Source organism: Plecotus auritus (genome assembly GCF_963455305.1).
Source record: "Plecotus auritus genome assembly, chromosome: X".
Taxonomy (NCBI): domain Eukaryota; kingdom Metazoa; phylum Chordata; class Mammalia; order Chiroptera; family Vespertilionidae; genus Plecotus; species Plecotus auritus.
Window position 1 is genome coordinate 137,193,116 of NC_137784.1, and position 72,089 is coordinate 137,265,204.

General features: G+C 45.6%; 3 protein-coding genes across 3 annotated transcripts; 2 read left to right on the forward strand and 1 right to left on the reverse strand.

Moving 5' to 3' along the window:
• Window positions 1–8,164: 8,164 nt before the first annotated feature.
• Window positions 8,165–55,953, reverse strand: LOC308239263 (uncharacterized protein; the record flags this gene model as incomplete). The annotated part of the gene is made up of 7 exons (XM_080652013.1): window positions 8,165–8,296; window positions 40,540–40,589; window positions 48,306–48,391; window positions 50,160–50,285; window positions 51,614–51,660; window positions 54,701–54,813; window positions 55,388–55,953. The coding sequence occupies 6 exons, from the start codon at window positions 55,951–55,953 to the stop codon at window positions 40,586–40,588; spliced, it is 942 nt and encodes a 313-aa protein (XP_080508139.1). The 3' UTR covers window positions 8,165–8,296; window positions 40,540–40,585.
• LOC308240335 (erythroid transcription factor-like) lies at window positions 34,957–36,973 on the forward strand (the record flags this gene model as incomplete). Its single annotated transcript, XM_080653217.1, has 4 exons — window positions 34,957–35,299; window positions 35,406–35,512; window positions 36,017–36,142; window positions 36,602–36,973. The coding sequence occupies 4 exons, from the start codon at window positions 34,957–34,959 to the stop codon at window positions 36,971–36,973; spliced, it is 948 nt and encodes a 315-aa protein (XP_080509343.1).
• Window positions 55,750–60,295, forward strand: LOC308239264 (diphosphoinositol polyphosphate phosphohydrolase 3-alpha). Its single transcript, XM_080652014.1, has 2 exons — window positions 55,750–56,505; window positions 58,602–60,295. Coding segments are annotated over exons 1-2 (483 nt in total). The 5' UTR covers window positions 55,750–56,023; the 3' UTR covers window positions 58,603–60,295.
• Window positions 60,296–72,089: the final 11,794 nt, after the last annotated feature.

Genomic DNA, 72,089 nt, shown 5'->3' on the forward strand with positions numbered 1-72,089 from the left:
GATGGAGCGTTTGTGTGAACTAATATAAATTCAAAGTAAAGGAGGGGAGGGGAGAGCAAGAGAACCAGATAGAACAGCCGGATCCGGCCCGCGGGCCGTAGTTTGCCCACGGCTGGAGCAGAGGCGGCACAATGCCAAGGAGCAAGGATTCTGAGTGATGGAGATTATGTGAGATGGTGGCTGCTCAGTTTTTCAATCTGACCAAACACCCATATAAAAAGAGAACAATTAAATAGCAAAAACCAAACCAAACATATGTGTACATCATTGACAACAAATTCACATGACAAGGTATCCCCCAAATGCCAACATTTAAGTGGATAGGGACAAACCACAGACCCTTTAATCTCAATGAAAAACCTTTATTAAAAGAATAAAGCCAACTTTTTAATTTTATTCTTCAAAGATTCATTGTATAAAAGGAAACTGGAAAAGGGGAATCTCAACTCAGGGGCAAAGGCAGACCCTTTGGAGGGAGAAGAGGGCCTGGAGTCAAGGGCCAAGGGCAGGTTAAGTGCTAGGTGGGGGAGTCCTGGGAAGAGGGGGCTTTCAAACTCATGACCTTGGTTGCTGGCTCACAGAACTCTAGGAAACCTCACAGGAAACCACCCAGCAGCAGCCCATCCCCCACAGTGGTGGCTGTGGATTCCTCCTGGGTCTTATGAGGATGCCCAAGGAGGGTCACAGCTCAGGAGTGGTAGGGGGGGGAGGAGTGCACTCTATCTCATCCTGCTCTCCCAGAGAGCCAGGGCTCACAGGCTCTAACTCCAGCAGCAAGGCCAGACTCAGGCTAGCAGAGCTAGGAGTGGAGATGTTGGCCAGGTCAGGAAAATTAGGGGAAGATGAAGGGGCGCTGTGGCCAAAAAAATGAGTTGGGGGAGAGGAGGGGCCCTGGCCAGGAAACCCAGGGGAGGAGGGGTAGGGGCCGGGGGCGGGGGTACGGGGGGCGGAGGGAGAGGAGGAGGAAGAGGGAGAGGGGGAGGAGGAAGAGGAAGGGGAGGAGGAGGAAGAGGCATAGTAGGAGGAATCCTCAGGTAACAGCCATTGATAAGAAAGGACCCTACGACGAGGTGAGGGTGAGGAGGCGCGCATTCGCATTGCCTGCCAACGTGGCTGGGAAGGAGTGTGCGGGGCCTCAGGATCCCGAGAGCTTGAGCTGCTCTGGAAGGCAAGCCTTCCTACTGCGTGCCCAGGGGAAGGAGACCTCTCCCTAGCAGGCCCAGGGAGCGAGGGGCGGCTGGTAGTGGTGGATCTTTTCAGGGTGGGACGGCCCCTGGGCACAAAGCCTGGAGTGCAGCTGCTGCTGCTGCTGCTGCTGCTCGGGCGGGCATGGCTTCTTGGGCGGGCCCGGCCACGGAGGGCTTGGCTGGGCCTGGATGAGGGGCTTTGGAGGCCAGGGCCTGGCGGGCTGGTGTGGTTGCTATGGGCAGGGCCTGGACCTGATGCAAGGCGATGGGAAAAAGAGACTGGCTCACAAGTACTGCATTTGAAAGCAGGGCCTGGCCTGCAAGAGCGGCGGCTGCGGGCAGGACGTGATGCGGATCCAGGGCTACCAGGAGCTGTACCTGGCCCAGATGCTTGGTTAGGGACAGCAGAAGGTGGTGGCGCTGCTGCAGGGCGCCTGGATGCTGGGCCTGGCGCAGATGCAGACGCAGGGCGGCGGCGGCGGGGTGCAGGCCCTGATGCAGATGCAGAGGCGGAAGCAGGCTGGCGGCGACGGGGTGCAGGGCCTGGCGCAGATGCAGCTGCAGGGCCTGACTTGTGTGCCTGGCTGCGGCGGCGGCGGTGGGGTGCAGGGCCTGGCGCAGATGCAGCTGCTGGGCCTGACTTGGGTGCCTGGCTGCGGCGGCGGCGGGGTGCAGGCCCTGATGCAGAGGCAGATGCCCGCCTGCGGCGGCGGGCGGAGCCTGGTGCAGATGCGCGGCCCCGGGCAGCAGGGCCAGGCTGGGGTGCATGGCCGCGGTTGGCAGCGGTGCCTCGCAGGGTGGAGCGGCTTCGAAGGGCAGGGCCTGGGGCCGCTGGCAGGGCCTGGCTTCTCAGGACAGGGTCTGGCTGAGAAGCGCCACTCCCCTGAGGAGCCCGAGGTGCTCGGCGGCTGCGGGGCGGATCCCTGGGAGGGGATGGCGGCAAAGGCACGGACCTCGGAGGCGCGGGAGCCCCTGCAAAGAGACAGCGCCCTGGAAGCTACCGCGCCTGGGCAGCCTCCCTGCGGCTGCCACCCTCTGCCCACGGCCCTACGCTGGGCCCGCGGTGCGGCCCCGACGCCCTCAGGCCTGGCCCCGTGGTGGCCGTGCTGCCCGCGGGTTCGGTCTGGAGACCTAGGCGCGTCCTGAGCCCCGCGCACAGCCCGGTTCTGCGTGGGGACTCGGCCCTGGCGCTCAGGACGCCCGCTTTCCTGCCACAGGCCTCGAGGGCAGCCCCGGGTGCCCGGCTATGGAAATGGCGCCTCCGTCCGCCGTGCCACAGCACAGGGCGCACCCCTCCCCCATGGGGACCGGTCACTCCAGACTAAGGGCACCGAGGCGCCGGGATTCCCTCAGTCTCCAGTGACCGGTCCCCATCGGTCACTTTGTTCTTCGGCCCTGAGGGCACCTTACCTTCCTGTTCCTTCTGCTCCTTCTCCAAGCACGACTGGGTGGCCATGGCGACAAGTTCTCCCTCAGAGACGTAGTCCTCCGTCAGAGACCGAGTCCTCCCTCTGTCAGAGACCGAGTTCTCCGTCAGAGACCAAGTTCTCCCTCAGAGACCGAGTCCTCCCTCCGTCAGAGACCGAGTTCTCCCTCCGTCAGAGACCGAGTCCTCCCTCCGTCAGAGACCTAGTCCTCCGTCAGAGACCGAGTCCTCCCTCCGTCAGAGACCGAGTTCTCCGTCAGAGACCGAGTTCTCCCTCCGTCACAGACCGAGTTCTCCCTCCGTCAGAGACCAAGTTCTCCCTCCGTCAGAGACCGAGTTCTCCGTCAGAGACCGAGTCCTCCCTCCGTCAGAGACCGAGTTCTCCCTCCGTCAGAGACCGAGTCCTCCCTCCGTCAGAGACCGAGTTCTCCCTCACAGACCGAGTCCTCCCTCCGTCAGAGACCGAGTTCTCCCTCCGTCAGAGACCTAGTCCTCCGTCAGAGACCGAGTCCTCCCTCCGTCAGAGACCGAGTTCTCCGTCAGAGACCGAGTTCTCCCTCCGTCACAGACCGAGTTCTCCGTCCGTCAGAGAGCGAGTCCTCCCTCCGTCACAGACCGAGTCCTCCCTCCGTCAGAGACCGAGTTCTCCGTCAGAGACCGAGTTCTCCCTCCGTCAGAGACCAGGTTCTCCCTCCGTCACAGACCGAGTCCTCCCTCCGTCACAGACCGAGTTCTCCGTCCGTCACAGACCAAGTCCTCCCTCCGTCACAGACCGAGTTCTCCGTCAGAGACCAAGTCCTCCCTCCGTCAGAGACCAAGTCCTCCCTCCGTCAGAGACCAGGTTCTCCCTCCGTCACAGACCGAGTCCTCCCTCCGACACAGACCGAGTCCTCCCTCCGTCAGAGACCGAGTTCTCCGTCAGAGACCGAGTTCTCCGTCAGAGACCAAGTCCTCCCTCCGTCAGAGACCAGGTTCTCCCTCCGTCAGAGACCGAGTCCTCCCTCCGTCAGAGACCGAGTCCTCCCTCCGTCAGAGACCGAGTCCTCCCTCCGTCACAGACCGAGTCCTCCCTCCCTCAGAGACCGAGTTCTCCCTCAGAGACCGAGTTCTCCCTCCGTCAGAGACCGAGTCCTCCCTCCGTCAGAAACCAAGTTCTCCGTCAGAGACCGAGTTCTCCCTCCATCAGAGACCAAGTCCTCCCTCCGTCAGAGACCAAGTTCTCCCTCCGTCAGAGACCAAGTCCTCCCTCCGTCAGAGACCGAGTTCTCCCTCAGAGACCGAGTCCTCCCTCCGTCAGAGACCGAGTTCTCCCTCCGTCAGAGACCAAGTTCTCCCTCCGTCAGAGACCGAGTTCTCCCTCCGTTAGAGAACGAGTCCTCCCTCCATCAGAGACCTAGTCTTCCCTCCATCAGAGACCGAGTACCTACTCTCGGAGAGCTCCGATTCTCCCCGCCTAGAGATCCGACACTCCCCGCGGAGAGTTCCGACACTCCCCGCAGAGAGCTCCCACACTCCCTGCCGAGAGCTGGAGCTGGAAGTGGGCGTGTCCTGTGGAGTCCTCGCTTCTGATTGGTCAGCTGCAGCCACGTGACTATCAGCTTCTCAGATAACGCCAACCGTCCCCCCCCCCCCGCCCCCGTTGAGCGCCAAACTCAAATTCAAGTTTCTCCCGCCACCAGCTGCGCCGCCCCCCCAACCCCGCAACCCCAATCAGCTGCCCCTCCCCCTCCTGCTTCCCTCTCCCCCCCAATCCCCCGCCCCTGACCCAGGTTTAGTGCCGTGAATTCCCCCTCCTATTCTCGGCCCCTGGTGGGTGTGCTGCGAGGGAGGGGCAGGGGCGGAGAGGCTGTCCACATAAACAATCGAGTCCCCCGAAATCAGCTTACCTTCCCAGCACCACCCTGGTGGCTCAACCTCCAGCCGTGGCTTGAGAGAAATACCACACTGGCCCACAGGAGATGTCCCCGAGACAGCTGTCCCTCCTGCAATCTGGTCCGCACACTCGGTCCCTGCTGACCAACAGCGGACGGCCCCAGAACTCCTCGGGTCATCCGGGTGACCCCACACGGGGGTCTGCCTGCAGAGCAGTCTGGGGCGAGAAAAGGGGTGCGGCCCACACTGTCCTGCCTGCAGATGTCCCGCACTGCTGCCAGGCACCTGGGTGGGCGGGGTGGGGTCAGCTGGGCTTTCCAGGAAGATGCTTCCCCTGCCTCAGGTCCCGAAATGCCCGCGATTCTGGCTGATACCGTCCTGAAATGTGCATCAGCATGTGTACGGGCTGCGTAGTAATCCGCTGATGAATGCACATCCACTTATTAGGTGTGCTCTCTCATTTCTGTTCATATAAATATGCTGCCACTATGCTGTAAGTACCAGTAGGCTTGACGTTCAATATATGGATGCCGATTTTAATGATTAGTACCAGAGGGCCGCCTGTTCAGTACCCCAAACAGAAAAGCAAGTGTAAGAGAGCTGGCACCTAAATTCTCACCCACCCATAAGCAAGAACTGGGACGCTATTTACATGTTGGTAGAAAAGCCATTCACACCTATCTCATAGCGTATTTTATTTTATGAAATGGAAGGACTTCTCCGTAGATAATGTCTGGTAACCTGCTTCTGAAGTCCAGAAAACACCCTTGCCATATCAGTCAATAAATTTCCACGAGGCCATTTTGAAGTACAAAGAAGCTTACACTTGTCAACTTTCCAGGATTCACATCGTTCCCACTTCTCACTCCTATAACACATGGCTGTGAGGCACATCCTTCTGAATAAAAATGGTTCATATCCTCAATCGTGTCCTTGTTATGACTAGATTACCAGAAAAGGAAAATCGTGATACAGGCCATGCATTCTTGAAACCCTTTCATCAGAATGTTAGCAAGATGTTCTCCTGAAAGTCACTGTTCTCCAACGTTTGGCTGAATGCACTGGCATGCTTACTAGACAGTATGAGCAACGGGAGTGAAAAACAATGCAGGATATGCTGGAATGGTGTTGGGAGCATTAAATAATAAGGAATGGGAATGGATTTGGAATGAAATGCAGAAAGCGAACATATGAAGACTGCCTGCAGTGGACACTGGAATGAAAGAGGGCATGGAATACGGCCTTGAACCGGATGTGGAATGGAAAATGGAGTGGGATGGAACGGAATGGAAAAATGGGATTGAAAGGGAAGTACAAATAAATATCTAATGGCAGGTGGATTAAAAATTTACGTGCTGTTATGAGAAAAGGAATGGAATGGAATAGAATGTGCAGTGAAGTAAAATAGTAAAGAAAATAGGAAAAAATCAAAATTATGTAGGAAGAAATCAAAGAAAGAAACAGAATATGCAACGTCATGAAATCAATGGACTATGAAATTTGCACTACAGACAAAAGCACTGTAAAGGAGTAGAAATGAATGGAATGAAAGTTGGAATGAAATATAGAATACTCTGTGATGCGTATGGAAGAGACAATGAATAAAGATGAAATGGACTGGAATATGGAAAACAAAAATACTGATGAAATAGGGGGTGTGCTTGAATGAAGAATGAGTGAATGGAATGGGTTCCGGCCATCTACCACTCTGTAACTTATTGTCATGTTGCAATGATCACTGCATCATGATCAGGCACTCTGGAGAGCTGGAATTCAGACAGAGCAGAGTGCAGATGGCTCGTGTCTGCTCCACAATGTCCTTGTCTGAGGCCTCAGAAGGGAACACTTGATTGGCTGTGAGGTCATGAGGGAAGGAAAGCAATCACTGATGACACTTATTAGACTTGGTCCACAGTAGCTGGGTCGATGGTGGTGCCACTTCCTGGAATTGGCAAGACTTGCAGACTGGGGATGCAGAACAGACGGGTGATCCTCGTGGACAAAAGAAATTCTATAAGAGCAAGTTTTGTTTGCCTCATCCTTTCCATCCTGAATGTTTTCAATAAACATGGATTACTCTTACATTCAGAAAAATACAGCTATTTACATTTTAGAATGCAACGAATTTCTATTGTTTAATAATGATTTTTTTAAAAATATATTTTATTGATATTTCACAGAGAGGAAGGGAGAGGTATAGAGAGTTAGAAACATCGATGAGAGAGAAACATCGATCAGCTGCCTCTTGCACACCCCCTACCGGGGATGTGCCCGCAACCAAGGTACATGCCCTTGACCAGAATCGAACCTGGTACCCTTGAGTCTGCAGGCCGATGCTCTATCCACTGAGCCAAATCGGTTAGGGCAATAATGATTTAATCTGTCATGAGAAACAAAGCTCTCTCCTATACTACAGGATGGGGTTCTACATGCATATCACCAGGCCAGATGGAGATTTGACAGGACATATAAGAAGTCATAACAGGAAATCCATTTGATGCTGCAATTCCTCGTGTAGGCATTGAGTCTCAAGAGGGAAATCTATATATATTTCTCCAATGCTATGTTATCAAAAGTGATTTTTAAAAAATTGAAACCTCCCAAATTTCTAGCAGGATACGGAATGTCTTTAGAATAAAGGTATGTAAAATTTATAGGATATTTTTGAATGACTTTTAATGCTGTTGGAAAATGACTATGTTATGCAAACAAAAAATTACTGAATATACGGATGTGTATTTCCACCCATCCATCGTTATATACACCTAGCATTCTAAGAGTATTGGAATTTCATACACTGTATAGCAATGGTGTTCAGCCAGGGGCATTTTGCCCTCCAGGGGACACTTGGCAAGGTTTGCAGACACTTTTCTTTGTCGCAACTGGGGAAAGGGAAGGTACTACTGGTATCGAGTAGATCAAAGCTAGGAATGCTGCCTAAACTCCATGAATGCGCAAGGCAGCCTTTTACAACAAAAAGTTATCTGTTCTCTTACTGGTTTGGCTCAGGGGATAGAGCGTTGGCCTACAGAATGAAAGGTCCCAGGTTCGATTCCAGTCAATGGCATGTACCTTGGTTGCGGGCACATCCCCAGTAGGAGTTGTGCAGGGGGCAGCTGATCGATGTTTCTCCCGCATCGATGTTTCTAACTCTCTATTCCTCTACCCTCCTCTCTGTAAAAAATAAATAAATAAATAAAATGTTTTTAAAGAAGTTATCTGGTCCAAAATGCCAGTAGTGTCCAGGTTGGCAAACCCTGCAGCAGGGCATTGAGATGATTTGGAAAAGTTTAAAACAGAATTTAAATCACGGGCAGTCCTGCCAGTGATCAATAGCCATTGTTGAGAGTTTGATATGTCCATGTGTTAACTTTCCTATGACAACTTTGTAAAATCACCAGAAGGTTATGTGTGAATTAAATTACTTCATTTTAAGAGTTCATTCTTCCTGCGCAATCAGCAAATGGTTTTCAAATATTATACTTATTAGTCTTAAGAGATGATAAACCTCGAGAATTGTAAAGTCAACTCATTTTCATGGAGGGATGTTCCAGCAATATCAACCCATCATCATCTATTCCCTGATTTTCACCCTTCGAATCAACGGTTTCATTTCCAAATTAAAATTAAGGAAAACTGTGGCCCATGATGCAATGGATCTGATTATACAGGGCGGTGTGGTTGACTAGCCAGGTCATAGTCATCTCATTACCCTTCCAGTGACTGGTGTAGGGACGGGCATTCCCCAGTTGCAGTCGATGAGATGTTGATGCATATCTGCTTGGAGTCTTTAGGCCAAGGTCTCTCGGCTCTTAAAGAAACAAAAGGGACACAACAGATTGTGTACATTAAAAACCTAAAAACTTAATATATGTCAAATGTTATAGTTAGTAAATGAATTAGCATGATTGAGGCGTATATGGTTGATATTATAAAATTCAATTGGATGCCTGTATGCTAGCATTACAATTGTGAAAAGAAAAATGCCATTTCTCATGGCCTCAGAAAACAGCAAACACCTAGGAACAAATCTGACAAAGGAGTGCCAAGAGCTCTGCATACAAAAACACAACCTTTCTGGGAGACGTTAAAGAAGACGTACATAAATCAGAGATATATTGTGTTTGTGTGGTAGAGGACAAGAGTACGCAAGTGAGTGGAAGAGAGAATTCTCGTGGAAACGATCTATGGATTTAATGCAACACCACCCAAATTCCCAGGAGTTGACTGATTGATTGATTGATTGATTGATTGAGTTTTAAAACTGGAAATTGGCAAACTGCTTCTAAATTATATAAGGATAATGACGACCCAGTAACAGACAAGTCCACCTAAAGCAGGACTTTCACAGCCAGATAGCAAGGCTAACCATGAGACTGTAATAATGAAGGTGGTGCCCGATGAGCACGAGAACAGACAAGCAGGCCAATGGAACAGAGAAGGGTCCGTGAACCCACTCACACAAGTGCAGTCCCCTCAGTTCCAACAATTGTGCCACTGCTGCGCTCCGGGTCGTGCTTTAAATAAGAGGGGCTGGACCATTTGATCAACTTTTGATCCCTAATTTGTGCTGAAAACTAAACATAATCCCAGAAGTTGAAGCTTATACAAAATGATGAACGAGCATATGTTCATGACCTTGGGTAAGCAATGATATTGGAAACAGGACACAGAAAACCCTGAATGATAGAGGAAAACATCAGCACTTTGTTTGGACTTTATCAGAATAGGGACTTCCATTCCTCCAAAGGCACATGTGGAGAGGGAAGAGATAAACCTCAGAATGGGAAAAAGCTATCTGCAACACTTATATCCCACAAATGTCTACCCAGAACAGGAACTTTAACACCAAATAGGACATCCAAGAAACTGGCCAATGAACACATAAAAGCTGCCCAACCTCAGTCACCAGGAATATGCATGTAAAAACCGAAACGAGACAGCTAGCAGAATAGCCAAGACAACTAACAATAAGAAGGGTTGGCCAGGTAATGGAGGGTCCCTCCCACACAGGAGGGAATGTAAATTGGCACCGGCACATTGGAAAACTGTTTGGCACTATCTGCTAAACTGAACGCGTGCATTCTCGATAGCCCAGCAGTGCTACCTGCAGTGTCTCTTCCTGCATAAGAAGCTACCATAGCCCTAACTGGTTTGGCTCAGTGGATAGAGCGTCGGCCTGCAGACTGAAGGGTCCCAGGTTCAATTCCAGTCAAGGGCATGCACCTTGGTTGCGGGCACATCCCAGGTAGGGGGAGTGCAGGAGGCGGCTGATCGAAGTTTCTCTCTCATTGATGTTTCTAACTATCCCTCTCCCTTCCTCTCTGTAAAAAATCAATAAAAAATATTTTTAAAAAATTAAAAAAGAAGCTACCATAAACTTTGGGACTTAAGAACAATGTCCTCACAGTTCTGTAGGTCAGAAGCAGGTGCATGACACGGCTTTGCTCTCTGCAGAGCGTCTCACTGGGTGAAGTCAGGCTGTGTTTCTTTGTGGAGGCTCTGAGGAGGAATGCACTTGCAAGTTCACTTGGGTAACTGGGCGAATTGCGTTCCACTCTCAGCACCTGGAGGCCGCCTGCAGGTCCCTGCCACGCGAACTCCTCCAAGGCCCTCTCACGCTTGAGTGTCTCAGGAGGGGCATAGGCCATTTCAGGGGCTCCTGTGATTAGGCCTGGCTCACGCAGGTTGGAAGGTCCACTGACTTGGGACCTGAATACATCTGCAAAATCTCTTTTTCTTTCTTTTAGGTTTTAGCTGATTTCAGAGAAGAAAGGAGAGGGAGAGAGAGCTAGAAAGATCAATGATGAGAGAGAATCACTGATCGGCGGCCTCCTGCCTGGCCCACACTGGGGATCAAGCCCACAACCTGGTCAGGTATTCTGACCAGGTATCCAACTGTGACCTCCTGGTTTATAGGCCGACGCTCAACCACTGAGCCACATGATCTGGGCTGCAAAATCTCTCCTCCAGATGACATAACATAATCACAGAAATGATGTGTCATTATATACACGGTCTCCTCTCACAGTCAACAGGAGGGGATTAAACAAGGTCAAGGGTCATCAGGGGTGATCTTAGTATTCTGCCTAGCACAGTCACCCCTCTCACCCCCAGGGATCCAGGCTGTCCCACATACAACTTTTATTCACTCCATTCCACAGACTGAAACATGTCATGGCATTATGGCATCAGCTCAATTCCAAATGCTAATCGATATCATTTTAGCGCATGGGCCCAAAATCTCACCAACTTGGTCATCTAAATCAGGCATGGGTGAGATTCCTGAGTATAACCCACACAACCCAACTGGTGGCCCACGGTCCCTCTCCAACTGGGGCCTGGTGACACTAAAGTGACAAGCTATTTTCTCAACACACAGTGGCGGGTCAGGCATAGGACAACAGCTATAAACCTTCTGGTTCAGTATGGGAGGGAATGTAAGACAGAAGGGAGTTAGAGTCCCAAGGCACTTTGGGAATGCAGCCGGGAAAACACCAGCCAGAGTTCATCGAGAAAATGTCAAATCCTGGAAAAACCTTTCCTAGCTCTCCATTCTGACTGACCTCCAGGACCTAGCTTCCACCCTCTGAGCCATCCTTCCTGTTTCATGAAAGGTAGCAGGTGTCTGCTGCTGGGATCAGCCCGCCCTCTGCCTCTTTCATTTGGTACCATCACTTTCCCTCTTAGTCCAAGCTCACAGTGTTCCTGCAGATTCATGTTTCTCCAGTACCTTGGGAGACCTGGGTGGGTTTCACTGCATTCCCTCTATTACACAAAAGGACCACCCATACATTTGTTCAAGGCAATCTCTCCTTTGGGGGTCCTGCTTGGATGGCTGAGGGGGGACAGCTAGCTTGAGATTGCCAGAGGCCCTTCGGTATAGTTAAGAAAATATGTGAGGCCCTCGATTAGTCTCTTGAAAGGGCTTTTCCTGGGACTGAATCCTCTGAACTTTTGGGATTTTTGAACTTTTAATTAACAAAAGTTTGTATGACCACACCCCGGGCTTTTTCTCTCTACCACACCTTCAGAAGCTTGCTCTTAATTTTAGATTTTTATCTCTTTCAGTCACCTAGCTACTTTGAGAATTTCCCAAATCATCCAATCCCAGTTCCTTTTGTTTAACACTTTTCTCCCAATTTATCTTTCTCTTCTCACATTTTACTATAGTAGCAAGAAGAAACCAGGCCACACCCTCAAGACTGCTTGGACATCTCCTCAGATATACATCCACGCGAGGTTGTTTTTTTTTAGTTCAACTTTCCACTGACTGCAGAGTGCAATTCTGCAAAGCGTTCTGCCACTCTAGAAATGCCAGGCTCTTCCTAGACTTGGTACTAACACGTTCCTTACTTCGCAGGCAGCCCTCCCTGTCCGGAACCTCCAAGTCCTGATTGCTCCTAGAAGACTGCTAGCAGTTGTTTTGGCTTTCCCTAGGGCAGTGGTCGGCAAATTACGGCTCGCGAGCCACATGGGGCTCTTTGGCCCCTTGAGTGTGGCTCTTCCACAAAATACCACGTGCAGGCGCGCATGTACAGTGAGATTGACACTTCGTGGCCCATGTGCAGAAGTCGGTTTTCGGCTCTCAAAAGAAATTTCAATCATTGTAATGTTGATATTTGGCTCTGTTGACTAATGAGTTTGCAGATCACTGCCCTAGGGTAATGTAGGGTTTCTCTAAAATTCTCCCCTTGCTTAAGAGCGCCCAGCAGCAGAGCTTTCCAACTCCAGATCTGTCCCAACACTGTGCTCAAAGTGATCCAGGTTCATTATATTATGCTCCCCACATTGGGCTACCTCTACCCACTGGGCCTTGGCCATCTATCCCAAGTTGTCTTTTACATTTCCTTCTTTGCACGTCACCGGAGACAACAACCTTGTTAACATTTCTGCCAGGACCTAGCAGAGATCCCCTTCTTCCAGTTCCCAATAACACGTTCCTCCCTTACTCCTGAGGCCTCAGCAGCAGTGTCCACAAAGTGGTCCCATCGGACCAATGCAGAAACTCCACCATGCTGGGCGCAGTCCTTTACTTCATGACAGAAGCACCTTGAAGGAGCTCTCAGTAGCGTTCTATTGCCAGGGTTTGAACAGGAGATGAGTGCGGAGGGCAGAAGGGGGAGGGAAGGAGATAGAGACCAAGATAGAGACTGAGATAGAGATGGAGATAGGGATAGGGGAGATAAAAGTAGGCTGGATACTTGTTACTCTTCTGGCAACATCAGTACTTCTGCATTTGAAAACACTTGTATGCAAATCCTTCTTTCTTCCTGGGTGAGAACTGTACTTTTTCATAAAGAACTGCATAATACTGAGGATTGTCAGACAGAGATGTGAAACACTTAGCAGAGTAGTCTCTGGGAAATCTCAGTGCTGAAAATCAGAGGGGCTGGTTTGAATCTTAACGCCTTCCTTTTTGGTTGTGTATTTCTGTATAATTTCAGTAGCCCCTGAGTCTGAAGGGCTTTTTATTTACATGTAGCTGATCCGTAATAACAGTAACTACCACCTAGTATTGTTCTGAGGATTAGAATGGATGTTGAAATACAGTTTGCCCTTAAAAATGCAGCCCTTCACCAATCTGTTGTGTTCCTAGACAATGAGTTCCCTGAGGCCAGCCAGACCATTCCCTTCTCAGATCCATTTTTAATCTGTTCTCGGGATTGGCCCGTCTGTATGATCAGGCAACACTGAATTATCTCCCACTCCCATTTTATGACCATAAAACTGTCGATCAATAATGATACCTAAGATATGTTGATAGACCCGAGGTAATCCCTGGTGGTCACACAAGGTCCAAGACCAATACCACCTGCTTCTACCATGTACATCAGTGATTTCTGCTCTTTCCGGTTACCCTGGGAAGTAGGTGTTATTTTCTCTCATTTATACATGATGTTAAAAGCTCAGAGCAGCATAAGGTCCCATCCCGGTCCCCAAAGAATAAGTGGTGATCAAAGGTGTATTTCGGATCTAGACCTCCGTACCTTCACCTTGTTCCAAACTGCCGTCAGTTTACCAGTGAAGGAGGTAATATGCACTTTATTCCCAACTGGGCTATAGGATCATTAAAGGCAGAAAACCATTCCCTTGTGCTCTGGTACCTAATGTAACGTTAAGCCAAAGGTAGGTATGCACGAAATACCTATTGACTAGTTTGTGAGGGCTTGGTTTATATTTTAAAATTTAACATCATTGGACAAGACTGAATCTGTAATGATATCACAGCTAGGGAAAAATGTGCCTGTCAAAAGTACTCTCCACTAAAGTATTTTTCATTCTCCAAAGCTTTGTGTGAGTTGGTATCTGAGATCTGAGGCACCGGCTATTTAATCAGATATCTGTTCCAAGAAGCCAAGGATCTTTATACTGTCTTACTTGCATAATCTTGTTTTTATTTCAAAAATATCCCTCGCCATTAATTGCACAGATAAAAAAGTAGTATACAACACTTCACTTGCATTCCCCTTTCCTGAGACATACCTGTCCTACTTCCTTTCAGTTATTTAATTCACAGCACTTACCCTGTTTTGGTCACTAATCCTCAAGTGGCATTGTGAAGTGAGCACTGCTGTGCATTCTGGGTCTATGCTTTCTCCGTGAACTAGAACATGGGCTTCAATGGAGCAGGGGTTTTGTCTGTATTCTTCACTGCCTGATCCCCAGCACCCACAGGGCTGCCTACACCAGTGGTCGGCAAACTCATTAGTCAACAGAGCCAAATATCAACAGTACAACGATTCAAATTTCTTTGGAGAGCCGAAAACCGACTTCTGCGCATGGGCCATGAAGTTTTAATCGCACTGTACGTGCGTGCCCGCACGTGGTATTTTGTGGAAGGGCCACGCTCAAGGGGCCAAAGAGCCTCATGTGGCTCACGAGCCGCGATTTGGCGACCACTGGCCTATACCTATTCAGTGAGTACTAAATAGTGGTTGCATGAATACTCTGATCCGGCTTGGAACACAAGGTCCATCTGAAACGAAGCTCCTTTCTGAATTCTGAGTGGCGTGTAAGTGGCCAAGTGCAGCTGCAGGGACCCCCAGAGTCTGGTGGAGCCAGTACAAGCAGGCCTGCAGGATGGGATTCTGATGCATGTCGGCCGGCCTGGGATGGGATTCTGCTTCTCCCACTTGCTGGGGTATGACACCGGGATTGCTTTGGAACGACTCTTCGCCTGCTACCTCCCCAGCATTGCTGCAGGATACTCACAAAAGCTCTCATTCATTTATCAAGGAGGTATTTGTTGACGTCCTCTGTGCACCAGGCACTGTCATGGGTGCTGGCAATAAAAAGAGGAACAAGCACACTTTCTGGGCCTCTGGGAGGTCACCTTGGTCAGACAGGCAAGTTACAGCACCAGGGGATCAGGGCTCTGATGGGGATATTGCCGATGGAGCAAGAGAAACTGTTGCTGCGCCCGTTGTTCCAATCTTTCTGGTAAACCCATACACCTGAAGAAGGCCTCCAGTCGCCTGTGTGTAAAAGTTAACATGGCGGAGTGAGGGAGGAAGTATTTCTGGCTCAGCTCTAGCCAGGAGTAGCTGAAAACCTCGAGTGACAGAAGAGTCACAATGGAGCAAAATATCTTTCCACTGTGGCCATCCCCACCAACGCTGGCCTGGGGGCAGTTTCCACAGCCTTCCGGAGAGCAAGAAAGGAACGCCAAGACATGCCAGAAAGATCTCCAAGATAAGCACCGGGGCCTCGGAGCAGAAGCTGAATCCCGGTTCAGAAAAATGGCACAAGGATTTGGACGGAGAGCCACTCTGGGCTGGACATGGTTTGGTCGGGAGTTGTCAGGCACAGAGTGGACCCGGGCCAGGCCCCTGCCTGCAGGGAGCTGCAGAGTTTAGTCAGGAGGACACACAAACAGATGGTCTCAATGAGCCCCTTGGTTTCTTTCCCAACCACTCTGAGAGGTAGTCATCTACCTGGACCTGCCCTGCCTTCTACGGAGGAGGAACGGGCTGAGAGGTGCTGAGTAATGTGGGCAGTGAGTGACGGAGCTGGGCTCCCATCCAGGCCCGTCTCCAAAGCCAGACCTTTGTCCCCTCGCTCTACAGCACTTCCCTTACATTCCACGTCCCTGAGACGTACCTGTCCTTCCAGGTGAGACGTGCATTACGCTTCCCATGGGGCCCCCACGTGGACAATCTAGGCTGCCGGCAGGGAAGAGGAGGCCTGCAGTGTTCGGTCAGATTTCAAAGTTGCTGCTCTGGACACCAACCCGAGCAGGTCAGAGTGAGTCAGGAGGAAGAGGCCGTGATAAAAGTGACAGCACCGCCAGGGCCAGCGTACGTTTCAGCTCTGGATGAAAACGGGTGGCGTTGCAGCAGGGGAGCTGGGCCGATGCAAGCTGCAGGGAGCACTGGGCCCAGACTGACCCAGCGATGAAAACGGATCACAGCACCGTTTAGCTCCATGTCTCACCCACGGGAAGCCGTTCTGCAGCCTGATTACACCTGCCCGCCCCTCAGCCTGGTGTTTAGAGGCCTTACTCTAGGTTCCCATGCCTGCTTTTCTTACTCCTGTCTGAGCCCCTGTCACAGCATTTGGTAATGGCACTTCTGCATACGTGTCTGTCCCTCCCCACCCCAGGCGGGTTCCTCTCTGTGAGCAGAAAGCCCAGTGTGGCACCCACCCGTGTCCATTGTACGCTGACAGTGTGACCGGTCCCTCAGTAAAGGACAGCTGTGATCCCACCACTGCACGCAGACTTCCTCTCACTTAGAAGGAGATCTGTGATTTTCATCCCCTCTCTGTATTTGAACCGGGCTGACCTTCCACTCCTGACTCACTTGCTGGGTCTTGGCCAATTTGTCACCACCCTATCCACTGATCGCACCTCAGGGTGAGAGCGCAGTAGATGACTCATGGAAACTTTCCCAAATTCCTTCTAGGGTGAAGGAATGGTTGCATTCATACAAGCCCGCCAATCGTGTTGTTTTATTTCAGAGTTTAAATTTACAGGCATTGTTTTGACAGAATTAAGTCCTGGCAGATGAAGATTTCTGAGCCCAATGATTAGTGAAACTGTCAACATAAGTAAAAATGTTTACACCCAGGAGGAGGAGCCTCTGCTTATTTCCTCCTACTTCATTGGCCACTCCTTCTCAGTCTATTCGGCTTAATCCTGTGCTTCTTTTTTAAAATTAAATATATCGACGTAACATGGGTGTACAAGATTATAGTTGAACATCTAGTCTCCTTCCATTACCATATATCTGAACCCCGTTACCCACTTGGCCCCCCACCCCACCTTTTTCTGTGGTGACCACCATTCTGCTGCCTGCATCATTAGTTTCTTTTTGTTTGTCTTATTACTTCATTTGTTACTTTTTGCTTTAAATTCCACAAATGAGTGAAATCATACATTTTTTTTGGCCCTTTCCTGCCTGGCATCTCACTTGGCTTAATACTCTCACGATCTACCCATGTTCTCACAAATAGCAATAGTTCATGTTTTCATGGCTGACTAGTATTCCCCTGGAGTTATGCACTACATCTTCTTTATCCAGCCATGCATGGATGGACACAGGCTGTTTCTATGTCGTGGCTACTGTGAATCATAGTGCTATGAACATAGGGCTATATCCAGAAGAAGAATTGGTGGATCGCATGCTAGTTCTATCCTTATGTTTTTGAGGAACCTGCATACCGATTTTCATGGTGGCTGCACTAATTTACGTTCCCACCAACAGTGTATGAGGTTCCCTTTCCTCCACATTCTCTCAGACACTTGGTATTTCTTATCGTAGCCCTTCTAACAGGTGGCATCTCATTACGGTTTTGATTTGCATTTTCCTGACAACTAGTGATGCTAAACACCTTTTCCCTATCAGAATCACAATGGCGTTTTTCACAGAAGTAGAACAGAAAAACCCTAAAATTTGTACGGAACCACACAAGACCCCAAATAAGCAGGGCAATCCTGAGGGGGGAAAAAGAAGAAAACTAGAGGTTTCACACTCCCCAATTTCAAACTATACTACAAATATACAGAAATCAACCTAGTATGATATTGGTAGAATAATAGACACAGATACACACCAATGGGGCAGAATTGAGAACCCAAAATAAACCTACACAGACACCGGCAACTAATTTTCCACAAAGGAGGGAAGAAGATACAATGGAGAAAGGACAGCCTCTTCAGTAAGTGGTGCTGGGAAACTGGAAAGCCACATGCAAAAGAATGAAACGAGAAGGCTCTCTGACACCATACACCAAAATTAACGTAAATGGATTAAAGACCTGAGTGTAGGACTTGAAACAATAAAATGCATAGAAGAAAACACAGGCAGTAAATATATAGACCTTGGCCTCAGAGGGTTTTTTTGTGATCTTGACCCCAAAGGCAAGGAAAACAAAAGCAAAAATAAATGAATGGGAGTTTATAGACTTCTGCACAGCAAAAGAAACACCTGCAATACAAAAGGCAAGCAACAGGAAATGGGACTCATGTCAAAGAACCCATACAACTCAGCAACAGAAAAACACCAAACAATTTGATTAAGAACATGGTCAGAGGATCTGCCTACACACTTTTCCAGGGAAGCCATACAGGTGGCCAACAGACTTATAAATCCTAGTGGAGTAGCAACCTCCAGTGGTTATTGGAGGAAATTGTACAGCCTGAATAGGTTTCCTGGGAAGCTGGTATTTTGGCTGGCTCCTTTTCAGCATGTGTGGAATAATTTTCTGAAGTAGGTAGAGAATTGATTTCTCTCTTAAAAGAGTCCAAGAAATTAGCCATTGATATCAAAAGATATTTCAGTTAGGATGCTATCCTTTGCTAGAAGAGTTCCAGGCATCAAATTTGGACAGAACTTCATCCATTGAGTGGGGGAAAAGGCTGTGCTCTCCAGTATGTGTCTTTTGAAGATCCCCACCCCCACCCCTTCCCAAATAAGCTCATCCTTTTCAGAAATCTCCTGCCCAAAATCTCTTTCCAATCACATTTTTCTGAGTCTGAATAGGATCTTGGTCCATTTGGGATATTAGTGATGAGCTTCCATCATCCTCCAAACACTAGAAATTCAATTCCTTATTTGTGCCCTTTCAAACAATCTGTGTTAGATGGTGAGGAAATTACGGGGACATAATTTTTGTGGGTTTTTTGCAAATATATTTTTTATTGATTTCAGGGAAGAATGGAGATAGAAACATTAATGATGAGATAGAATCATCAATTTGCTGCCTCCTGCATGCCCCACACTGGGGATGGAGCCCACCACCCGGGCATGTGCCCTAACGGGGAGTCGAACCGTAATCTCCTGGTTCATAGGTCAATGCTCAACCACTGAGCCACACAAGCCAGGCTGTTTTTGAGATCCTAGTGAGATGGATTTTTCCCAAGCTTGCCTTTCCAGGCACCGGGTTAGATAGAGTCTGCGATGCTAAAATGAGCAAGGCAGATAGGGATCATGATTTCTGCTAAAAGAGACAGAAACAAGGAAGACACTATAGCAAAGTGCGTAAATGCTCTCTGAGACACAAAACATTTGAGATACTTTGACACCATATATGATGGAAAGCCATCATAATTTAGCATTGCTTCCTGGGACCTGGAGAGACAATAACAGGTAGACAGAATGGTGTGGGGATGGCCAGTTTTCCAGGTAGTGGGAACGACATATCCAAGGCTCTGGAAGTCAGAGAGAGGCTGGTTTGCACAAGGAAGATATTTCTCTCCTAGCTCTGAAATTATTACACTGAATTTGTTTGCTTTCTTGGTATCCCTTCCTCCCCATGCACACACTATATCACAAGAACCCTGTTAGTGTTTGATGTTTTGAATCTCAAGAGCCCTAATCTGGGAATGGGAACTGGGGGGCTAGGGAACTGGTGTGGGGTAGGGACTTTAACATATACTTTTTATCTGTTGATTTTAATTATCTGCAAGTATTATAGAATCAGAACTAAAATAACCAAATATGCAATTAATTTACATGGTAGCAAATCTAAAACATAAAATGCATATATTAATGGGGAAACATAGCATCTGCAATGCCATCATTCCTTCAGTGATGGCCACAGTCAACCATTCTTGTGTGCTTTTGTGTCTCTACACTTTTCCCTGTGCATGTGCATGTACACACACACACAAACACACACACACACAAACGTCTCTATTTTTAAAAAAGCTTTTTTTTTCCTATTTGGCTTTAGAGGATAAATATATTTTTTTATGTCCAACATCATATGCCTGAATCATCATTTTCAAAGTCTCCATGATGTTCAATTTCATGGGTATAGCATAATTCACTTAATCATCACCCACTTCAAAAAGCATTTCTGGTTGTTTTCTGGTTTCTATGGTTACAGTCCTCATTCCAAAGACCAAGGTTCAGAACAGTGTGTGTACAGTGTGCTACCACTTAGGTAAAAATGGATTAGGTACCTAATGATCAATATACTTAATTCACTTGGAGAGTTACTGAATTCTTTACCAAGAGAATGCTATAAACAGTTTTTTTAATCCATCAAATTTCAAATTAATAGTAATTTATTTCCACATTAGTATACTATCGTAAAAATAACCTATAAAGCCTGTTACACAGAGAAGCCTACCCCCTTAAACCCTTCCACCTTCCTCCATATCCTGTCCCTGCCTGCCACCCAAAGAATTTTTAAGAACAGGTCTTTTAAAAAATGTATTGCTGTTTGTTTGTTTTTTAATTTCAGAGAGAGGGGGAGATAGAAACACTGATGAGAGAGAAACAACAACATGGATTGGCTGCCTCCCACACACCCTCTATGGGGGATCGATCCTACAACCTGTGCATGTGCCCTAACCTGGAATTGAACCAGTGACCTCTTGCTGCATGGGGTCAACACTCAACCACTGAGCCACACTGGCTGGGCAAAATCAGGTTTTTAAAAGACCTATCCTTTCCCTGTAACTCTATGCCCAGTGCCCTGTAACCTACTGATTTTTCCTTCATGAATAACCTCTCATCACTGGTTACCACCTTAGCAGTGGCAGCCCTCTACTGTGCAGACACTGTCTGGTGCCAAGGGCCTAGTGTTTTGGAGAGGCCACGAAGTAGTGATGTATTTTGTGGGAAGTACAAATAATTCGCTCCCACACCACCACACGAAGAAGCCTACCTTTCCTTTATACCATGTCACCCACTGTATACCTGGCATCCCCCCACTGTCCTTCCCAATGTTTGCCTTAAGAATGAATTTAGGACCTATTTTTCCCAGTAAGCCCCTTCTTAGTAACCTGACAACCAAGTCTTTTGTTTTCAGGAAGAACTTGCTATAATCAATCACCCCCATTTCCCAGAGAGCCTCCAAGGGCTGCAGCCACTCTAGCATGCCAAGAGGGCTCTTTGTCTCTGTGATTTTAACCACATCTCTCTCAGGATGTCCACTTATTTTGAGGTTGTGATCTAAGAGTGTCAAAGGAGCACTTGAATTTAGAAGTGGCAATATCACATTGCGTGGATTTGATGCAGTGGTGTAAGGAAGGAGAGGGAAAGAGAATGGCTTAACAGGGGAAAGTGTTGTGTTCCTACCATGTTTATATTTCTGTATAAAAACGTTTTCCTGTTTCTTCTTTTCACAAATGAGGAGGAATAGTGTACTGCAGTGGGCTACGAAGATCGTGAATACTAGGACCAGACTAATACTTGGCTTCAAATCTCAGCACCACCATTTGCAGACTGTGTAAATTGACTATGGTCCTTTATTTCCTCTTGTGTGATATTTTAAATATGACAGTGCCTACATTAAAAGGTTGCTATGAGGATCAATTCAGTCCATACATGTGGAGTATTTAAGACAGTGCTGGGATATCCCAACTGTTCAATAAGGGTATCAATATGTTTGTGTAAATCAGTTCAGAGGTAATTGGTTTTTAAAAATATATATTTTTATTGATTTCAGAGAAGAAGGGAGAGGCAGAGAGAGAGGGAAACACCAATAATGAGAGAGAATCATTGATTAGCTGCCTCCTGCATGCCCCTTACTGGGAATCGAGCCCACAACCCAAGCATGTGCCCTTGACTGGAATCGAACCTGGGATCCTTCAGTCTGCAGGCTGACATTCTATCCACTGAGCCAAACCGACTAGGGCCAGAGGTAACTGGTTTAAAATCAGTGTTCAGAGGGTCCAGACATCCCAGTTTGCTTAGCACAGTACCCTCTAGGATGGACACAAACATTGCTAGTGTTGAATTTATATGAGATTCTTTCACTGTATGTAACATGTGTGCACACACACGTGTGTGTGTGTGTCCATCCTGGATGCCTGGAATGAATCAATAGACATTGTGACGTTTTAAAAGTTATTTCTGGGTTTCCTGCCGGATCCTGTCCTGGAGCTATACATTTTGTCAATAAAATTTCCATGCTCCAGCATAATATTTATTTAAAAAGTAGTGCAACATTGGATTCCAAGCTCAATGAAGAGGAATCAATAATGGGAAACAGATCTATATTGTTGTGTTTTTTAAGTATATTTTATGTTTACTCCCTAATTTCCATTTGTATATTGCCTTTGGATACAATAAATTATTTTTAAAATATATTTTATTGATTTTTTACAGAGAGGAAGGGAGAGGGATAGAGAGTTAGAAACATCGATAAGGGAGAAACATCCATCAGCTGCCTCCTGCACACCCCCTACTGGGAATGTGCCCGCAACCAAGGTACATGCCCTTGACCGGAATCAAATCCGAGACCCTTCAGTCCACAGGCCGATGCTCTATCCACTGAGCCAAACCGGTTAGGGCTATAAGAAATTATTTTTGTTTAAATAGCAAGTTTTCATGACTCTTTGGCTGTAACAATGTTCCAGTGAAAGAGATTATGATTTTATTTTTAATTTTTTCTCCTTAATTGATTTTTAGAGGAAGGGAGAGGGAGAGAGAGAAAGATCAATGACCGAGTATCAAGCTGGCAACCCTTCAGTGCACAGGATGATGCCCAGCCAACTGAGACACACTGGCCAGGGCAAGAGATTAAGACTGTAAATTGCAATTTATCAAAATGTAATGATCAATAGCATTATTCTCAAAGAGACTATTGTGGAGAACAGGGATGGAAAAGATGTTACAATGTTTAAAGTGTGTTTTGTTTTTTGTTTTTTTTAAATTTTAGCTCAAGGACTTAGATATTGGGAAAGAAGTTAGGATGTCCCCAAAGAGGAAAGAAAAACAGAAATTGGGGAGGGGAGAACCAGGTGCTTTAGACTCATGTAAGGGGATCTTTTTTTCAAATTAGCTTTTAGTATTGGGAAAGTTATAAGCTGCCTGAAAGTTAAGAGGCAGATAATAGAATAGTTAGACAAATTAAAAATATATTTTTAATTATTTGAAAATGAAAAAACTTTTTGTTATGCTGCTAATTCTTTTTGTTATGCAGTTAAGAATTTGAGTACAAAAGACCATTTTCCATTTCACAGCATGTAGGTGAATACTGAGTTTGGATGATAACAGCAATTCAGTTATGTTAGAATTGCTGAGATATCTATCGATGTCTCTACTCCTAAAATAGTCATCCACATCCAATACAATTTTTACTGAAAAAATATAGGCACTTCACAGGGCGTAGCATCCTTGTAAAGTATTCTTGATCAAAATTAAAATGATCTTCTCTGAAAGCAACAAGATTGCGTTCTAAGTTTCTAAATTTTCATTGGTTAAGGTGGAGCATGCAACCGGAACAACAAAAGTAAAAGACACTACAAGAAGAATGGATACCTGACAAAGTTCAACGGACATGTGAAATCAAGCTTCTTCTGTTCTGCCCTTCAAATGGGGGGTCGGGGGGGGGGAGAGAGAGAGAGAGAGAGAGAGAGAGAGAGAGAGAGAGAGAGAGAGAGAGGGAGGGAGGGAGGGAGGGAGGGAGGGAGGGAGGGAGGGAGGGAGGGAGAGAGAGAGAGAGAGAGAGAGAGAGAGAGAGAGAGAGAGAGAGAGAGAGAGAGAGAGAAGCTCCCAGGAACAGCAGTCATCTGGGAAGAAGAGGTGATGTCCTAACTGAAAGCCCTGTGCCACTCACACCTAGAGAGAATTTTCATCCACAGAGTTCCCCTGTGCTGGCATAGGTGATTAAAACTCCAAGAGAAATTATCTTTGTGGACAGAGGATTGGTTTAAGGGGCCCTTGGAAGCCAGAGAATTTAGAAAGGGCAATCTTGGAGAGAATAGTACATGGAAGGGAATATCCTAATTCTATGAATGAATCTGTATACACATTTCAAACCAATTTGTAAGTTGCACACACACACATGGTAGACCCAAAGAAGTATGGTAAGATACTTTCAACTTCATAAACCACTAGTCAAGTCTCAGACTAAATCCTGAGAGGTGCATGTGTGGTGCAGTCAAACCACATAGCAGTTTCTTTGCAAAGTGAACTGAAAATGGAAAATCATCCAAAGAAGGCGAGACATAACTTTTAGTTTAATCTTAATCAGGTTGATTCCTAGCTAAACCAACCAACCAAATTAAAAAAAGTATTATCCAGGGGATAACATCATAATATTTGAAATACAGTACAACTGCACGCAGAAATAGAATCCAAAATTATGCTACATATCAAGAATCAAGAAAATTTGGGGGGAAAAGGTGGCCCAGATAATAGAATAGTCAGACAAAGATTTTAAGGAAGCCATCATAACCATGCTTCATTGGAGTAAAGGTGGCATGAAAATAAAAGCAGAGAAATACAAATTATTTTTGTAAAGTCAAGTGTAAATTTTATAAATCGAAATTACAATATCAGACATTAAAAATGTACTAAATGGGATCAACAGAAGAATGAAAATGATAAAGACAGATTCAGTAACTTGAAATTAGAATAATAGTCATTATCCAATCACATGAGCAATGAGAAGATTGGAATAAAATGAGCATAGACTCAGAAATTGTGGTCTTTATTGGATTCCTAAAAGGAGTTTAAAAAGATATTGACTCAGAATATGTATTTAGAGAAATAATTGTTGAAACTTCCTAAAATAGGCAGACATCAATTTACAGATCCAGAAAGCTCAAAGACCTCAAAAGATTATAAACTCCAAGGATACCAGAAATATAATAATCAAACCTCTAAAACCCAAAGATTATATAAAAACCCTTGAAAATGGCCAGTAGAAAATAGCACAGTGCATATAAGGGTGTAATGATTCAAGTAACAATGCACTAGTCCTAGGAAACCATAGGGCCAGAATATACCAACATCTTTTAAATTCTGAGAGAAAATAAGTCAACCCTGAATTCGACGACCTGTGAAAATATCCTTAAGGAATGACAATGAAATAATGACATTCTCAAGTAAATGAAAGAGTAAAATAGAGTTTGTTTCTGGAAAAAACTAGTCTAAAATAAATGTTAAATAAAGTTTTTCAGACTGAAGGAAAATTATAATCATGGAGAACTTTGAGTACCAAAATGAAGAAAAATAAATAAAAATGGTGAATGTCTGGATAAATATAGTTGACTATTTTTCTCTACTTAAGTTTTTCAAAATATGTTTCAAAATAGAAAGCAAAACTTATAATATTAACTGTTGGGGTATCATAGTATGTAGATGTAAGACATATGACAACTATAAAGGGGAGGTGATTTTGCTTGAAATGGTAAAACTTTAACTGAAATAGATTTTTAACAGTAAGGTGTATATGTTTTAAGCCTTAGAACAACCACTAAAACATTTAATACAGGGAGACACTTAAAAACCAAAAGATAGCCCGGCAGATGTGGCTCAGTGGTTGAGTGTCAACCTATGAACCAGAAGGTCAGGGTTATATTCCAGGTCAAGGCAAATGCCCAGGCTCAATCCCAGCAGGGGGCATGCAGGAGGCAGTGGATAGATGATTTTCTCTCATCTATGATGTTTCTATCTCTCTCCCTCACCCTCCCTCTCTCTGAAATCAATAAAAACATATAAAAATTTTTTAAATCAAAAGATAAATAAAAGCTCATACTAAAAATAGGCTAATAATACAAAATAAGGAAGAACTTGTTGAAGAGAAAACAAACATGAAAGGGAAAACAACAACAAAAAGCATATAATAGTAGAGCTAAATCCAACGTATCAATAATTATTTTGCATGTAAATGTTCAAAGAACATTAATTAAAAATAAATGTCAGATAGGTAAAGAAAAAAGACTCAACTAATAGCCATTTACAAGAAACTATCTTTAAATATAATGACATGGATAGGTTAAAAGTAAAAGATGGAAAGGAATATACCACCCAAAGTCTAATCAAAAGAAAGCTGGAGTAGTTTCTTTTCTGTTTTTTTAATCCTCACCCCAGGATATGTTTTTATTGAGGGAGAGGAGAGGGGAGGGGAGGGGAGGGGAGAGAGAGAAACATCAATCAGTTGCAGATATGTTTTTATTGAGAGAGAGAAGAGAGAAACATCAATCAGTTGCCTCTCCTATGAGCCCTGACCAGGGATTGAACCCGCAACCTTTTGGTGTACAGGATGATGCTCCTGGCCAACTCAGGCACCCAGCCAGGGCTGGAGTAGTTTTAATAATATAAGACAAAACAAATTTCAGAACAAGAAAAAGTATCAGACATAATTAGGAATATTAATTAATGATAAAAGGTTTATTCACTAAAAAGGAATAGCAATCTAAATATGTGTGTACCTGATAACAAAACTTCAAAGTACATAAAGCAAAATCTGATAGAATATGAAGCAGAAATAGACCCACTCATAATTATACTTTCAGAATCAGTACTCTTCTCTCAGTCATCAATAGAACAAGTGGTCAGAAAATCAGCAAAACTTAAAAGACCCAAACAATATCATTTACTACCTTGACTTAATTGATATTTATAGACTGTCTCACCTAATAACAGTAAAGTTAACTATCTTTCTAGGTGTACACTGAACAATAAGGAAGATAGGCCTTCATCCGGGCCATAAAAGAAAAAACTTGAACTTAAAAAAACAGGATCTAAGATATATTCTTCAACCATAACGTAATTAAATCAGATTCTAATAACAGATATCTAAGAAAATCTCTAAATATTTTCAAACAAAACCACCCACTTATAAATTATGCATGATTCAAAGAGGAAATTTTGAGACCATTTTTAAAATACTTGGAACTGAATATAATTTAAAATATAACATTTGAAGTTTGTGGGATATGCAAGATGGAGTAGTGCCACTGCTTTTTTTTTAATTTTTAAAAATATATCTTTTAATTGATTTCAGAGAGGAAGGGAGAGGGAAAGAGATAGAAACATTAATGATAAGAGAGAATCATTGATTGGCCGCCCCCTGCACGCCCCCTACTGGGGATCAAGCCTGCAACCCAGGCATGTGCCCTTGGCCAGAACCGAACCTGGGACCCTTCAGTCCACAGGCTGACACTCTATCCACTGAGCCAAACAAGCCAGGGCAGTGCCATTGCTTAAGGTCCTCCTTACAACTAAACATTTCTAGACATAAAACTACAAACATGAAAACATCTGAAACAGGAAAAGAAGTCAGACTGCCTAGGGACCTTGAAACTTAAGGAATAAGATGAGTTTCCTTATTGTCTCCATTATATTCCAAACAGACAGAGCCCTGCAGAAGCCTCCAACCCAGAACCACTAACAGGCATAGACAAAACACACCGAGATAATATGTTCCCTTTAGCCAAAGGACCGGAAAAGGGTGGTTTAGTAATAGAAAACCTTTTTGGCAATTACCAGCCCAATTCCTATTAATCTGTCTGTGTCAATTTAATTCTTAAACCAAAATTATCTAAAGAAGAACCCAAAAGAGTAGGAGGGATATTTTGCTTCTCCCCTATCCCAGTTCCTGGAATAAAGTGAACACCCTATAAATCATAGCTTTTCTCAATCTTCTCTAGAGAAACATCTATCATGAAAATACTTTATGCACTCAGTTGGTATACTAAAACCATCAGGAAGAAGGTATTGTAGAGAAGGAGCATGGAAGCACTCATTTGCCAAGTATTTGTCAGAACCATTTTCTTTAATATGCATATTAATGACATGCCATTTGCTAATCTCCTTCCTGAGTTGGTTTAGGAAAGCCAAGGAAGTGGCCTTTTTCATAAATATTAGAATAACTCTAGGGATGTTTAATTGATGGTTGTTGAATAAGAAAAAAGCAAAAATCAATCCTTATTTTCTTATAGGGACAATTAATAACTACAGACAAAATATTCCCAAAAGTATAGATCACAGTGTTATTTACCATAGCATTATGAGTTATTTTCAGTAGACGAGTTGGTCTGAGTAATATGATTTGCCATAATCCCAGAAATGTAACTCTGTGGTCTAAATTTTAAATATAATGTTATATACTGCAGGTAGCTTAAAATAGCAAAAATTCGAGAATTTTTAAAAATTTCTCTTATTTTCTATGTCTTATGTATTCATTTTATGATGAAATAAAATTTATTTTTAAAATAAATAAATTTATAAGTATTTATTAAGTATCTCTGATGTGTCTAGACATGTTCAAATAGAATAACTAGAATGTATACACACACTGACACATATATGCATATACACTGATACATAAAGTGAATTCCATTAGATGTTTTGATAGCCAAAGGAGTTTTATTAAAATCTTTGGAGTGAAGGAATTTATTGCAGTGTTCATTATAACTATAAAAACTGAATACAAAAGCTACTGCCACTATTTGGAGACCTTTATATTTCTTGGCCTGGGTAAAAATTTTGTATTTGCTTTGTATTAATTTATTGTTTCTATACATCTCTGAATGTGTGCTTTTCCCCACAACAAAGGAGCAAGAAAAAACAGGAGGAACTACATTAAATTGTTAACATTGCTCACATTTGGAGGCAGAAAGAGAGAAGTTTTAAAATGTATTTTTAATTTTTTCTCCAATTCCCTGTGTTTATTACATATAGTGAACATAATTCTCAAAATGAACTGATCCATAACCTAGAAGAAGACAATTGTGTCTTCATTTTATTTTTCTAAAAGAAACTTTGGCCATGGCAAGAGCATTTACTAAAAATATCATAAACTGCACTGAGGAGAGCTGTAAGTACATCTTTGCTTTGTCTCCCAACTTTGTCCAGAGTGAGTGGTGCTATTATGAACTCTACTTTGCCCACCACAATCTCTTCTATGAAAGTTATGATTACTTTATTTTAAAGTATTTTAAAATTTTTATTTTATTGTCATAAGAACACATGAGATTTACCCTCTGACCCAATTTTTACATGTACAATGCATTATTGTTGATTATAGGTACAACGTTGCACAGCATATCTCTCCAGTTTTTATCTTATTTAACTGACACTTTATGCCTGCTGATGACTAACGCCTAATTTTCCCATCCCCCAGTTCCTGGAAACCATCATTCCAGTCTCTGATTCTGAGTTTGACCATTTTAGAGACCTCATATAAGTGGAATCATGCGGTATGTGTCTTTCTGTGATTAGCTTATTTCACTTAGCATAATGCCCTCGTGGTTCATCCATTTTGTTGCAGATGGCAGAATTTCCTATTCTAGTAAAGCTGGATAGTATTTCACTGTGTGTGTGTGTGTGTGTGTGTGTGTGTGTGTGTGTGTGTGTGTGTATCCTATATTTTTCTTTATCCATTTATCTGTCATGGACATTTAGGTTGTTTTCACAGCTTAGCTATTGTGAACAGTGCTACAATGAACATAAGGGTGCTTATGTCTTTTTGAGATCCTGATATCAATTCTTTTGGATAAATACCCAGCAGTGGATTGCTGGATCATATAGTAGTTTTAATTTTTTGAGGAGGCGCCATACAATTGTTCATATTGACCTTTTCTTCTTTTAAAAAAATGTTTTAGCTGAAACCGGTTTGGCTCAGTGGATAGAGCGTCGGCCTGCGGACTAAAGGGTCCCGGGTTCGATTCCGGTCAAGGGCATGTACCTGGGTTGCGGGCACATCTCCAGTGGGAGGTGTGCAGGAGGCAGCTGATCGATGTTTCTCTCTCATCGATGTTTCTAGCTTTCTATCCCTCTCCCTTCCTCTCTGTAAAATATCAATAAAATATATTTTTTTAAAAAATGTTTTAGTTATTTTCTGTTTCTAAAATATTGATTTCTCTCTTTAATATTAGGAACAAAACAAAAACAAAATTTAGGAATAAAACAATGTGTGGTTTCCTATATTCATATAGATTATAGATTACATATAAGATTTAGCTTTAATGGAGGAACTACTCAAATGTAATAGTCAAAATTACTCTAAGTTTAAAGTAGTATAAAAGAATCTTAAGTTGGTGGAGGTAGGCAATGATCATTTTGTATTCCTCTCAAATCCTATAGTGGCACCCAAAGAACAAGTTTCCCTGATAAGACCTTTTGCCTTTGTATTCTGTGGATTTCAAGAAACAGTGTGGTACCAAGACAAAAAACCACTTTTTATGTGTGCATGTGTGTGTGTGTGTGTTGGATATCCTATCTAATAAAAGGGAAATATGCAAATTAACTGTCACTCTGTCACAAATATGGTGGCGCCCATAGCCACAAGATGGCAGCGCCCAGTCCACTCAGTGCTGCCAAAGTCCCCCAGTCCCAGGGGGGCAGACGCTGAGAGCGGACAGCATGAGCGGCCTGGTGGAGTGCTTATTTCATTGCCGCGGCGACAAGACAAGCATTACACCCCGGCGGTAGAGGGCCTCTGGGCAGTGGGCATGGAGCAGCTGGGGGTGGGGGGAATGTTTGCATCGTTGCCCCTGCGACGAGGCAAGTGTTCCATGCCTGGCGCGGATGGGCCTCTGAAACACAGAGAACCTCTGGGAAGTGGGTGCAGAGCGGCTAGGCCCCGCAGAGAGCTACTGGCGCACGGATTCGTGCGCAGGGCTACTAGTATTTAATATGTGCAAATACACACATAGTTGTCTACAAAATGAACTAGAATTTTTTAAAGTTCCAGAAACCAGAATTGCTAATGTCACAGACTTAACCTGATGTGGCAAACTCTTGACTAATATATTTCCATTTTCCACAAGGTCCTGGCAGTATGTAAGAGCATTCACATTTTACAGGACTGAGGCTCAGGGATGTTAACTGACTTGACCTGGATCACATAGTATGACCTCACTGAATCCAAAGACTGTTGTGGCTTCTCTGACATATGTCCTGACCCAAGTCAGCCTTTCTCTAGGATCTTCAGCTTCCCAGAGGTTCTCTGACAGAAGACAATTCTGCAAAGTGACCACTTACTGGTCTTAACTGTCACCCTCTCTGAGTTTGACTGAAGAATAATTATAGGGACACAGGTTCTTTCTGTAGTCCACCCACTCATATACTTCATTTCAGCTTCAGTGGAATGGGGAGCTGTGGGCTAGACCCTGATTATGTGAGTCTAAAGAACCTGGGCATTTCCTGGGTCAGTCCTGTGGTTGCTCTGGGGTCTGTTCCAGGGAACCACACTGCTCTCTGACAAGGTGGTAGAGAGGCCTTCATTAAACACATATTCCCACTCTAGAATCCAGGAGCCTCCATAATTTTTTTCTTTGAGGCACAAATGACCAGAGGTAAAATCCCGTGGCCTGCCATTTTCAATCTGTGTGAACCTGAGCAAGACATTTATTTGTTGGGAGAAAAAGTTTTCCTCTACCAACCTAAGCTCAAATGGTCATGGCCTGTGAATTAACTGATGATAGACAGATTAACAGAAGAAAAGATGGGCATATGTGGGAGCTCTCAATAATGAGTAACTCCATGAATAGCTAGAGCAAAAGGTTTATAAACCATCTAAGCAAAAGGGAGGGAGGTTAGGGCTCCAATGGGAAAGTTATGGAAAGTTCTGTTGGGCTTTTTCATGCTAACGATAATGGGCAGTCTATCTCCTTCCATGCTCAACATTTCCCAGGGTGTATGTATGTATATGTGGAGGTATGGAAGATGAATTAGTACTTTCCTATGCTAAGCATCAGTCTTCCTTCAATTGGAAATTTCCCTATGGAGAGCAGGGGTGGGTAGGTCAATGGCAGTTGCATTTTTGGTAGGTTCTGCTTAAAATTAGATAATGTTTCTTTCTATGGTTGCTGTCTGTTGAGGTGTTTTCAGTTTAAAATCATCTTCATACCACTTTGGTGGGCTGCTAATTTCTTCATAGTCATTTGAAACCCATTTCCTCATTTGTCATGTGGAGGTAACATATCCCTTGCAGATTAATCCTAAAAATTTCATGAAATTATATACAGAAATTGCCTGAAACAGTGGAGAAAGGGTGACAACAAACAATATAGATGTCTTCTTCCTCTTACTGCATATTGTATCCATTGGTTTCAGTTACCAATTCCAAATCTATTATTCCTTGAATCCTATCTCACCTTAAATCATTGCTGCCTCAAGTTTTCTTTATCTGGCTACTAGGCTTCTAAAAACAGAGAAAATATGTTTGTGAACTCAAAGGGAAAGTTCCTGGTCACAACTTCGACTTGGAAAGCAATTTCCTCATTACATGGTTGCCCATAATTTTTTTTAAATATATTTTATTGATATTTTACAGAGAGGAAAGGAGAGGGATAGAGAGCTAGAAACATCGATGAGAGAGAAACATCGATCAGCTGCCTCCTGCACACCTCCCGCTGGAGAAGTGCCGGCAACCAAGGTACATGCCCTTGACCGGAATCGAACCCGGGACCCTTCAGTCCGCAGGCCGACGCTCTATCCACTGAGCCAAACTGGTTTCGGCATGGTTGCCCATAATTTATCACATCTCTCTCTAGTTAAAACCTAAGAACATTTACTGGGTGCCCACCATGAGCCATGTCCTATGCCCTCCCTTACCTTGTACATTTCCTGCAGATCAGCAGATCACCCTCCCTCCACAGCAGCCTTCAGTTCCTGGGGACTCTTATCTCCTCCTCCACTCCTTTGCACAAGGAGGAAAGTTCCCACCTCTCCCTCAGGTCCCTATCTGCATTCTCACTCCCAGAAACGAGATCACAAAGAGCCCTGTTCATAAGCTTATTCCCTAATAGTTCTCAGGAAGGTACAGATAACAATTGTTTTATGTTCTCAAAAAGACTTTAAAATATCTACTTTTCTCTGTTCTTGAAGGTTGCAATGTTGAACGTACAGGCAGTGGGCCAGAGCATCTGGGGAGAGGCCTGTGGGAAGAGGAGCTGCTGAAAGTGTGAAGTGCTGAAAACCAGGGAGGACTGGATAAGTGAGAAAGGGGAAAAGGAATCAGGGGAAGCAGTTGGGAAAAATCAATTGGGGGACTGCCTACAGTGCACTTCATGTGGGCTTTAGGGTCCAAAATACTTTAGAGTTTGGTTCTCCCTTATACTAGCTCTGTGATCCTGGGTAGTTTTTCTTTTTCCCCTGGGTAGTTTTTTTAAAAGAGCTATTTTGAAGATTGAAGGAGAGAAGTTATATAAAGTAGTTAGTATAAAGCACATCACTAACATACTATTATTTGTACTGAATCTTAATTTCATTTACAAATATTTCATAACATTACTTTGTGTTCTTAGTTTTTAATCTTAGAACTATGCTTCTTTTTAAAAAAATACTCTCATATTTCAAAAACAAAAACATGTCAAATATATAGAAGTACATATGGTGCACAAAAAAAGCAAAAATCATGAGTGACACTGGAATGATTGAGATCAAGAAAATGCTGCAGTAAATAATTACAATTATAGCCTGGCCAGCATGGCTCAGTTGGATGAACATCGTCCCATGAACCAGGAGGTCACAGTTTGATTCGTGGTCAGGTCACATGCCCGGGTTACAGGCTCGATCCCAGTAGGGGACATGCAGGAGGTAGCCAATCAATGATTCTCTTTCCCCCTCTGAAATCAATAAAAATATATATTATATAAAGAAAAGAAATCCCCATCTGCAAACTCTTTGGGAACCTCAATTGAGTTCAGGAGCCTTGCTTTCATTCTTGACAATGACCCCAGATGTCCTCTGCACAACACTCCCTACCTCACGCCCTACCCCATAGAGTCCACAGGAACCCGTGATCCAACTCTCAACACGAACCTTAGTCTTGAACTTACATGGATAGAGCATTGGCCTGTGGACTGAAGTGTCCCAGGTTTGATTCTGGTCAAGGGCACATGCCTGGGTTGTAGGCTCAGTTCCCAGTGGTGGGCGTGTAAGAGGAAGCCCATCAATGGTTCTCTCTCATCATTGATTTTTTTTCTCTCTCTCTCCCTCTCCCTTCCTCTCTGAAATCAATAAAAATATATGTTAAAAAAAAAAAGAAAAGAAAATCCTTTTCTGAACCTGTGGTGGGGCGCCTGTCCTGACCCTCTGCTTTAAGTCCAGACCTCATCCTATACAGGCACCTACAGCCTCACCTAGCACAGGACCCCCTGCCCAGACACTGTACAGGTCTTGCTGACCTAACCCTGTCCTGGTTCCATGGCCCCGGCCTTCTACAGGAAGCCTTGCCTATAACAGTGCTGGAGCCTATAACCGGATTCTGCAGAAAACCTTTCTCTGACTTCCAATAGGAATCCATAACTTGACTCACTTCAGTAATCTCTGACCTGATCTTTTATAGGAACCCCGAAACTTGGCCTCTGGAAACACTCTCCTGACCCTGTATAGGAGCCCTGATGTGACTCTCTCTCTGACAGCCTTGTTCTGGAAGCCTTGTCCTCACCTTGTACAGGAGCCACTGTTCTGACTGTGGCTAGTGGCTACCACATGAAACAGCGTAGCTCTGGGGAGTCCAGAATCCTGAAGCAGACACTGCTATAGGCTTTTCAACCCTGTTCCCCTTTCTTCCTGACTCACTCACTTTCCCAGCCTCCCTTACAATGACAGGTGGACATGTGACAGTTCTGATCAATGGAGTGAGCAGAGTGACATACACAACTTCCAGGCCTGGCCCATAGGAATGTCTCCTGGGCCCTGGCTGGTGTGATCAGTGGTTAGAGCATGGGCCTGTGCACTGAAGGGTCTCGGGTTCAATTCCCAGTCAAAAGCATGCACCTGGGTTTAGGTTCGATGCCCGGCCCCAATCGGAGCACATGCAGGCAGCTGCTGAACTGGCTTTCCTGGCAGGGTTCCATGCTGTTGGGGTTGCCATGGAGACCCTTAGCTAGGGTAGAACCCTACAAAGAGGCCATCTTGGAAAGGGCCAGAAGCCTTCACGAGGCTATGTGGACCACATTCTCTACGTATGTGCAGGCCTGGGAATATATATCCCCAGACTGCCACATCAGGAATGAATGTTGTAAGTAGGATGGGTGGCCCTAGTTGTTGAGTGGCCCGTGGGGCTCCACAGTTATGCTCAAAGCCCATTGGGAAATGGCTGCAGGTCACTGCAGTTGCCAGGGTGACCAGTGGGGCTCAGATCCAGGAGTCCCTCAGGGCCAGCAGCTATTCTGGCAACCTATGGGAAGGTGGGAAGGTTGGCCACCATGCTGGGGCTGTTGGGTACCACTGCACCCTGAAAGCAGGATGGCTTCAGACCGTTCTGTCCCCTTCTTTCTTCCTTCCCATACCCACCCCCTCAACAGGCTTCCAGGTGCTCAACTGTATGGAGGAGACCCCAGGGGGCTCAGCATACACCAGCTGGGCCTATGGCAACATTGGGGTCTCCATGACCTCCACTGTGTGCCCCACCGGGGAGGATGCCCCGCCTCAGGCCTCAGAAGATTCCTATGCGAGTGGCACCTCCCTAGAGACCTTAAGGACACGGCAACTGAGTCCGGACCTGTTGACACTGGAACCTGCATTGCCTTCCTCCATCCCTGTCCCCAGCAGTGCCTCTGGGGCCCCTGACTTCCCTAGGAGCTTCTTTCCTCCTACTGGAAGCCCCCCCAATCCAGAGGCCTATTCCTCCACCAACCTTCATGGAATCCTGCCCATGGCCCCCTGTGGTGAGGACCCCCAAAGGGGACAGGGAGGTTGAGGTGGGATGGGGGGGTGGTCCAAGGCAAAGTTGGGCTGAGCCTGGTCCCTCTTCCCCCCTGTCCACCTCACCAGAGGCCAGGGAGTGTGAGTACTGCAGAGCAACAGCCACTCCGCTGTGGAACCTGTGCAATGCCGATGGTCAGACGATGAATAGGGAGAACAGGCCCAAAAAGCGCCCGGTAAGACCCCAGGCCTGCCTCCCCTCACCCAGGTACTGCTGTTCCCACTCAGTGCAGGATCTCTGTCCTCACACTCTATGAGAACCCCGATCCCCCTCCCTGCCCCATCCACTCAGAGACCCAGCTCTGCACAGGAGTGTCTACCCTCAGCCCACCCTCAGGCTGCAAACAGGCACGCCATCCACTCCCTGCAGTTTTCATACTTGGCTACACACTGGGATCACCGTGGGGCCATCCCTAGATGTGTTGATTTACTTGGTCTGGGGCGCTACCTGGGCATCAGGATTGTTTTTGACTCCCCAAGTGAGTCCAATGTCCACCAACGTTGAGAACCACTGATGCAGTCCCCCACATCTGGAAAACTCTGGGACAGGAGGCCATGTCCTCACCCCTTAGAGAACCCTCAGTCTACGCCTTGTCCAGGAAGCCCTCCTTCACCCTGACCCTCACCTCCTGTGTCCTCCACCCCCAGTGCACTGACCCTCACATTCTTGCTGCCCCCAGAAGGTCAGCAAGCGGGCAGGTGCCCAGTGCACCAACTGCCAGACAACCACCACGGCAGTGTGGCAGGTGAATGCCAGTGGGGACCCTGTGTGCGATGCCTGCGGACTCTATTACAAGCAACACAAGGTGTGCCCTGCCTCTTGGAGCCTCCCCCCTGCTCTCCCATCCCACTAACCCTGCCTTCCTTCTCCTTCTTTTCCTTTCCTGTATTCTTCCTATCTCCCTTCCCTCTCTTATCCCTGTTATTCTCCTCCCTCCTCCTTCCCCCTCATCTCTCTCTTCTCTGCACCGTCATCTCCTCCCTGACTTCCTTTTCCCTCCTGCTCCCTTCTCTCTTCTCCATTTCTCATCTCCTTCCTCCTCCCCTCCAGCCATCAGTTAGTCCTATGGCAAGAGGCTCCCCCAGCCTTTCCCCAGCTTAGGGCCTCACAAGCTCATGATTCCTTAGGGCATTATTTGTGCCACAGCTGGGGCCTGCTCCCCTAGTCCTGAGCCAGTTCCCTACTCTTAAGGAGTGGAGTGAAAAGGGTGTCTCAGAGGCAAAAGTCTGAGGTTGGGGACCACTCATGGCCTCCCTTTTGTCAGGCGAACCAACCAGTGACCATGCAGAAGGATGGGGTAAAGACTAGAAAGCGCAAGGCATCACACAAAGAAAAAAAGAAGCCAGCGTCAAGTCTGGGAGGCACAGGACCAGCTGATGCACCAGCCGGTGGCTTCACGATGGTGGCTGGGGGCAGCGATGGTGGGAATTCTGAGGAAGTGGCCTCAGGCTTGACATGGGGCCCACCTGGCACTGCCCATCTCTACCAAGGCCTGGGCCCCGAGGTGCTGTCAGGGCCTGTCAGCTACTTCATGCCTTTCCCCGGGCCCCTGTTGGGTTCACCCACAGGCTCCTTCCCCACAGGCCCCATGCCTCCCACCAGCAGCAGCACTGTGGAGGCGCCACTCAGCCCATGAGGACAGAGCATGGCCTCAGAGCAGGGGTGGGGTCCCTCTCCACGTGAAGCCAGCAGTCCCTCTACAACCCAACCTCTGGGCCCCCCATACCCCTTGGTCTGGACCGTCAAAGATTTATAAAATAAAGTACCAAAGTCCTGAAGTTGGAGGTGTGGCTCTGAGTGGGATGAATAAAGAGCCGTGGTAGGTGGGTGTGCAACGGTGCCTGTGGTTCTCTGGTGATGGCGTGAGGCTGTGAGAGAGAACACTTGTGACCCTTCATGATAGTGGGTTACGATGTGCAAGTATAACATGATGTGTATGTGAAACCACATGTGACAGCAACCAGGGTGTATGAAATGGCGTGTACATGCACACGTCATGGGCAGAGACAGTGTGTGGTGGCTGATTGCTCTGTGAGGTGGTGACCATGGGGGTGAGGTTGTGAGAGATGGTGTGCCTGACACCAGGCGACTGTGAGGAATGGGCACAAGTGACTGTACGAGAGGACATGGGGGTATGTGTGTAACGGGGTGTGCTGAGGCAACATGTGAGGTTGCACTCATGTGATTGCACACCACGCAGGGTGGTTCTGAGACGGTGTACCAGGCACAGCGTGTGTACCAGGATCAGCATCTGATAAACAAACATTTCTGGAATGCTGAACAAGGACTGTGTAAGACGGTATGTGGAGACCTAGCAGTGTGACCTGAGGTACTGCATGTCAGGAGGTCTTTGTGGGTCTGGTAAGGGCAGCACTTGTGTGTCAGCATCTGTATGTGAGCGTATCCCATATCATGTGCCCTGTCACAGTGCCTCTGAGCGGCTGACAGCGTGAGCAGCTCTGTACATGTGTTTGTGGAGGCATCAACATATATAGTTTCAGTCTGTAAGCTAGGCACCCACCTCCAAGGGACAGAAGACATGTTCAGGACAGGAATGGGAGGGGAGGGTGGGGATGGAATGGCGGCCAGCAAGAAGGGCAGAAGGCCAGTCTTAGACCCTGGGGTTGTCCAGGGGCCCTCCTGTCACTCATCTCTTATCTCTCTCAGCCCAGCTTGGCCTGCAGCCCTGTGGGAAATGGTAGAGAAGGAGGGGGGAGATTAGGAGACAAAATAATCTCTAGGGGGGATATTTAGACCCCACAGGTGGGGAGTTCCCCACAGTGCCAACTCCCTCCCCAACATACTCACTGACCTGGGTGAACTGCTCCCCCTGAAGTGGAATCTGTTCTTCCATGGAACAGACCCTCACATGGGTGCATGCATGGAGTCAGGTGACATCCTAACCCAGACAGGTTAAGTGGCTCTCCCAAGGCCACACAGCTGGTGGCACAGGGCTGAGCCAGGCTCCGTGGCTTAGCCTCCACGCTGCCCAGAGGCTCCTAACCGCAAGCAGCACCGTTTCCTGAGTGTTCACTGTGCTCGACAACGGCTGGAAGGCTCAGCTGCTTTCGTTCATGAACACCTGAAAAAATACTCTAGTCCGGCCAGTGTGGCTCAGTGGTTGAGCGTCCACCTATGAACCAGGAGGTCACAGTTTGATTCCTGGTCAGGGCACATGCCCAAGTTGCAGGCTCAATCCTCAGTGTGGGGCATGCAGGAGGCAGCTGATCAATGATTCTCTCTCATCATTGATGTTTCTTTCTCCCTCTCCCTCTCCCTTCCTCTCTGAAATCAATAAAAATATATTTTAAAAAAAGAAAGGGAGCATCGCGTTAGCATCATAACATGAACTAAGTGTGGCCAGCAGGGAAAAATCTAGCAAAGTCGGTTGGACTCCCCTCTGTGTCCCATTGTTTCTGGGTGGCTTGGCAAGAACTTGTTTAACACATATTTTCTCTGTCTTGTCTATGAATTACCTGCTTTCCCTTTGAAATCACAGACCCCTGCCTCCCTCACCTTAGTCCAAAATGGCTAAGAGGCCTCAACTGCCCCATTAGCCCAGGGAACTGCCATATGTACATATGCGAGAAATTTTATTATTTTCTGCTGTTAATCTCTCATGTCAATTTGATTATTAGACCAGCCAGAAGAACTTAGAAGGGTAGAAGGAAAATTAGTTTTCCTCCCCCACAATAGCAAGATGTTATGAGAATTAAAGAAGATGAATTATTTAATTGGTACATAAATTGTCCTCAACCAATATTAGATGACCTAAAGCCTTCTCTTTCCTTCAACCCTAAGCAATATTAAGCATTAACACTGGACTAGGAATTAAATTTCTATTACAAAAGTAAGTTTTGTGGTTGTTTTTGTCTCCTTTTTTGGTGAAGCTAAAAGATGAGGGTTAAAGTTTAAAGCAATTTGCAAGTAATACTTAAGCAACATCCTATCTAATAAAAGGGTAATATGCAAATTAACCATCACTCTGTCACAAAGATGGTGGTGCCCATAGACACAAGATGGCCGGTGCCCAGTCCTCTCAGCCCCACCAGAGTCCCCCAGACCCAGGGGGCATGGCGGCCGCTGAGAGCAGCCAGCCTGAGCAGCCTGGAGGAATGCTTGCTTCGTCGCCGTGGCAATGAGGCAAGCGTTCCACACTCGGCCGTGGATGGGCCTCTGGGCCACGGGTGTGGAGCGGCCAGGTCTCGCAGAGAGCTACTGGCGCACAGATTCGTGTGCAGGGCTACTAGTTAGTGAAATATTTAATAACTAGAGGCCTGGTGCATGACATTTGTGCACTCAGGGAGGGGGTCCCCTCAGCCCGGCCTGCACCCTTTAGCAGTCCGGGAGCTCTCGGGTGATGTCCGACTGATGGCCTAAGCTGCAGTTGGACATCCTTAGTGCTGCCATGGTGGCGGGAGGGGCTCCCACAGAGGCAGGAGAGGGTCCCACCACCGCTGCTGCACTCACCCACTGTGAGCCCAGCTTCTGGCTGAATGGAGCTCCCCCTGTGGGTGCACTGACCACCAGGGGGCAGCTTCTGTGTTGAGTGTCTGCCCCCTGGTGGTCAGTGCGCATCATAGCGATCAGTCATTCCACTGTTCGGTCGATTTGCATATTACCCTTTTATTATATAGGATTATTGTAAATCCAGACAATGAAATGTCATACTCTTGAAAATGATTTTACTGTTCTTAAATGACACATTCTTTCAACATTATTCTAACAGTTGCATATTAACATGGTTATGTCAATTTCTGCAAGTAAAATTCCATTGACATTTCAATTTGGATTACATTAAACCTGTACATTATGGCCTACCATTATCTCAATACATTCATGACTTCCCATTTTCACAACTAAAAAATATTACTGAAATAACAATATTAAAATCAGTCAAACAAACAAAAAGTATCTTTTCCAACTCAATAATCTAGCAGACTACATATATCAAACATGCCATCAGACTTAATTTCCATTAACCTTGTTTGAACCACAATTAGACCTTCGTCCATTCTAGATAGTTATAATAAACCTTCATCAAAATCCAGTAAAATTTCAAGATTTTATTTGTATAGAAAGCTGTATATGATGGGCTTCAGCTCTGATAGTTTGTCTCAGAACCTTCAATATGTTACTTGAAATTGTGATGGAGAAAACACAAAATCTGGAATGCACATATGAATTCAAATCTGTGCTTACCCACATCTTAATCTTGGAACAGAATCTTGTTCGAGCCTTATTTCCTTCATCTGTAAAATGGGACCAATAATAATTATTATATCAAATACAACAGTAATCAGAACCTAGTGAGCAATCATTTTTATTAATACTACTCTTGATTATTCTTGAATAGAAGGAAAATATTGAATAACACAAAACATTCACATTTGGCAAGGAAATAATTTTCATACTTACAAATGAGCAAGGGAGTATCTGGAAATTCAAATAAAGAAAGAACAAACCCATGCATTACAATGATCTCTCATGGAAATAGCCATAAACAAAACCACTATCTTCTTTTTGCCTGATTGCTCCATGTCATACCAGGAATGGAAAGAAACACTACTAAGGCTAATACCTTCCCTCAGGAGAATTAAAGAATTAGAGAAATGGGCATACAGAGCACAAGAGGAGAGATATAGCTGAGATGGAAGAAAGGGCAACTATTCCACTATACCAGAAAGGAAGAAAGAGAAGATGGGCACTATGACCAATTAAAAAAACAACTATAGTTGACCCTTGAACAACAAGGATTTGAACTGCATGGTTTCACTTATATGGAGATTTTTTTTTCCAATAAATATATTGGAAAAAAATTTAGAGATTGGTGTCAATTTGAAAAAACTCAAATGCATAGCCTAGAAAAATTGAAAAATTAAGAAAAAGTTATATATGTCACAAATATATAAAATACACTATATAGATACTAGTCTATTTTATCATACACTACCATAAAATATATTCAAATCTATTATAAAAAGTTGAAATTTATCAAAACTTATGCACATACCCAGCCAGTGTGGCTCAGTTGGTTGCCGGTTTGATTCCTCTTGGCACATGCCCAGGTTTTGGGCTTGCTGCCCAGTAAGGGGAATGCAGGAGGCAGCCAATCAATGATGTTTCTTTCTCTCATCCATCTTTCCATCTCTCTCTCCCTCTCCCTTTCTCTCACCCTAAAATCAATAAAAACATTTTTTAAAAACCAGACCTGGCCGGATTGGCTCAGTGGATAGAGAGTCCACCCTTGAATGAAGGGTCCTGGGTTCGATTCTGGTCAAAAGAATGTACCTGGGTTGTAGGCTCAATCCCTGCCCCAGTCAGGGTGCATGTCTCTTTCACATTAATGCTCCTCCCTCTCTCTCTCTCTCTCTCTCTCTCTCTCTCTCTCTCTCTCTCTCTCTCTCTCTATCTTCCCCCCATACCCCTCTCTTCCACTCTCTCTAAAAATCAATGGAAAAATATTCTTGGGTAGATATTTAAAAAAACACACCAAAAAAACAAACTTACTCACACACTTACAAATCATATATGGTGCCATTCACAATGAAGAGAAATGTGAATGGTTGATAAACTTATCTGTTGTGTATGTGTGTGAGTGCCTCCATGTAAAAATCTAATAACTATATGGCAAGAACTGTATGAGACATTTTTGTGTCATTATCACCTAAGTATTCATTAAGTAGAACATTGTAAGAATTATATTGAAATGGATAGCCTATCCTTATGTAGGCATAAGGTGAGTAATCTATATATATATAAAAGCCAAGCAACTAGAAAGCTGGAATGACTGGTTGCTATGACACGCACTGCAGCCGGCCAACCAGCCCAATCGGGCGGGGCGGGGGGGAGATGGCCCCTCCCCCTGGCTGGCCTTGCCCCAATCAGGGGCTCCTGCAGCCCCTCTCCCCCACCAGCCTGGCCCAATATGCCCCCATCGGGGTGGGCCAGCCAGACCCCATGCATCACGAATTTGTGCACTGGGCCTCTAGTATGAAATATGAAATTAATAATATGCTAGTTTTCTTACTGTTTTAGAACTTTGCTTTCAAAGAATTACATTACTGCCTTGGCTGATGTCGCTCAATTGGTTGAGCATCATCCCATGTACAGAAAGGTCACTGGTTCAATCCCCTGTAGGGGGCATGCAAGAGGCAGCTGATCAATGTTTCTCTCTCATCTATGCTTCTCTTTCTCTCTTCCTCTCCCATCTTCCCTCTTTAAAATCACTAAAAACAGCCCTAGCCGGTTTGGCTCAGTGGATGGAGCATTGGCCTGCGTACTGAAGGGTCCCGGGTTCAATTCTGGTCAAGGGCATGTACCTTGGTTGCAGGCACATCCCCAGTAGGGGGTGTGCAAGAGGTAGCTGATCGATGTTTCTAACTCTCTATCCCTCTCCCTTCCTCTCTGTAAAATAAAATATATTTTTTTAAAAATCACTAAAAACATATATTAAAAAAAGAATGACATTACTGTATAGTATGCCTCTCTTGTAATCAGAGAAACTGCATATCAGCCTGTCATCAGAAGTGATTTTTTAAAAAATGTAACAATGATTCCAGTACTGTATTATGACTGAAATAAGGTATCCCATAAAAATTATATAATGATTTATTCATTAGCATAAAGGCTAGGCTACTGTAAAACAATCGTATAAATTACACTAGGACAACATAAAACAATCATATTGCTGCTTCTTTTGTATCAATGCAAAAATCATTATACCAGTCAATAAATATGAATTAATTTTTTCATTATATTTTCATTTTTTATGTTTACCATTAGTAAAAACATCTATAGTGTTTTGTATCATAAAATAATATGGGTGTGCCCTAACTGGTTTGGCTCAGTGGAAAGAGCGTCGGCCTGCGGACTGAAGAGTCCCGGGTTCGATTCCAGTCAAGGGCACATGCCTGGGTTGTGGGCTTGATCTCCAGTGGGGGACGTGCAGGAGGCAGCCAATCAATGATTCTCTCTCATCATTGATGTTTCTATATCTCTTCCCCTCTTCCTTCCTCTCTGAAATTAATAAAGATATATATTAAAAAAAATAATATGGGTGTAGGTACTGACAGATGATTCATGTTTACATCAACTTTACACTATTGATAAATATAGAAAACTACTGAAAATGTATTTTCTACACTTTATGATTTTCTTAAAATTTTCTTCTCTAGCTTACTTTATTGTAAAAATACAGTACATAATATATAATATATAACATACACACTGAGTGGCCAGATTATTATGATCTCTGAACGCATAATAATCTGGCCACTCAGTGTGTGTGTGTGTGTGTGTGTGTGTGTGTGTGTATATATATATATATATATATATATATATATGAGGCCCGGTGCATGAATTTGTGAATAGGTGGGGTCCAGCCAGACTGACCAGGCGGAGGGGACATGGGCGGTTGCCGAGCCTGCCTGCTGGTCGAGAGGACAATCTGCATATTAGCCTTTTATTATATAGGATATACACTGAGTGGCCAGATTATTATGCGTTCAGAGATCATAATAATCTGGCCACTCGGTGTGTGTATGTTTGTGTATATAACATAAGGTATCTACTAATTGACTGTATTTATCGGTAAGGCTTCTGGTCAATAATAGGCCATTAGAAATCAAGTTTGGGGAAAGTCAAAAGAACTGGGGCCCTGCCTGCCTGATGAATTGAGCTGAGACATGGATCATCTTCTGCCTTCTGCATTACAGATTTTCAGGTATTCGGACCCCAAATGGAATCTACATCATTGGCTTCTCTGGTTCTCTAGTACTTGAACTTACACCATGGGCTTTCCTGGGACTCCAGCTGGGAGACATCACCAGCTCCGGGGACTTCTCAGTCTCCACAATTGCATGAGCCACTTCCTTAGAATAATTCCCTTCGTGTGTGTGTGTGTGCGTGTGTGTGTGTGTGTGCGTGTGTGTGTATCCTATCAGTTTTGTTTCTCTAGAGAACCCCGAATAATACACGAGGGAAGTACTTCTAGGTGGAGGGAGTGATCAACTCTGTGCAAAAATTATGAATGGGTCATTAAGGAGAGGATTGTGAGATAGGCATTTGATTAAGAAATATTGATGTCATTGTTACCTTGAGCAGAACAGCTTTATGTTAATAGAAGCTGTATAAGCTTGATTGAAATATGAATCAGAGAGAATGGGAGGAAAGGAGCTGAGGACAGTGAGTGTACACAACGTTCTACAGGAGGCTTTTTTGCTTTCAAGAGGAGGATAAATGGCCCTAAAGATGGGAGGGAGGGAGGGAGGGAGGGAGGAAGGAAGGGGGAGAGAGAGAGAGAGAGAGAGAGAGAGAGAGAGAGAGAGAGAGAGAGAGAGAGAGAGAGAGAGAGAACCTCGACTAATACACTTGAGAAGGAACAAGCCTGTTGTTGAAGTAAAACTCTATGATGACATGATGTATGTCAATAAAGAGGGGGCAGTGTGTTCACAGGAGTACAGACAAAAGGGTCACAAAACAGGATTTTCATAAATAATTAACTGGCAGTTATCAAAGGCTGTGGTAGGCAGAATTCTAAAACTGGTCTCCGGATATTTCCCAGCATAATCCCAGGACTGTGAACAAGAGGAGTTATCACTTGCACATGTGTGTTAGCTTATGTGGCTAAAGGGATTTTGTAGATATAATTCAGGTTACTAGACTGTGGGCCTTAAAACAGGGAGATTATCCTGGATTATCCAAAGAGCCTAATCTAAGAAGGAGCCATTTAAGAGCAGACAGTCCTCGCTGTCTAGCAGCAGCAGCAGAAGCGAGGGAACTTGGAAGCACAGGAAGAACTCGGCACCACACTGCTTCCTTGAAGATGGAGGGAGCCACATGACGGAAACACAGGCAGCCTCTGGAATCTGAGAGCAGCCCCCCTCCCCACCCACAAGGATGTGGGGCCTGTCCTGCCACCACAGGAGTTGCACCTGCTAACCACCTCAGTGAGCTGGGAGGCAGCTTCCCCCGAGCCTCCAGGTAAGACCCCACCAAGCTGACACCTTGATTTCAGCCTCAGGAGACGCTACAGAGAACTCACGTGATCCATGCCCCACCTCTGGCCCATGGAAACTGTGAAATAATAAATGTGTTGATTTAAGCCGCCAAATGTGTGGCAATTTGCTATGCAGCAACACAAAGCTAACATTTACGTTATCGGTGTATTGGATCTGTGGTGGTGAAGGCAATTCTCTGTGTTCAACAACCTACTGGACAGGAGGAGGGATAATTTCTGGCCCAGCATAACCACGTGTGGCTCTGAGGTGCAAATTAAAGTAGGAACTGTGAAGGGCACAGTGCAGAGAGTTCTGAATGGTGTGCAGTGAAGACTAACGGCAATATGGGGCAAGATCAAGGCTTGAAGTGGGACAGCAGCAAAAAGGCCGCTTTCTGGGAAGGCGGTGCCATGCTCAGTCAGGGTGAAGTCTGGATGCTGGAGCTGCCCATTCTGTCCCTGACCTTTAGATAAGAGGACTTTCAGTTCCAAGGTTCTCTGTGGAGCAGCGGCAGGCAAACACAGTCAGGGAACTTGCAGGTAGTGGCTCTGAATTACATTGAAATAAATCGTTATGCAAAGGGTCTGATGTCATAGACATTCTTTGAGGCTTTAGAGTCAGACAGACTGGCTCCAATACCCTATATCCTAGCTGAGTTCGGCAGAGAAAGAGAGGGGGGGGGGGAGGGAGAAAGAGAGAGAGAGAGAGAGACAGAGAGAGACAGAGAGAGAGAGAGAGAGAGAATAAAACACCTCCTTGATACACAAATTTCACAAATCTTTGCAGACCACTGGGGTTAAGATCCACCTGCTGAATTTCAGCACGTAGACAGCTGGATCAGCTTGAATGACCCTCTAACCCCAGAGCCTGCTACAGTGCCTGGAACAGGGAGCATTTCTCACTACATCCCAGCCCCCTATATTCAGTAGCTTCCAGTGCCCATGCATTGCTGACTTCCTGGCTTCATGATGAGTGTAGGCCTTTCTAATAATCTCTCAATTGTCTGAAATGTCCTCACACTGGGAGAACTTTGGAAATTCCTCTAGTCTTTGCAAATACGGAGTGATGGTGCAAAAAATCATTTAAAAATTGATGAATACAAGACTGGAAATTCCATTAACTGTTTTGGTGAAAATCATAACTACTCAGGAATATGAGATCAAGTCTGTGGGCCGCAAACAATAGAATTTTCAGGGATAGCCACGCATGTGCAGAGTCACAAGGACTCGGTGCCTCTGATCTGACTCCTGCTCCTATTGCCTCTATTCTCTCTTCCTCCAATTCTGTGTCTCCTCTTCTACGTTCCTCTCTTGCCGGCAAAGGTACCCTGTGGAGACTTGTAATTCATGAATTACATTCCACCCTTTTGTTAGCTTTCCTGTGAGATACTTGAAGACTAGAAATACGTTGTGCTTGCTGTCTGCACGTCCTGTGTGAAGGCCACTGCAGAAAACATGGTGGGTGTTGCTGAAGGTCTGTTGAGTTCATTTATTTCATATGGAATCATGGACAGCAAACCACCCTGGCGGCAGTACAGTCCGTTTTCCACGGAGGCACTACATGTGTGGCTTCTCCGTGTCGGGTGCCATGAAAACCCTCCTGGACGCTAGGTGCTGGAGGGCTGGAAATCTGGTCCATTTGTCCAGGTGCTTCTACATCACACAATACTCAGCACACAATATGGCTTAAAGCAACTACTCCCAGGACTTAGTCATGCATATGCCTTTTGTTACCTGACACCCCAACTCTAATGTTATTATAAACCCAACTAGAGGCCCAGCACGCTATTGAAATCACGTGAGGAGGCCCCCCGCCTCCCGCCAAGAGAGAGGCACCCCGCAGGGGCCGGGACCCGTGCCTGACCCGTGTAGTGCTGGCCGCCACATAGTGTCCACTGGGGTGAGGGCAGGTGCTCCTGTGTGCTGTGTCTCCACTCTGGCCCGCCCCCAGCCCCAGCCTCCCCGCGACCGCTGGGGCTGGGGACTGCACGCAGTCCCCTCCCACCCATCTGTGCCCAGGGCTCCTTCTGGATCCTGATGCAGCCTCCTCCTGAGCGGTCGTAACACCCGGCTAATTAGCATATTCCCTGTTTTTAGATAGATATTTTATGTAAGGGAAAAGAATTATTTCTTGTGACTAAAGCTCTAAAAAGAGAATAATGATATAGTAAATGAATGCAATTTTTAAATTTACATTGATATTGTCAAAAGCATGATTTTTTCTATTTTTTTAATGTGGGGTATGTTGACGCATACATGCAATAATTGTGACAGTTCTTCTAAATCCCATCTCTGCAACTTCCTGGCTGTGTGACCAGGACCAAGTTACCTGTCCCCCTGAGCCTTCATTTCCTCCTCTGTGAAACTGGAAAAGTGCGACGCTGAGGGCAGCCATAAGGATTTTATGAAAATTATCGGTGAGATATGTAAATCCCTGAAACATGGTAGACTCTCATAGATTTTTTTTCCTCATCTCATCCAATGTTGCAGTTCAAGAATCAAACAAAACCAAACAAACAGGATTCCTTTATAAGTAACTGAACCATCAGAAAGTTCGCCCCAAGCAACAAGGCAAGAATACTACCTGAACCCATTTCTGACACCAAACATCACTGTACGTGCCTGGCTGTCTTTCTCTAAGGAGCCTGTGGAATTTGTGCAACAGTGTGGAACCCTGAGAAACCTGTTTTGCCTCTGAGGGAGCGGGTCTCATGGTGCCTGGGCCTGTGGGTGCACCGTGTCTTGATAAGTAAGCTATGTCCCCTCCTAGGCTGGGTTCATATCTCTTGGAAGGGAAGGGCATCCTGCCAAGAACAGGGAAACGAGCTGTGCAGCAAAGGACCCTCCTCGGGATCCACACTCATCACGGGCACAAACAGGATGTAAATAGCAATGACTGCGGCATTCACAAGGACTCTGCGTAGTCACCGTCCATGTGGCCACAGAAATCAGGGTGGAATACACCAACCTTTGTCCAAAGGGGCTGGGGAGATCTCTGGGATGAAGAGCTTCTAAAATGCTAGGAGATGGGATGACAATGTCAGACAGCTGTACCTGTGAACAAAAGAAAGGGAATGGTAAGACAGGACTGCTGGGGGCAAGCTATGGGGGTCTGGCCACTCTCAGGCCTTGCAGAGTGCTAGCCTCCAGGAGCCCGAGTTTCCACCCCATGTGGCTGCCTACAAGCTGTCAGATCCTGGGCAGCTTAGACAATGTCATTGATCTCAACATTCTCCCTCATAAAAATGGAAATAGTTTCTTTGAGGGTGTTTATTAGGATTACATGAAAGAAGATGGTGAAGTGCCCAGAGCAGGTACCCATCATTACGTGTATTATTACTTAACATTAATCTCAACCTATATTTCAATTACTTCATTCTACTGTTTGGCTTTCATTGTGTTTAATTATGTAAATGTACTTTATTCACAATGATGCTTCCATTTACACAACATACAATAAAATATTAGATGTAAACACCAGTATAGCACATGTCCTGCACAGATTAAAACGGTGATGAATGAGTGAGACCGGGAACCACCACCCTAAGTCATGCTGTGTAGGAAGAACTGTGCTCACTTTATGATGGCTTTACAACTATACTGAGAACTGCACCATCAGAAAGTTCGCCCGAATCAACAAGGCAAGGATACTTCCTCTGAGATGGAGGAAGCAGGTGTGGGTGAGGAGCATTCCAGGCAGATGGATTAGCGACAGCAAAGGTCCTGCGGAGGGATCTGCAGACAGTGGATCAGATTCTGGCTCTGAAATATGTCCCTGCTGACCTGGCAGGTGTCCTCCTTGGGTTGGAGCTTCGTCCTGTCCACAGAAAGGTGGCAGGTTCAACTCCCTGTCAGGGCGTATACCCAGGTTGCAGGTTTGATCCCTGATCAGAATGCATACAGGAGGTAACCGATCAATGTTTCTCTCTCACATACATGTTTCTCTCTCTCTCTCTCTCTCTCTCTCTTTCTCTTCTTTCTAAAATCAATAAAAAACATATCCTCAGGTGAGCATTTAATAGACCTCCCAGCTGACTAGCAGAGTTTGCAGGGCAGCTGGCACACGCATGGTGCTGCCACAGAGGGCACCTACAGGAAACACTAGTTTGGAAGCAGAAATGTTTTCTCTATTACTGTCACTTCCCCATCCCACAAATATTCAGCAGTGCCTGTCCAGTTGTATCAGAAAGTGTCCTGGAAGGGGGTTGACAGAGACCAAGAAACAAGGCCCTTGTCCTCAAGGCTGTCGCAATGCAGTGGGGGAGACAGACACTCTTCCTCACGTCAACAGATATTGTCCGGCTGACTCCAGTGTGTGCTCAGCAAAGTTCTGGGCTGCTTGAGATACACCAGTGAACAAGGGACAATGATCCCTAAGATCAGGGAGCTTGTATTCAGGCCGGGGCCATGGGGGAGGCGAGAGATAAGCAACCCACATAACAAAGAAGTAAAGAACATAGTCAGCTAGCTGGTGAGTGGCATGCCAAACGGACAATTTAGGCCAAGGTAAAGGGGATGAGGAACATGGGGGTGGGGTGGGGGTGGGGGAGGATGCCTGCACTTAGCAATATAAAATATGGTGGCCTGGGCAGGCCTCGGAGAGCAGGTGAGGGCTAAGCCAGGCAGGCCTCGGAGAGCAGGTGAGGGCTAAGCCAGGCCTTTATGGAGGGAGCACGTTGCTCAGGCTGATGTGAGTGAGGAGCATTCCAGGCAGGTGGATTAGCTAGAGCAAAGGTGCTGAGGAGGGAGCCAGGCTGACAAGATCCAGACCTGTAGGGGTCCAGGTGACTTGGGGATGAGTGGCTGAAGGGGACAATCATACCGATAAAGTCCAAGAGGAAACAGGGCCCAGGTCTTGCAGGCCTTGAAGAGTGTGTGAGGATTCACACTTGACTCTGATGCAGGACCCGAGAAGCACCAGGCAGGGTTTTGGTGCCGAATTAGAAATCTACAGAGGGCACAGCATCAGGGGAAAGAGGACATCACAGTCAGGGAACCTGAGGGAGTGAACGAGGAATCGGCACGTGCTGCCTCTTTGAGAGAGTGGGCTAGACATCCTCCATCACCTGGAATAAACATCCCTCCATCTTTGTGTCCACACCATTGAATGCACTTCGGTGCCGTCCTATCTAATAAACAGGGAATGTGCAAATTGACCGTCACACCGTCACAAAGATGGATGCGCCCACAGCAGAGGCATAGTTCCCGTAACTAGCCTTAAAGAGCAATCAGCAGGGACCTAAGGCTGTGTGGCGCTGGGCCAGGGCAGGGGACCTGAGACTGTGCCCAACCCCCCCCCCCCGCCCTGCTCAGTGGGGCTTGACAGAGGACATCAAGCCGCGCCCTCCGCCCCTGGTGCCAGGCCGGTGGAACTCAGGCCACGCCCCCTGCCCAGCGGGGCTTGACGGGGGACTTCAAGTTGCGCCCCCCCACCCTGGTATGGGCCAGGGACCTGAGGCTGAGCCACCTGCTTGGTGGGACTAGACGGGGGTTCTCAGACCGCGTCCCCCACCCGGTGGGGCTTAAAGGGGGACCTCACGGCATGACCCCCTCTGAGGGGCTTGACGGGGGAATTCAGGCCGTGCCCCTCGCGTGGTGGAGCTTGACGGGGTATTTCAGGCTGTGTCCCCTCCCCAGCGGGGCTTGATGGGGGACCTCAAGGTGTGCCCCCCCACCCTGGCCCAGGCTGGGGGACCTCTGGCCACGCCCCCCCCCCCGCCCCAGCGCCAGTCTGGGGGACCTCAGGCCATGCCCCCGGCCCAGCAGGGCTTGATGGGGGATCTCAAGGTGCGCCCCCCTGCCCCGGTGCCAGGCCGGGGACCTCAGGCCGTGCCCCCCACCCAGGCAGCAGGCCAGGGGAGGTATATTTCGTTTGATCGCGTTGTCTTTGACAAGTCTTTCCTGAGCAACCTAGTATGACCCACTATGAAGGCACTTCTGTGGTTCAGGAGAAACACTGTACAAAAAGAAGCAAAGAATCTGGGGAAATACGGAGAGGGATTTGAAAGACTCACCCTGCCAAACCTCCCCAAGTGAAACGATATGTACAGAGCTACCTATAGTCACTCTTCTTTCCCTTTAAATCTCTCAGTTACAATAACAACAGTCCTCTGTGATCCATGTGGCCTCTGTCATGCCCCGTCACTCTGTCAATACCCCACGACAATGCTTCCAATGACACTGTCACTGTCCAATCTGCCTGCTCCTTCCTAACTCAGAAAAAAAATGCAGGAATACGCATCCCAACCTTGTTGGTCTCGGAGCAGATCCTCTTACCTTTAGACCATGACATGAAGCGATGCTCTGCTGGGAGCCTGCACATCCTGGGAGGAAATAATGGGAGAGGAGGAAGGTGTACCAAGGCCATGACATGCATGTGCACCTCAGCAGCTCGGAACAGGTGGGAAATATGTCCTAGTGAGTGTTTTGGAGTCAGGCAAACCAAGGTGACCATCTCTGCTCCATCACTTACTGCCTTACTTACTTAACCCATCTCAGCCTGTTTCGTAATCTGCTTAAGTGGGATCTTGACACTCATTTTCCAAGTTTGTGGGTAAATATATATTTAGTGCATAAAATAATGCAGACCGTCAATAACTTACAATCAGTGCTGGGAGTCATGGCAAAATAGAGTATCTTCTTTTTTTGTATCGCTTTTTCCATTTCATGCTCACAGGGGGAACTGAACTTGGAGTTGTTAAGTAACATCTCAAGATGACACACATAATTGCTGAGAGAGACAGGCATTCGGGTGTTCTTTATACTATATTGTGCAAGAGAAGAACATCCACATGGGAAAATAACTTTCTTTGAACTCAGTGACTCTGAACAAATGAACACCTTACCCAAGTACTCAACTCTGAATGTCATCAAAGAATGTCACACAAAAACATAGCTCTCGATGAAAATAATCCTTTTGACAAAACCTGGTGATACTGTGACTGCACCGGCTAGAGAGGCATGAAGACGCATTGAAGTGCAAACTCTAAGCCATCTCTTCTATGAAATGCAAATAATAACTGCCTCCTTAAGATTCAATTGCCTGTCAGTTAAAAAGGACACAGTGCTCAACACAGGGCCTGGCACATAGACTATTCACAGCAAAGATTGCCTGTCTTAGCCTCATCCCTTCTGCTTCGGACTCCAGGGAAAGTCCGATGTCAACCTCTTCAAGCAGAGGTGAAATTTCTACTCTAAAAATGTTCCCTCTCCTTATTTCTGTGGGATATAGATGGGTGGCAGTGAATAGTCCTATCAGCTAGCTTTTGATGTATAACACACCAGCCCCGCCCCCATTTAGTGACTTGAAACAGCCCATTCTTGCCCTCACAATTCTGCAGCTCAACAATGGTAGCTGGGCTCAGCGGAGTGCTCCTTCTGCTGTTCTCTCTCAGAAGGCCTCCTCATGCACCTGTGCTCAGGGCCCTGTCCGCTAAGTGGCTCTGCTGGGGTGGCTCATGCTCTAGGATGGTCTCGCTCACATTTCTGGCATTTGGTTCAGGCAGCTGGGTGAAGGGCATGCACGGGCCATGGGTCTCTCGTCACACGCCTAGGCCTAGCTTTTCCATATTTTTGTCATCTTGTTGGCGGAGTGCAAGCACTTGTTAATTCTCAGCTAGCTTCACATTTGCCATTGTCCCCTGCACAAAGGGAGTTCCATCTCCCATGCCAAGGACGATGTGGGAGGGGACGCAGGCACGCAGGCACAAATCGCAGTTCTTATTGTAACAGGTTACTATTATGGCGGTTCATCGAATGACCTTGAGTGTCACTGGAGAAACACTAACCTGTGGACAAACCAGAAGGTTTGGTAGAAGGCTAGTCTCTCAGAAATGATTTTAACCCCTCTTTAGAAAAAGTCACAACTATCTTCCCTGTTGTTCTAATGGGCGAGTGGTAAAGGTGGTTTATGAAATTCTGGGGACAAAAAACTAATTTCAATTTTTCCTGGGCCTTGTACGAAACCTGTAAGCTGTGGCTCCATTTATCCAGTAACCTGCTATGTATGTCTTTGCCAGGAGGAAACCAGCCCGCCCCTCTTTCCATATTATAATGCTGCTATTCCTCTCCCTTCCAATAGGCATGCCCCCGCAGAGGCATAATCGGATGTAAAAGTAACAGAATAAACTAGAAACGGCCCCTCTGGTGAGACAACAGCTAGGACCTGGCATTGCGAAGTAGACCTGTGATGTGGCTGGGGCCTGGTCGGACCACTCCTCCGCCCAGACATCAGCGCTGTATCCCGCCTTAGCTACAGGTCCCTCAGATTTATTCAAATCATCGCTCAAAGCTGAGTACACGTTTATCATTTCCTACTACAATGTCCTAACCCTATTTTTAGGATCCCATGGTAAAATCTATTTTGGGGTGGTTGATATTGCTACTGTGAATGTCATTTCCCCATTCTAACTTTATAAATGTTTTTATTGATTTATAGAGAAAGAGAAGGGAGAGGGAGATATGCATCAATCCAATCAGCTGCCTCCTGCAAGCCTCCTTCCCGGGATTGAGCCTGCAACCCTGGCATATGCCCTGTCTGGGAACTGAACTGGCAAATTTTCACTGCAGGGGATGATGCCCAACCCCATGAGCCACACCGGCCAGGGTTCCCCATCCCAAATTTACATGATTATTGCCGGCATACATGAAAGATCTTGGTATGATAAATATTACTATTTCATTCTACCATTTAAAGGGATTTATATATACACCATTTCTTGGGTGTTTCCCAGAACATATCCATATCACCTGCAAATAATGACAATTTTGCCTTCTTGACCAAAACGATAGTCTTTTCTTCTCTTTACAATCTCAATACACTGGAAAGAACACTAAAACAACATTAATGGTCTTGATGATGAGGAGGTATCTTTGCCTAGATCCTGGTTGTAATAGGTGCTTTCCTAGTGGTTTAACATCACGTGTGTACTTGTGAGCATGGGCACACTGAGGGAGACAGCCTGCTAAAACCTACTTTCCTCATTTGTTTTTAATCATGGGTGTTTCATTCCTACATATGTTCCTGATCACCTGTCGATCACTAAAACATGGTCAGTACCAGTTGTGTCTTTGTTGGTTGAAGTCATTCTCTTTATGCCTCCATTTAATCATTGTCTTCATGTACCACCCATACCTTTGTATCACATTATGCTCTAGAGATATTGCCAATGTGTGTTGCAATGAACAGGATCACTTTATGAGCTGTTCTGGGTATCAATGGGGTGGCGCAGACCCTGGGAAGCTGAACTAACTTGTAGTTTAAACATTGGACTGTATGTTTCATAACTACTTTCCATTTACATCTCAGTCAATTTCCGCTGGAATAATGATTTAATTGGAGGAGTGAGGTGTGGAGGAACTTACCTGCCCGGTGCCAGCAGTGTCTGTGGGTGAGGGGGAGACAGAGATGCACCAAGTTGCAATATGGCAAAGGTTGAGGGACATCAGAGGCCTTGTCCATAAGGCTCCTGCTACTCCTAGAGTAGGAAAACAATACAGAAACTAAGCAGGTGAGGGAAAGCTTTCGGTGGTTGAATTTTTGGCTGGGGCTGGGGCCGCTGCTGGGCCTAGAGGATGGGATGAGCATCCAGAGAGCTGCCAGAGCACCAAGTGGCCTTGCTGCGGTCCCATGCCAGGAGGCTTCTAAAAATCACAATGTAGACTATGAAGGTGTTCCCTTAGGCCTGTTTTCCACACCCCCCCCCCAGCACTGACCAAGAGAGAGAGAGAGAGAGAGAAGGGGGGAGGGTGTGGAGGGCGGAGCTCCTTGGGGTGTCATAAACACTATGTGGGGTGGTCCCCCAGCTGTTGGGGGGACATGAGGCAAATGCAAGTAGGCGAGGGGCTTACTGATGAAGACACCCAGGAACAGGGGAGACGTTGAAGAAAAGCGTCCAGTTACGGGCTGTGCCAAGATGCCTGGCAGCGGGAAGAACCTGTTAAAGAAATAAGACTGCATGCCATGACTCAGCAAAGATTAGGTAAGACTCTGATGCAAGAAGGCCAGGATCATTCTGACAAAGCCCGGCCTGGGTATCAGTGAGCAGGTACCGTTCCTGATGGGCGACGAGGAAGATGCACTTGACTCTACTGCGTGGAGGACGGCTGCCCGTGTGTTTCCTGAAGCTGGTGGGCGGTGCGGAGAAGCGCAGCCAGCGCCAGCCCCAGTCCCAATGCGGTGCACGCAACCCCGCGTGAAGGAGATTCCCAGCCAGAGAGGGGCGGGGCGCCTGCGCACTGGGCCCCAGGCGCCGCGCTGCGGGAGTCGCGAGACCCCCGCTCCCGCCCCTCGCCCTCCAGCGGGAACGCGCACGTGGGAAGGGACGCGGACGCGGACGCGCACGCGGACGCGCACGCGAAGCCGCCTCACCCCCCTCTACCCTGCGGGGCGGCGCGGAGGGGGCGACGCGCGCGGGAGCCGCCGGGGGGCTGCGTGCGGAGCGGCGGCGCCGGGTCCACGCAGGCGTGTGCGCTCGGACCCCGGCGCGGAGGGCGGACTGACTGACGTCCGCGCGGCCGCCCCCGCCCCACGCGCCCCGCCCCCGCCTCCTGGGCTCTAAGGCTCCGGGCTCGGGGCTGCGGCGCTCTCCTCCCACCCCGCGCAGCCAGCGGCCCATTCTCTCCGCAGCGGCTGAGCCGGCGGCCACGCGACCCCAGCGGCGACGAGCGGAGCGGGCAACCTGGAGGATGAAGTGCAAGCCGAACCAGACGCGCACGTACGACCCCGAGGGCTTCAAGAAGAGGGCGGCGTGCCTGTGCTTCCGCAGCGAGCGCGAGGACGAGGTGCTGCTGGTGAGCAGCAGCCGCTACCCGGACCGCTGGATCGTGCCGGGCGGGGGCATGGAGCCCGAGGAGGAGCCGAGCGGCGCGGCCGTGCGAGAGGTGTATGAGGAGGCGGGCGTCAAGGGGAAGTTGGGCCGGCTCCTGGGCGTCTTCGAGCAGAACCAGGACCCCAAGCACAGGACCTACGTGTACGTCCTGACCGTCACCGAGGTTCTGGAGGACTGGGAAGACTCGGTGAGCATTGGCAGGAAGCGAGAGTGGTTCAAAATCGAAGATGCCATCAAGGTCCTCCAGTGCCACAAGCCCGTGCATGCCGAGTACCTGCAGAAACTAAAGCTGGGCGGTCCCCCCACCAATGGAAACTCCGTGCCCGGGAGCGACCCCTAGTATGTACCGCTCCTGCGCAGACCCCCTGCTTCCCGCCCGCCCGCCCGCCCGCCCACAGCACCCAGTGCCCGCGCACCCCCAGTGCCCGTGCGGGCTCCCCGGGGGAGGGGGCGCCTTTTGTTTCCTTGGCAGACTCTCAATCTCGCTTGCAAACTGTCTCACTTGCCAGGCGCTGTCGGTGGACAAGTTGCCCGTTTTTCAGAAGCTTGGAGAATCGCTTCTTGCCGTGTAACCTAGTTCACGTGGGCGCTTCTGAAAGGTGCCTTAGCTGCTCGCCCAGCCCTTGGGTGGTGTGTGTGTGAGAGCGCGCGTGTGTGCACTGTGGGCACCAGGCTTGTGGTTTTGTAGCAAAGGCGTTTACAGTCTGTTCACCTTGGTTGTCTGGCATCTCATTCGTTTTCTTTCCTCGGTTGTTTCCTCATGCGCAGTGTTAGCCCCTGTCAGCAAGACCTGCTGCGGTGGGAACTGGTTTAAATGAGCAGTTTTGAATTAAAAGATATTTAAGAAATTTGACTTCTTGTGCTCTTGCCGTACTCGACAATAACTTGATCTTCAGAAATAAAGTGATCTAATTTGCCCTTTTCAGAAATTTCTTTCTTCATGTGGACATAGTTTGATTTGCAAAAAATGTTCACAACTGCAAAGTTTTGACCGCTTACTGGAAGTGGCCATTCCCCGTGCGGCCCGAATGTAGTTTAACAAAATACCACTTAGCACATCCATGTACCTTATCGGGGAAACTATTCATAGAGGATGTGGAGCATGCTCCACTTCCAGCCCCCACTGCCCCGTCTCGGTACCCTCAGAACAGCCATGGTTTTCTCAACATAAACTGGCTTTTGAAAGAAAGTTATTGCACATATTTGAATTTAGCAGCGGTCCAGGTAAACTTCCCGACTATGGGTAACCACAGGAATGGGAGCTGGTGATGACACCCAGCTGAGTGAGGTACCTTTCTGGATTCAGCTGTTGCAGACTTTCAGAGTGGAGGGACACCTGAGCAATCTGTCTTAAATGTTTAGAACAAAGGTGGTGTGTCTGTGACACGCAATCTATATAGGGTGCTGAATGAAAAACTCTCACATTTGCCTGGATGCTTGCTTGTCATCCGGACTCCCAGCTGAGAGACCTGGGTCTCTCCTGAACCACCTTTATTCCCCTAGGCATGCCTCCTGATAAGCTGTTAATACTGAGGTTAGCAGATCTTAAATGTGTGTGGGCAAACAGTACTCTGAGAAGTGGAAAACTGAAGTAAAACATGATGGTTTCATGAGGGAGAGTTGGATGTGGTAGAAACTACATTGGGGCTTTGAAGTCAGACAGACCTAGGGTTGAAAACTGGTTCCAGTTCTTGCTCTTACTTCAGTCAATTTATTTAACTATCTGATACTCAGGTTTATTATTATTTTATTATTATTATTATTATTATTATTATTATTTAATCCTCACCTGAGGATATTTTCCCATTGATTTTTAGAGTTGAAGAGAGGGGGGAAAGACAGAGAAATATGGATGTTAGACAGACACATCGATTGGTTGCCTCCTGCACAACCCAGAAAAGGGCCCGGGCCAGGGAGGGGCCTGCAACCGAGGTATGTGCCGTTGACCAGAACCAACCCAGGATTCTTCGGTCTGCAGGCCTATCCACTGAGCCAAACCGGATAGGGCTCAGTTTTTTTAAATGTAAAATTGGGGATAATGAAAAACTTGATATATGGATCGGTGCTCCAATCAACTGAGCCATCTGATCAGGGCTATATGGCGAACTCTTTAGGGTGGGAACCAGCCTGAATTACTTTCAGAAGCCTAGAGTCGAACATGGAATTTAGGAGTTTTTGTCTTAGACAACCATCCCCCTTTGGCAAAACTAATATCACTTCTTTCTTGACTTTTTTTGTTTCATTAATACATACTGACCTGTAATCCCCTTAGTTGCTTATTCAGACCCACATTGCATCTACATTGATAACTCTTTGAGGACTTTTCAAATGTGAAGTGAGTGATGCAGGTAATAGGTCCCTTGTAAATTTGTCCTTTGGAGGAATTGTTAAATCAGTATAAGCCTGCTAAATCGTATGTTGTTTTATTTTTCCAGATGAACAGCAAGATCTTCAGGATTGCTTTCAAAGAATCATCAATGTGAAGCATAGATCTATGGCATTGTCAAGCGCAGATAACCACTTCCATGTTTCCAAGGAGACAGCGCATCTGGGTTTCCTGCTACATCTTGGGACAGCCCTCCCCTGGCTATTCTACTGACTCCTCTTGCCTTGGTTATTGTACTGTGTATGTGAACATGCTCTTAATTCAGCACCAATAGCCTTCTGTTGTGCTTTTTTGATGTTTCTGCCTTCTCGATTAGACTGTGATATCCTTGAGAGCAAGGACCACGTGTCCTTACTCTTTGCATAGTTTGCATCTGAGACATTACTTGAAATATGGTTGACAACACTGAAGGTTCTTTGATATAATTTATATTTTGTCATCACTGTGTGGCAAAACATTCCCCTTCCACTGTGGTGCTTGTGGAGTGTATATGCTGGCGAGGCACCATGTGTGCGGCTTTTCTGTATCAGGTGTTTTGGAAACTTTTCAAGGCAGTTGTAAGACGTTGAAGGACAAGAATTAGTACTCATATTTCTATGTCATACCACACAGTGGCTAGCACAGTTTTAAGATTACCCCATCACTTAGGACAACAATTTGTAGACTCAGTTCTTTGTGTAACAACTTCAGTGTTTTTGTACTGTTGTTCATTTGCTTAAAAGTTTATTCAAAAAAAATCACTTGCTCAAAAACTAACTATAAAAGTAAATGCAATTAACACAAGCTAATATTGTGAGCTTTTATAAAAATAAATTTTACAATGATATACAAGTGCTAAATTTGATGTTTTTGCAATGTCCTAACCACTTCTGTCATGTAATTGTACCATCTCTTTGAAGAAAAGTTTTTCTCATTTTAAAAATTCATTATACTGTATTTGATGCCAGAGCCAACAAAGACTGCAGTATACAGCAGGCAGTTTCCAAGTTAATTAGGCCTCTTAGTTTGCCTACATTTCTTTTGCATCTCTTACTGATTCGGTTGGCCGTAGTTTTTATCCCCTTTTCCAGTACACACTGCTAGCCCTTCATTCCACCTGGTTTTTGCATATGAGAATGCAGAGGACAGAGACAGCTAAATTTTTGTCACTTGGAAAGGGCGGGGAACTTCTGTGAGTGGGGAACAGAAAGGATTTAGAAGGAGAGGACTTGGGTCAGCTGCTTCGAGGAAAGCAACTTTAAGAAATTGACAAAAATGTCTAGAGGGAATTTTACGGAGTTTTGCCATGGGGTTTATGATGTCAGCACCCCAGCTTCCTGCAATGGCCCCAGAGTGGCTTTTTTTTTTTTTTTTTTGCATTAGAGAGCATTTACATGGGAAAAAGATTTTAGTGTTATACCTTTCTTCATGGTACCAGTGAAATATATTGATCCCCCCAATTCTTGCAGAATTTAAAATTAAACACATCTCCCCAAATTATTGGGGGCGGGGGTTTGTAGGTGTAAATGGTACTGCGGTTGTGTGTTTTTTTTTATCCTTATCTTTTAGAGAAGTGTACTGTAAATTTTACAGATAAAAAGACACTACTGGTATTTGATTCAAAATAATCTGAGGGTGGGATAAGTGAGTGTATAGATGAAACAGAATTGGCAATAAGTTGATAATTGTTGAAGCTGTTTGATGGCTATTTCAGAGTTCATTATGCTATTCTCTCTACTTTTGTAGATGTCTGAAAATTTCCATAATAAAAAAATGAAAAAAAAATTTCTTCAGTCTTCAGTGTTTACTTGTAGGCCCCCTCTATCCCTGAGATGTAAGTGGGAAAGGATGGTCAGAAGATAAATCCACAGGCCTGGTCAGTGTGGCTCAGTAGTTGAGCATCAATCCATGAACCAGGAGTTCGGTATTCAATTCCCCATCAGTGCACATGCCAGGGTTGGGGGCTTGATCCATTGCAAGGGGTGTGCAGGAGGCAGCCAATCAATGATTCTCTCTCATCATTGATGTTTTTTTCTCTCCCTCTCCATTCCTCCTCTGAAATCAATAAAAACATATTTGAAAAAAGAGAAGACTCCTCCCCTTCTAAAACCTAAGTTTTGTTTCTGAGCTAAACATAATTGCAGTCTTGCTCTTCGCTTAGTGTGATTTTTTTCCCCCTTGGAGGTCTCCTGGTTCCAAATGCAAAAAGACTTTTAGCCCCATCAGTATGCTAAAGATGACCAGAAAACTTTGAACCCCAGTGGTGGACATAAGCTTAGGTTCCAGATGAGACAATAACTCCTCATTCTGCAATTTTAAAATAACATTCAATTTTTTTCCTGATTATAAAATCAATTCATCTCAACAAAAATTTCCACCAAAATAAAAAATAAATAAATAATACATGATCCCGCCCTATGCAGAATAACCAAGTTTGAAAATTAAAATATTTAGGGTATCCCAAAAAAATGTGTATATATACTTTGAATAAGTATAAAAGCAGTTTTTAAAAATACATTTCATTTTCAAACTTGAGCTATCAGCTGTTAGAATATGAATATATTTTGGGACACTCTATATGTGTGTGTGTATTACAGCCTTTTTTTCATTTTGAAGTATAAATATGTGTAATCAAAACATGACTAGCACAAATGAGCCCCTTCCACCAGACTATTTCTAAAACCCATGGCCCCTTTTATTGTTAAGTCCACACCACACAGGCACCTTGCAGTTACTCAGAATTTTTTAGGCTAATGCTCAGGGCCATTACAGAATTTGTGCTACTTCTATTCTGCACAAGGGCAGCAGGTTTGGCACAAGGCTTGGGTCTGAAATCCAGGTCAAGCTCTCTGCTCACCAATTCCTGATACAGGGCCCAATTGGTCTGGTCTGATTTTTTCCTAATTCCCACACAAACTTTCTACTCACCAAGCACTGATGCTGGTTGCAGTGGGGTATAGCACCATCTCAGAGGAGGTGCTGCTTTAATAAATAACATGACTGCAATATATTGGCTAAAAGTAGGCCTCCTATTACCTTGTTTACTAGAAAGGAAAGTTCACTATGTCTGGAGCCTCAGCAAGCTACCATGTTACTTCGTTTTGGCACCCTCCTACTTCATGAAGTTACTGCTCTCTGGGCACAGTGGTTTTCAAATGGGAAAAAAGGAGGCCACCACTTTGGACTTGGGGAATAGAATTCTGTTTCCCCTCTTCTACCTTTTAGTCCCAAAATGTGCTCTCATCTTCCCTTATTTCCTACTGCACACCAGAGACCAGGCCATAACTTTTTAGTCTTTTTCTTAAATCCTCACCCAAGGATATGTTTATTGGTTGTTTTGTTTTTTGTTTGTTTTTTAGAGAAAGGAAGGGCGAGAGAGAAAGAAACATGGATCAGTTGCCTCCCACAGGTGCCTCCACCTGGGATCAAACCCGAAACCTAGGTATGTGTCCTGACTGGCAATCGAACCCGCAGACTTTTGGGGTACGGAGATGACACTCCAATCAACTGAGCCACCTGGCCAAGGTCAGGCTAAGGCCACAACTTTTCATGAGTTTTACTGAAGATTACGAGATTATGTGAGGTACATGTAATCCAAAGAACACAATTTATAACTACTGCACATGTAAGATCTTCCCTAGATTCCATTGCTAGACTAGTTCCCTAACACAGGCTGACTCCTCAGTGAAACACCATTTAATTGGTGACAATTATATGTACATGCATACACGTGTGCACACATTTAAAGTCCCTAGAAATTATCATTAGGGCATACAGCAAATGAACAAACATTTGTTCAAGAAAATCTACTAAATATCTAAAACTAGTGAGAATCTGTGTTCATTTGGGTTATAAACGGTTGCGCCTCTCCCAGCTCCATGTGACAAGCTCTACTCCAGATATGGATGTGCATGAGAAGATGGGGGTTCCCTATCCCCTCAGTATCTAGTCTAGGGCCATACTTTCACCCTAGGAGGAGAAGGCCACCCTGTCTCTTATTCCTTCAGTGCCATGTTGCAGAAGCACTATTCCAGGCAAGCCTGGGGCTGGAGGACTAACTCCAGGCTGTAGCATGAGGTCTCAGCCTCAGGCATGATGGACCAAAAGTAGTGGGGCCCTGATCCAATAATGGGGTGCCCAAGTCCATTTGTAGGGTGAAGTTTCTACATGGAGACAAGCAAGCTGAAATAATCAGGGGCTACCACCTCCCCCCAGTGCCCAGCCCAGTGGTGTGTTATTGCAGGACATGTGACCTACTATACCCCTCAGTTCAGATACAATTGTCTGGAGTTTCTGCCTGCTTGGAGAGGCAGGCCATAAGAACTAACTAAACTCAACAGCTTTGCCTGAAGGGACTGAATTTATTTGGAAAATAACCTGTAAAATTCATGCGGAAGGGCATTGTTGATAACAATGGGCATCTGAATAGTGAGCAATTAAGAGGGGCCTGGTAGCTCCAGGATACTGGTAGCAACAAGGGAACAACACTATAAAACAACTAGACTAGCATACATCTAAAGACCACTCCCCCAAACAACAAAATATACGTTTCTCTCAAGTACATGGAATCTTCTGCAGAATAGGCCATAGGCTGGGCCATAAACATGTCTCAATAAATGCATCTCCATGTTGCAGAAGACCAATTCCAGCAGATTTAACATCAGAGCAGCTGAATGGCAGCTCCTGTCTCCTCTAGCTTCAGGTTGCAGAATCTGCAGTCCAGGGGCAGTTCCCACGCCCCCCAGGCAGAAAAAAAAACCAGTAATAACAAACAAAAGCTACTGACAACCCAAAGCCTCGCCACAAAATTAAAGAGAAAGAAAACAGTTTTATGACGGCATATGTATTACACTGTGATATGTGTACAGGCAATCTGCTAAAGAAATTGCCAAGACAGAAAAAAATCTCACCAGTTTACATAGCCCAGGCAGACACAGTCCCTTCCATACATGTTCTCAAGATAAACAGTGACTAGTCCTCAAGTAAGAGGACTTAACAGTACCATTTGTCACATATAGTTTATCTTTAATTCACCTGGTATTTGAAGTGGCCATTTGTCCCTGCTAATTGTCTTTATTTAAAAGAATCATAAAACTGGTATTTTTATGACAAGTGGGTAGTTATAATTTGGAACCAGACACCAAAGTTAAATTCCCAAGGAGATGAAGAGATAGGGGTGCTATCTTCCTTGATATTTATATTTCAAAGAGATGGCTCCCAAATCCTTGAGAAAGACTTTCCTAGGTTGTAAAACTGGCCAAAGGCTTACTTAGATTTTTAAAAGATTTACATACAATGATATAAATACCCCTCAGAGACCTAGCCTATCCCTCCCACCCCCAATCAGCAACCCCCAAGGCAGCAGAAGACAATAGCTCAGACCTGACTAATGATCACAAGATCTGGACCTCTGGCAGGCTAAAGATAAACATCCCCAACCTAAGTTATGGTTCAGCTCCTGAGCCCTAAGGTGAAATGACTCCCTTGGCTACTTTCCCATGAAACCTCACAGAGGGACACAGGAACAGACCTCCAAGCTATCCTCAAGACACAGAGGAAGGACTTATTACCCTACCTTTCCTCCAACCAAACAGCTCCCAGCACAACCCAGAACCCCTAACCCAGGGTGTCTTGTGATTTTGCCCTTTTTTAAATCTGTAACCTACACACCATCAAGGAGTTCAGGCTTTTGAGCATTTATTAGCTTCCTGTTCTCCTGGATAGCACCATTCATCAATAAAATAACCAATATTTCTTCACTGCAATTCTTGGTGTTTAGTGTTAGGCTCTGCTAGAGCCAGGTGGGCAGTCTCTTTCTGTTTGATAGCAAGAATTCACAATCAGCTGAAACCGGTTTGGCTCAGTGGATAGAGCGTCGGCCTGTGGACTGAAGGGTCCCAGGTTCGATTCCGGTCAAGGGCATGTACCTTGGTTACAGGCACATCCCCAGTGGGAGGTGTGCAGGAGGCAGCTGATCGATGTTTCTAGCTCTCTATCCTTCTCCCTTCCTCTCTGTAAAATATCAATAAAATATATTTTAAAAAAAAAGAATTCACAATCAAATGTTTACAAAAGTGTATGCTTTAAGAAACGGGAGGGGTGTGCCATGGAAAATTTTTTTTTTTTTTGGTTTTTATATGTGTGTTTACCCCTACACTTGCTGTGGAAAATATACTGGGCAAGCAGTGGAAGCCAAGTAGCTGACACCAGCTCACAGTTTCAACACCAGCGCCCATTCCATGGTAAAGAGGTTCTGCCCTGGGTAAGGAGGGCAAGCCAATATCTCTGGCCCTGCCTGAGGGCACTGACATTATTTGCATCAGAGCATGGAAGAATTTAAGGCCCAGGGCACTTTCTAAAACAGAGCACTCAGTTAACAATTAGAGTGTGAGACCAATAGAGATTGATCAGCCTGGAATCTAAAAGGGAGTTCAGCCCGCAGGTGTGGCTCAGTGGTTGAGTGTCGACCTATGAACCAGGAGGTCATGGTTCGATTCCCAGTCAGGGTACATGCCTGGGTTGCAGGCTCAATCCCCAGTGTGGGGCGTGCAGGAGGCAGCTGATCAATGGTTCTCTCTCATCATTGATGTTTCTACCTCTCTCACTGCTCCCTTCCTCTCTGAAATCAATGAAAAATAATACATATCTATCTATATATCTATATCTATATCTATATATATGGCTAATATGCTATGTGTCTGACCATTCGACTGTTTGAAAGGTAGCTATGGCACGCACTGACCACCAGGTGGCAGACTCAATACACAGGCATGGAAACATGGAACAAACTGATGCATCTCAGAGGGAAGGAGGGAGGGGGTAGGGGAGACAGAGGAAGGTGGGAAGAGATTAACCAAAGATCTTATATGCATACTAGAGGCCCGGTGCATGGATTCGTGCACCAGTGGGGTCCCTTGGCCTGGCCTGTGCCCTCTCACAATCCAGGACCCCTCAGGGGAAGTTGGACTGCAGGTTTTGGCCCAATCCCCACAGGCCAGGCCGAAGGACCCCACCGGTGCACGAATCCGTGCACCAAGCCTCTAGTGTATACATATAAAGGGAGTTCAGTGAAAGAGATCATCAAAGAGGGCCAAGCCTAAAGCATGTTTATTTCTGGTGGCCCACACTACCTAAAATGTCCACTTTTCAAGGAAAAAAAAATATAGACTATGCAAAGAAACAGGAAAGGGGGACTTATACACAGGACCAAAACAGACAATACAAGCTGCCTTTGAGGGGGCTAGATAAAGCTTATAAAATGTCTGTTATGAATATATTCAGAGAACTAAAGGAAAGCATGTTTAATGAATTATAGGAAGGTATAATGACAATGTTTCATCCAATAGAAAATATCAATAAATAGAAATTATTTTTTAAAGGAACCAAATAAAACTTGGCGGTCCAAAAGTACAATAATTGAAATGCAAAGGTCACTGGAGAGTCTTTACAAAATGGAGATGGGGGTCAAAGTCTAAAAAAATGGGACAACAGGCCCTAACTGGTTTGGCTCAGTGGATAGAGCGTCGGCCTGTGGACTCAAGGGTTCCAGGTTCGATTCCGGGCAAGGGCATGTACCTGGGTTGTGGGCACATCCCCAGTAGGGGGTGTGCAGGAGGCAGCTGATCGATGTTTCTCTCTCATCGATGTTTCAAACTTTCTATCCCTCTTCCTTCCTCTCTGTAAGAAAATCAATAAAATATATATATTTTTAAAATGGGACAACAGAAGCTGGGGTTAGTGATGACTTTGAAGAAGGACAAAGGGTATAATGAGCCTAAGATGCAGGTGAACTCATTTTGTTTTCCTGATATTTAAAATTGCCTATCTGTATTCTCTTGCAGCGCTCTAAGCATCTGTAAAACAATTATTTTGAACTGGAGGCCTGGTGCACAAAATTTGTGAACAGGAGGGGAGGCGGTGTCCCTCAGCCCGGCCTGTGTCCTCTTGCAATCCGGGTCTCCTTGGGTAGGGTCCCTAGGGCTGGCTGGCAATCAGGGCCTATCCGGGCTTTCTTTCCCCCAGCTGCTGGCACCTGGCCCTGCCCCTGCTGCTGCCACAGCTTGCCATCTATGCAGTGCTCCCCCTCCCCCACCACCAGTTGTCTCCCTCTGCAGGCAACAAGCATGGGGTGCAATTGCTTGGCTGGCCTGGGCCTCCCTCTGTGGGGCGATCGCAGGGCCCCCAGATGGGTCGCCCAGCAGAGGGATGCCCCACCTACCCACCCACAGAGGGTGGCCTGGGCCTCTTTCTGCGGGGCAATGGTGGGGAGGTGGCAGGGCCCCCCCAACCAATCCCATCACACCTGCCTTGGCTGGCCTGGCACCAGTGCGTGGTCATCCAGAAGGTTGTCGGGTCGGTCGTTCTGCTGTTCGGTTGTTCAGTCGATTTGCATATTATGCTTTTATTATTATAGATTTCTGGTCGGGTACTTCCTGCATCTCCATTTCGTCATGGCCAGTTACTGGAGGTGTACTGTGTTCCTTTGGTGGTGTCATGTTTCCCTGATTCTTTGTGATCCTTGCAGTCTTGCATAGGTGTCTGTGCATTTGAAGTAATGGTCACTTCTTGCAGACTTTATGGTCTGATTTCAGTAAAGAAAGACCTTCCTGGGTGGGAGTATGCTGGAACATGCTGTGACCCTAGGTCTAGTGATACAGGACGCCAGGTGTGGGATCTTGTGGCAGGAACAGCTCCAGGCGGCGGGGCGGGGGAGGGGGGAAGAGGGGGGGGAAGGGGCCATAGTGACTTGTCAGTTCAGGCCATTGGGGTCCACAGCATCCACAACAGTTTGTTCCTTGGCAAGTCCTGTTGATAGGGGCAGAAATAGGATCTTGGGGACCAGCTATAATTGTAAGAACTATTAATCATGCTCTGTTAACTGTGATTGTTTTGTTCTGATTAAAGAAGGCACATTCTAACCTGGTGAGACCTGGGAGTTCTCCTGGAAACGCCGCCCATCCTCCCCAACCAGGGAGCTATCTATTAGCATGGAAAGATTAACAACCTTGTTGCAGAAACCAGAGCTGCCAGCCCTTTGAAGACCAACCCCCACCCCCCCCCCCACCCCCAGACTTTGCACACCCGCAGCTTTTGCAAAGCTCCGGAACTGTAAAGTGTCTATTTGGCATACCTTTTGCCTACTTCCTCGTGTAATCTTTGTCCTCCTACCCAATATAAGCAGCTGGCTTATGGTGGGGGGCAGAGCAGATTTTTGTGGATGACCTGCTGCTCTCCATGCTGCCAGCAATATTGGAATAAACACTCATATGATTCAACCCTGTCTCTGCTTAATTGGCTCAGGTAGTGACAGGAAGCATGGACTCGTTGATTGTCTGATTACACTGTGGGGGAGGGAGGCGTCTGAAGAGCTCATAAGGGCCGTTGGGCCCTCAGCCTTGCTTCCAAGTCCAATGGCTAGGGACCAGGGGAGGCAGCAGTAATGGCCAGAGCCAGTGATGTGCACATGCTCAGCTGTAGGGGCTAGCTGCAGGTGCCTGTGGAGTAGCAGGGGCCAGTTGTAAACACACATGTAATGATGGGGGCCGGGGCAGGCGACAAGGGCCAGGACCAACTGTGGGCCATCTGTCAGCTGCAGGAAGGAGGCTTGGCTGTCAGGGTAAACATCAGTGGCTACTGAGTCTTGCAATGAGCACAAGGCAGTGGAGGCCAGTGATGGGACGAGGGTCATGCTTGGGTATGCAGGTGCACAGCTTCAGGGATTAGCTGCAGGTGAGCATAGTGTTGCTGGTCAATGACAGAAAACAGGGCCTGCTTTAGGCACACAAATGACTGCAGGGGTCCTGGATCTTCCCATGCCCTCCCGTGGCTGCACAGTCGTTCCCTGGGTGTGCAAAAGGTAAAGGCCGGTGACAGAAGGTGACCAGGCCATTGGTTTATTCGGTGGAGAAAGCTGCTGGGGGCTTCAGCAGAGCAGATCCCTGGGAACTGAGTTGCTCCCACTGTGCAGCTGCTATTAATAGCCCTTGTTTTTCTTCCTTGTTTCTATCCACCTCCATATGTTTCAGATTTGCCAGTCTCTGGGTGGGGTGTAACTGAAGTGGATCCTTCCTGAGGTGCCCCAAAAGGCTGGGGACACTGGTCTCTCGCCCCGCTCTTCCTTTTCTGGTGAGGGGACCTCTTTCTACCTGGGGGAGTTAGTCCCTCTTGGCAGTTAGCAGTGCTGGCTGCAGGATGGGATGATGCAGGCAAATTGGAGCTGTTCTTCCTTCTCTTTTTGTGCAGTTATGCTCAAGTTTTTTGTATCCATTATGTTGCTAAAGTTGTTTAAGTGGATTCCAGAGCTCTCCCAGGGCTGCTTTTGTTTGTGGATTATGGTCTGCTAGTTGATTTTTATGGGGACGTGAAGGCTAGGACCTAAACCACTGTCTTAGTGATGCCACTCTCTCCTGTATTCTTTTTTTGTTTGTTAGTCCTCAGCCGAGGATATTTTTCCATTGATTTTTTAAAGAGAGTGGAAGAGAGAGGGAAAGAGAGAGAAAAAAATCCATGTGAGAAAAACACATCGACTGGCTGCCTCCTGCACGAGCCCCAACCAGGGCCTGGGCCAGAGAGGAGCCTGCAACAAAGGTATGTGCTCTTGACCGGAATTGAACCCGAGACCCTTCAGTCTTCAGGCAGCTTCTCTATCCACTGAGCCAAACCAGCTAGGGCTGCTTCTCTATTCTTTATCCTATATCATTGATCTGTATGTGTGTCTCTCATCCAGTACCACATTGGATAGATTACTGTAGCTGTATAAAGTCTTAAAATGGCAGTGTGATTCCTCAAACTTTATTTTTCTTTTTCAATATTTTTACATATTACAGTTCCTTAGCCTTTCCATATATTTTTTAGAATAAGCTACTGAAATGTTGATAGAAATTACCTTAAATTTATAGATCAAGTTGGGTCTTCCAATGTGTTAGTTTGGTATATCTCTCCACTTATTTGGGCCTTTTGACTTATTTTAGGAGTATTTTCTAAATGTAAGCATACAGATTCAGATACAAGGGTGTTGTATTTCTCCCTAAGTATTTATTTAAGACCAATTATAAATGCTGTTTTTAAATTTTGGCTTTCATATATTTATTCCCCCCCCCAAAAAAATGGAAAGACCTACTTTTTTAAGGTCAATGACAAAATATTGATTTTTGCCTGTTAATCTTATTAGTAAGATTATATCATACTAATCTCACTAATTTATTGTAGCAGCTTTTAAAAAATATTCCTTAGGATTCTCCTGTAGAAAATCTTGTTGTGTTCCACAATGGACAGTTTTATTTCTTCCTTACTAACTGTGTGCTTTTATCTCCTTTTATTTCCTTATTGCTCTGTCTATGACTTCCAGTACTATGTTGAATAGGAGTGCTGAATAAAGACATCCTTTCCTTGTTCCTGATTTTAGAGTAAAATTATCCAGTCTTTTGTAATTATGTGGTTAGTTAGCTCTCGGTTTTTGGAAAATGTTCTTTATAAGGTTGAGAAAATTCCTGTCTATTTATTCTTTGCTGAGATTTTTCATGATGAATGGACATTAGACCAAAAATTTACCTGCATCAATTGATCAGATCATGTGATATTTTTTCTTTTAATTACCAATATGATGGATTCCATTGATTTTCTAAAATTGAACCAACTTTGCACCTCTGGAACAAACCCCTTGTAGTGTATTTTTATTTTTAGGTATTGATGGATTCCATTTGCTAATATTTTGTTGAGGAAATTTGCATCTATGTTCATGTTGTTAAAATAAGATTGAAAATGTTCATTCTGCTTTTTTTTCTTGAATTGATAATGTTGAATTTTGTTATTTAAAAAAATATTTTGTATAATTTGCCAGTGAAGCCATCTCTGCTAGAAATTTCTTTTTGGAATATTTTAAGCTATAAATTTGATGTCATTATTAGTCATAGGACTGTCCAGATTATCTATTTCATTTTACATCTCAACTAAGTAAATTACATTTTTTAAATATTCACCTGTTATAGATGTCTCAAACTATAGGACACCAGAACAATCTCTTTTAAAGATTATAGATAATAATTTGTTTTTACCAACTTTTTTTGGTTGTCATATTAAGAACAGATACATTTGCCTTGATATTTACTTGAAATTAGGAATACCGTCTAAATATGTAGGTGTCTCTTCTGAAACTATATCTTTTCCCACCCATGTCAAAAATTAGGGAAAAGAAAAGCTAACTTTTTAAAGAGGGTATGGGAAATAAAAGATCATTCTTAATTCTTTGGGAGGCTAGACTATATGATATTTCCTAAATGTTATGAATAAGAATTTTGTATCACTCAACTAATTTTTTTGATCACGTTAATGCATTCTCTTTAAGAAATTTTTTTAAAAATATATTTTATTGATATTTTACAGAGAGGAAGAGAGAGGGATAGAGAGCTAGAAACATCGATGAGAGAGAAAGATCGATCAGCTGCCTCCTGCATACCTCCCACTGGGGATATGCCCGCAACCAAGGTACATGCCCTTGACCGGAACCAAACCCGGGACCCCTCAGTCTGCAGGCCGACGCTCTATCCACTGAGCCAAACCGGTTTCGGCTCTTTAAGAAATTTTTGTTTTTCCTGTGTAAAGTTTAGAAAATTTCTTCTGGAAATCCTCATTCTCCCAGGAAGTTTGAGGAAAAACCTAGGATGTGAGAAAAATATGGGTGGGGATATCATTCTACATATAATTTTTTGGTTGTGTAAAAATATTCTACAGGCCAGTAATAAGTATAAAGTGGACATATAATGTAATTTAAATAGTTTGTTATTCTGAAAATCAAGCTTTTAAAAATAATGCAATCTCTGGTAAAATTGAATCCTGTAACACTGGTGCTTTTATTGTTAAAATAAGAACTTTGCTACATATAAATGTAAAGTAAATTGCATGTCATATTTAACCAAAATTACATCAATACTGTCAAAGAAATGAATAGAATAAAAAATAGTCACTTTTAAAAAACCAATTATGTACTTTCATAAGCTAAATTATACAGAATGATAAAATATTGTCCAAATTTGTTATTCACAGAAAAGCATGCCTTCTTTTTTCTCAGAATAGTATATTTTTGTTCCTAACAGATGCCTTTCAACAGAAATATAAAAATAGTAAAAGGTTGATGTTTTCCATTTTTGTAAGGTACATTTCAACTATTGGTGATATCCATTTACGTCTTGTTTTGAAAGCTAAATTGCATACATATGCTTCTACTTCCTCTCTTCTTACCAAGTTCTGGTTTTGTTGGTATATTATTGTCATTTATTTTATCAAAGTATAAAACATCAACATACATTTTACTAATTATAATTTTCATAGCCCTGGCAACTTATTCACATATTTAAATGAACTCAAAGCTGATCACCGTCCTAATACCATTCCTGAGCCATCTTGATTCATCTATTAATTTCATTTTAATAATCCAATAGACTTTGTGGAAAGACTTATAGGGTGTGATTCACTGTCTGGGCACTTACGTAGGTTGCAGGTTTGATCCCCAGTCTTTATTGTAGTTTCTACAGCAAGCATGTCAAACTCAAAGGCTAACATG

Bases quoted from the DNA above. Each gene is read 5' to 3' on its own strand.
- LOC308239264 (XM_080652014.1), top strand. From the start codon at position 56,024: ATGAAGTGCAAGCCGAACCAGACGCGCACGTACGACCCCGAGGGCTTC.